This window comes from Ictidomys tridecemlineatus, chromosome 8 (genome assembly GCF_052094955.1).
Source record: "Ictidomys tridecemlineatus isolate mIctTri1 chromosome 8, mIctTri1.hap1, whole genome shotgun sequence".
Lineage (NCBI taxonomy): Eukaryota > Metazoa > Chordata > Mammalia > Rodentia > Sciuridae > Ictidomys > Ictidomys tridecemlineatus.
The window spans coordinates 104,989,744-105,048,428 of NC_135484.1; the positions used below are offsets into that span (position 1 = coordinate 104,989,744).

The 58,685-nt window shown below is 38.6% G+C and overlaps 1 protein-coding gene across 1 annotated transcript; it reads right to left on the reverse strand.

Moving 5' to 3' along the window:
* Positions 1–4,453: 4,453 nt before the first annotated feature.
* Positions 4,454–43,127, reverse strand: Mep1a (meprin A subunit alpha). The gene is made up of 14 exons (XM_005318601.4): positions 43,037–43,127; positions 42,927–42,951; positions 42,787–42,837; positions 38,986–39,026; positions 38,408–38,483; positions 25,885–26,002; positions 22,362–22,537; positions 17,153–17,374; positions 16,222–16,371; positions 14,296–14,511; positions 10,222–10,695; positions 9,312–9,485; positions 8,351–8,651; positions 4,454–5,028 (listed from the first exon to the last, which is right to left on the reverse strand). Exons 1-14 carry the CDS (start codon positions 43,103–43,105, stop codon positions 4,869–4,871), a joined length of 2,253 nt encoding a protein of 750 aa, XP_005318658.2. The 5' UTR covers positions 43,106–43,127; the 3' UTR covers positions 4,454–4,868.
* Between the last annotated feature and the right edge of the window lie 15,558 nt (positions 43,128–58,685).

The following is a 58,685-nucleotide window of genomic DNA, read 5'->3' on the forward strand; positions in this document are numbered from 1 at the left end:
TGATGTTGAAGCTGCATTTAAACACATCAAGTGGAGAATTAAGACATCTGTCTTGATTAGTTTGGCTAAGGCATGATTTTCCTTGTGATATGCAAACTAAATCAGCAGCTGGTTTGGAACTTGAATCATCTGAATTCTTTGCTTCACCTTGCATGGGGAGATGTAGCTCTTCAGCATTGATTGACAGGCCGATTAGTGAATATATTAGGGTGGTTAAGAGCATGGGCTCTGGAGATTGTGTGCTTCCCAATAGTGGGACCATCACTTCTTAGTTTGTGACCTTGGTAAAGTGATTCTCTTGTGACTCAATTTCCACAATGTAAAAGGGGATAATAAAGGTACGAGCTTTACAGATTGCTAGGAAATTCTTATAAAGCTTATAGAATAATAACTGGCACACATTTATTGCTAAATAAAGTTGCCCATGATTGCTTTGTATCATTCTGTGTATATATTTAAAAATTGTGCATATCTAAATACAATATATACACACAAAAAAACCCTAGATTTAGATAAATTATCTCCTCATAATCAAAACACATATACTGTTCATATTTGTGCACCTAATTCCTGGTTAAGAGTCTTTGAAAACAATCCTGAAGTTGTCTGACATCCTAAAGAATGACTTTTCTGAGGTTTGAGTTTAAAGTATGCTCATTACGAAGCCAGAATGAGAGAATAAGTCACAGAACAACGGAGTGAGCCTGGTTAGCGCCCCCTATCTGCATCTGTCAGCTTTGAAGAGCTTACATATTACATAATTTCTTTTAATCCTCACACTAATTCCATTCTTTCCTGTCTTCACAGATGACGAATTGTGTGGGTAGTAGTGGTGTTAGTTAAGGTTTCCTTGGTTGCAGGCAACAAAACCATATCTAAAATGAGTTTAAGCAAAAATGGATACTTACTAGCTCCTATAACTGGGGAAGATGCTAAATTGGGCTAGATGGGTGTACCTTCAGGTACAGCTGGATTCAGGGGCTTAAGCAGGGTGCTTAGTGTTCCTGCTCTTTCTTTTGTGTGTTTGTCTCCCTTTGTCTCCTTATTTCATTCCAAGACAGATCTATGAGGAAAGACATACCAGAGGCCTATGGATCCATAGACAGAGATGAATAAGGAAGAATGACTCTTTGCTTCCCTGTATGAATGTGTACATTTGGCCATGTAGGGCTCTGAGACTGGCTTAGTCTGAGTCATGTGTGAACTCTGCAGAAACCATCATCTCAGTTAGGATTATATTCTCTGTGAGTAATAAAGATTTAAAATAACAGTGACTTAAAGTAGAGGTTTACTTCTGTAGTGCAAATATCTGCAGCTAAGCAGCCTGTCTTTTAGGACATCTTGTCTCCTTGTAGTTCTTAGGAGTTTAAAGTCTATATATATACATACATATATGTATTTATATACATATATGTATGCATGTGTGTGTATATATATATATATATATATATATTATCTGCTTTTCCCAGAGTCACCTCATGGCCCCTGATGACAGCTCCTCCCACTCTGGCCATCACATACCTCTACCAGTCATTAGGACAGAGGAAGGGACTGAGGTGGCATACCCTGAGATTCTTGTAAGAAAGGTCTCTGGAAGTTGATATGCAGCATTTCTGTTTCCATTCCATTGGCCAAACTTGGTCACATGGCCCTACCTATTTGCAAAGGAAGTAGGAGAATGCCTGCTATATTCTGGGGAGACATTTGACCAACTCAACTTGGGGATTCTACTCCTAAAAAATAAAAGGGATATGTCTGCTGTCCGCCATCTTTGCCTGGGGCTCTCTCCCCTGCCTTCCACAGTGTCCACAGACCCTTCTTGTGATCCTTCTTTTAGACTCTCCTTTTATTCTCTTGACTAGATAAAAATCTTAAAATGTAGGGGCTGGGGATGTGGCTCAAGTGGCAGCGCACTTGCCTGGCATGCATGCGGCCCGGGTTTGATCCTCAGCACCACATACCAACAAAGATGTTGTGTCCGCCAACTAAAAAAATATATATATATATTAAAAATTCTCTCTCTCTCTCTCCTCTCTCACTCTCTCTTTAAAAAAAAAAAAATCTTAAAATGTTACTGCTGATTTCCATGGGGCTGGTGAGCCACAAATGGGTCAAATTGTCCTAGATTTGTCTAGACCCTGAGGGAAGCCACAACCCAGATGAGGCCATGTCTCTCCCTCCCTCTCTCTTTCTCACCCTGGTGGGCTGCTCTACACATGTCAAATTTTTTCTGTCATTTTGTTTCACGTCAATGCTCATCAGAGGTCACCAGCATCTGGCCCCGCTGTCTCCCATCCCACACCTACTAGGGTTGTGTGAAACTTGCTAAATAGTACTCATAGCCGTAGATAAATATGATACATCTATTTGAAGATTCATGTTGCTTAGAGATTTGGGGAGCATATATCGTGAATGTATTAAAACTAACACAGGGAAGTTGTTTTGCAGTGTTCATAAACACATAGAAGTGTGAATAGGTGACTACCTGGAAATTAAATGGTATCTGGAATAAATAAAAACAAGCAAAAAAAAAGATCTTTACTGATTTCTTGATGTAAATTATCCTACATTTCATAGCACTCCTCCAAACCACTGATTTTATTAGGCTTTTCTGCAGCCAAGCCAAAATAATAGATTCTGCTATGGTCACAGTGGTTCTGTGACCTGTATGAGGCGCTGTTCTCTCTAGGATCTCTTCTATTTACTCAAGTATGAAAATTGGACATAGGGAGCCTGAGACTCTGTCAAGCCATAAGATGGATGGTATAATTCACCAGAGGGAAGGGCTCAAGAACAAAGGTGCAGATGGTAATTTGCTTGTTGATGAGTCAAGGTGGACATTACCCTGTGTACAGTGTGACTGTGATCCACACCCTGGAGCTGGTTAAACAGAACTCAGTGGACTCTGATGAGGAACATGCACTCCAACGCTTAGTTAGCATTTGAAGAATCCTAATCAAAAGTCAGAAACATCTGTGGCAAAACTCCAAATCTTGCTCTGTCACATCATACCAGAAGGTTCAGTATTAGTATAAAAGGGTGCTAGAAATAATCTTTGCATGGATGAAATAGAATTACCAAAATAAATATGAGTACAAAACTCTAACAGGCATTGTGAACTTGCTTTTGGGGTAAAACCTTAGGCTAGAATCTGGCCCTGGGATCTCCCCCACTTAATAGACAATTCCACTGGCTGATCCAACTAGACCAGCGGCTCCCAACCAGGGATGCTTTCATTGTATTCCTCTCCAACCCTGGGAGTGGTAAGGTTGAGTGGCAGAGGTAATCACTTCTTATTTCCATTTGACAGATTGGCAAACCAAGATGGAGAAGAGCTTGAGTGTTTTCTTACAAAAATGGCACAGCTTGTTAGGTGATCAACCAAGCCTGAACCAGAACACCTGGCCTCTGGACCCATTTCCACCTGTTTGAGCAGTGGATCTCAAAATGTGGTAGGCAGGTCAACAGCGTTAGTGGCTCCTGGAACCTGTTAGAAATACAGATTCTTAGACCCCACCTCAGACCTACCAAACTAGACATTCTGGGGTAGGGCCCTGACATCTGTAATTTACCCAACACTGCAGGGAAGATTGTTGCAACTGGAGTTTGAGAGTCACTGCCTTTGGGCTCTTTTTGTCACCCACTACATACTGTTTTCTCATCTATGCATTAAAGAGATTCTTCTATTTGTTTCCAGTACATTTAAAACTCAACAGAATTACCTTAAAGTCCCTGCTTGGGAAGCCTGGTAACCTGAATCCTGAACCTCTCAGGCTCCTTGAAATCTTCTATTAAGCTTCTAAAGATAGTCCTTTGTTGATTGGTGTTGAGAAACTCAGCTTTTCTTTTTACTAGATCTACCTTGGAACTTTCTTGACCCAACTAGATTTTATCTCCTCAGGAACTACGGAAAGTATATCTAAAAATTATTTAAAGTTCTCTCCTACCTAATACCTTCAGTTTGTTAATATGATGATTTTATAAATGAAAGGCATGTAAACTATACTTTTATTTTTTAAAAAGATCTAAAAAAGAGCATCCTCAGCCCCCCAATTCACATACATGTATACAAAGCTGGACACATAGAAAATATTAACTATATATTTATTGAATTTATTAAAACCCTTTTCTTAGAGTCAGAGAAAGGAAAAGATTGATGAGGCACTGTTCTCTCTAGGGCTTCCGACAGAGTGTGTGTGTGTGTGTGTGTGTGTGTGTGTGTGTGTGTGTGTGAGTGTGTGTGTGTGTGTTGCTGGGGTTGAAACCCAGAGCTTTATGCATGCTGGGCAAATGCTCTATCACTAAGAAATCCTGCAACAAGACATAAAAATGGTAATTATACTATCATAACTGATGAAAAATTAGTATTTTATTCTAATACACACATGTGGATTTCATCATATGTATTGATTTGAAATGAGAAAGTCAAGTCAAAGAAATGAGAGTCAACCTCGGTTATTCATTCATTTATTGGTGTATTCATTTGACACTTAGTGAGTGCCCACAATGTACCAGCCAGGCACACTTCTGGGCCCTGGAGCTAGCATGGTCAATGAGGATACCATGCCTCTGCCCCATGGGAGCTCACTCTGTATGGGAAAGATGGTCAGTTAAGCAAGTGATTTATAATTAAACATGATGAGTGTTGTCACTGGACACACTAGATACATTAGGAGCACACAGTAGGGTAACAGAACCATATGGGGGGCAGAAAAATGACAAGGGTCACACATGAGGTTAGAGGTCTTGGTTCTCAGAGGCCCCTTCAAAGCAAGGCAGATAAAAACTGCTCCAAACCGCACTGGCGGGGAAGGATGTTCTGAGCAGAGGAAGGGGCTCCTGCAGTCTGGCTGGCATCAGCAGGTGGGTCACTGCCTTGGCCTTTGAAACATCATGATGGAGATGATGGTGATGGTCACGAAGATCACAGTAGCCATGCCGCCAATCATCAGACCTAGGGCGCTGCCATGCACCTGCATGGCCTGGCATCGCTCCCCCGTGTAGAAGAAGGCATGTCCAGAGATGCACCTGGGAGAACAGGACACAAGGGGAGTGTGGCAACTACCTGGGCCTCAGATGCCTCCTAGCATCAAGCACCACCCCAGACATGACAGCAGCAACCAGCCTAGAGCAGAACCACATGCCTGCCTCCATTCCAAGCACCTTATGCAAATCATTGAACTTAAACCCACAAGGCAGTGGGAGAGGCAGAGATTGTTATCAGGCCCCTCTCACCATCCTCATTTAACCTCAGAAATGTTTGCTAATTTGCTCAACATTGCGTGGTTAGTATGCGTTTTACACAAGAAGCTTAATCCTGAGAAGTATACCCCCAGGTCCAATACTCCTGGCCACCAAGAATTCAGAAGGAAGGTCTAGCACACTCAAGAACATGGTGCCTGACACTGGCTCTGACCGTGAACTACAGGGGAAATTCCCCAGATAGAGCCTGACTCACTGCACTGGTCAGAACTTCAAAACTTTCAGATGGTATCATTGTAAGGGTAGTGTCCTACTACTTTATCTCTTAAGGTTGTCCGGAAGCCCACATGAAATTATGAGGGTACTGTACCTGCCAAGGTGGTCCATACATAGTTGGCACATAATAACCTCACCCTGTTATTTTTGGTGCAGGGTGTATAAAATGTTATTTGATATAAAGATCAACTATTTCCAAAGCAAGCTATCAAGGGTAGCGTTTTGTCCCTTCCATCATGGTCATTCCAGACTCTGTTTCAAACAGCATCTCTGCTGCAAAGGCTACTCAACAGAGCAGGATGAGGCAGGCAGAAGTCAAGACCCCCTTTTATTAATCCTGAAGTTATTTTATCTTTATAGGCTTCATCTCTAGCCTGACAATAGACTTAAAAATCACTAATAGCAGATTTGTTCAACTGTTTTTCTAACCCAGTATCCTCCAAATACAGTTTAATTATATTCTCTCTGGATAGAATTAAAGCTCTTTGAAGAGCTTAATCCACAATCCAAAGATGAAGGTTTATGGGAAATTCTTTGACTGATGGGAGGTTGACACATGAGTGGAGTCATGGGCCTCAGGTGCCTCCTAGCAACAAGGAACCTGGCATCCAAGGACCTATCAAGTAAAGAGGTGCAGAGTGCAGACCCATGGCTATGAAGCCCTCGAGAAGCAAGGTGGGCATTCTGCAGTAAAAGGAAACAGAGGGCCAGGTGTGGGGGTGCACTCCTGTAATCCCAGAGGCTTGGGAGGCAGAGGTAGAAGGATCGTGAGTTCAAAAGCCAGCCTCAGCAACTTATTGAGGCCCTAAACAACTCAGGAGACTCTGCCTCTAAATTATTATTATTATTTTTTTTTTAAAAAAAGGGACTGGGGATGTGACTCAGTGGTTAAGCACTACTGGATTCATTCCCTGGTAACTGCCCCCCCCCCAAAAAAACACACAGGAAACAGAGGGCTCCTTGGAAAAGTGATAGATTCTGCAGCTGGTGCAGGGAGAATAAAGGATGAAACTGGAGCATCCTCTGGTACCAGAAAATAACACTGTGTTCGCGAAATTATGGGTGATGCTGAAAGAACACAGGAGCCATCCTGGAAGAGCTCCCAGAGAGCAAAGCTGGAGCCATATGAGCAACAAAATAAACAATGGAATTACTGAAATGTCACCCATGGAGTAAAATATTTATGATTCCTTAGTGTCACAAACAAGTGACTGCACTAATAAATGAATGGGGGAGAGGATGGTGATTCGTGATAGAAAAGTCCCAACTAGGGACTGTGGAGGAAGTGGACAAAACAGGAATCATTAGGAGACCACAGTGGTGACAGCCATGAGCAGGATCCCCCAAGGGGTGCTGAAATTTGTGGGCAAGGATCTGAGGAAAAGCAGGGTGTCTGCATGATCTCAGAGCATCTCTCCCAACATGCATACTCGTGGCAGAGAGAAGATCCGCAACTGTCAAGCAGGAAAGCCAGGGGGACACCCCCTTGGCCAGGCAATGAAGGCTGACGTCACCAGTGACGACAAAGGGACATATCACTTCTGTCCTCTCTTGTCCCAAACAATCTCAAGCTAATCATGGGAAACCATGGGGCAAACCCAAATTAGGGAAAAATTTACAAAATATCCCACCAGCACTCTTCAAAAGTGGCAAGGGAATGAAAGACAATTAAAGACTAAGGATTGTCCCAGACTAAGGAGACTCAGGAAACATAAAATTAATAAAACAAAATAAAATAAAAAGAACCACATAATATGTGATTCTGAAGTGGATCCTCGAGTAGAAAAAAAAGGACATTGTGGAAAAACCTGGGAAATCTGAATAAAGTCCACTGTCTAGTTAATAACTTTATATCTATGTTTATCTCTTGGCTTTGTTTGTCATCCAAGGTTATGTAAGATGCCAAAATTAAGGAAAGTCTTTTGAAGGACATAGGGGAACTCTGTAGTATTTTTGCAGTGTATCCATAAGTTTGAAATTATTTCAAAATGAAAATTTTAAAAAAAGAAGAAACCAAGTGGAGATAGAACTCAGGGGAAATTTCGATGTTTCAAGGCAATCTGAAATACTCCTACATCTGCTACCGCTCTGTCAAATGCGACTGAAGCTTCTGTCATTACACACGTCCTTTTATGAAATACTTCTTAGGTTTCTTACACAAATGAACATTTTAAAAAGAACTATCAAATAGAGCAAATCGTGCAGACAGAACTCGATGCAGGTCCTAGCTCCAGCATTTATCATCTGAGCCATTTTAGACAAATCATTTAATATTTCTGAGCTTCAATTTCCCAATGCACTGAAGGAAGATAATAAGAGCCCTTACTTCACAGGTCACAGGTGGCAATGAGGATCAGTTTAGATCATGTAGGTATGATGCTTGGGAGAGCCTGTGACACAGGGCAAGCAGTAAAAGCAAATCAGATATTCTCATTCCTGTTATTGAACATATAATAATAGTACATCAGAACAGATAAACTATAGAAATAATAATAATAAATCTTCTCTATAGACAGAGAAGATTTAAGCTTGCTCTTGAGTCCACTGGAGCAGATCAGGGAGTAGAAAGTTCTTAGGCTAAAACCCCTGGGTCATTTGTGAGAACTATGGTGGAGTTAGAGATTCCAGTAACACCCTGGATATTGTCAACGATGCACCACAGGTGAGTAAAAAATGACAATTAAGACACAAGGGACTTGGGGACTCCTCTGCCCTGGTGGTGTGAGTCCACCAAACCAGGGCCCACCCTTCTGGAGTCAAGGAAAACCACTCTGGTTGTCCATCTCACACAGTCATCGCCCTAACCTGCAAACAGCGAGCGACAGTGGGAGCAGGCCAGCTGACACCACTGCCTCCTGGCCACTGAGCCTACCTGCAGCTCGCCATGCCCTTCACGTTCACACAGATTCCTTCATTTTGGCAAGGGTTTGGGTCACAAGGGTCTCTGAAGTACTGAGGCCAGTTGTGGTCCTCCAAGGGGCCTGTGTTCTCCACCGAACGCTTCTGTCGGCTGGGCTGCTCCTGGTCCTGGCTCTCAGGTAAGGTTTCCTCTAGCCTGGCCTTTTCTGAACCTTCTACTGAGGTCTGCTGATCCTGGTTATGGAGGATGAGGCCTTGAGAGATGGACCTTCTCTCTTGGGTGGGAACCTCCGTATGGTTCAGGTAGGTAAGATCTTCAGGAAATAGACAGGTGAGGAAGACCCAGAATTAATCAGTGACAATGATTAACAATCTACTATGGAGAAAGTTCTCTGGGTCACTCCTATCCCTTGTGAACATCACCCCAGGGACATGTAAAAGTGGCTTTGAATCCAGCTGATGTCTCATGAGGGCAACCATTTTTATTTTAAAGTGGACTTTTCACATATTCGTTTATTAAGCTTGTAAGAAGAAGCATAAGTAAATGGAAATCAGCCAACTGTCAGATTTGATAAATTAACAAAAAGATGAAATTTGGGGTTCTCCTAAGGACAGTTAAAAATGTAGTTTTTCACCACAAAGAAATGATAAATGTTTGAGCAGACAACATACTTACCCTGGTCTGCTCGTTGTACAGTGTATTAAAACAGTACACAGTACCCCCACAAAGATGTACAAAATGTTATGTGTAAATTAAATATATATTTAGAAATAAAAAAGTGAAGACATGTGTCCTTGACCAATTGAGTAACCTGTGATATCTTGCAAAATATCTTTTTAAAAAATTTTGGCCTCATCCTCAAAGAAGAGCCCCCCGACACACACACCTTCCATAGAAATGCTTCAAAATCAGTGTGAAAGCAGTGGAGCACACAGAGCAAGGATGATTGACAGAAGAAGAGCAGCACAAATACCTTCAAAGTCCACAAAAATGATGAGGTCATCGTTTTTAAGGAAACTCTTCCTTGTCAGCATTTGGTAGGAGATGGCCTGAGACCAGCCCCAATCGATGCTTCTAAAACAATCACAGTCTTTATCATAGAATCCCACCAGGGAGGGTCTGTCCCAGATTATGGAGTCATTTATTGCTGCAAAATGATAAGTAACATAATATCACATTGTCTTATGTATTTTACTTTACAATTTGTCTTTCATGAGCATATGGGACTTTATTCATCAGGAAAAAAAAATATGTGGGAACAAATCAGGTTATTTACTCTTTCCAGGAAAACAAAAATTTCAGAATCAGGAGGTGAGGGGGGCAGAAAACCACAGCTCTGAAAGGTCAATTGTTCATCACTGAGCCACTTCCTGAATGAAGAGAGAGATGGCAACATCTGCTTTGTTCTAAGGCTTACTACGGCCCTTCATTTGGAAAAAACAATAGTTTTCCCATTCTTTTATTGATGTAGGTTTATTTCATGGATGTACTAACATTCAGTAATAATTTTTGAGTCAATCCATTAGCTCAGCACAGAGCCTAGCAAATTCTGAATTTTTGATAAATGTTTAGCAATATCTGCCTTCTCCATTAGACAGCTCAATAAGGCAGGAACCACATGGCTCCTTGTAATCCAAGTACCTAGCACAGAGTTTGGAACATTGCGGGCCCTCAGTAGATGCCTGGTGAGTGAATTTAAGAAAGACAAGGAGGAGAATGTGACATTGAAAGTCTTAACATAATTATTCAATGTAACTAGTTGTTGATATGCCCAAGGGGGGAAAAATGTGAGAGAATGTTGTTCTTTCTTGTAGAGACAAGAATCAGGTTTGTTAGCCCTTCCAGACTGAGAGACAGTCCCTATTTATGCTCAAACCACCTACCTGAAGATGTATGGGACTCAGAGGTGGTTAACATCCGGCTTAAGGACATCCTTTTTGTGACATCCGTTTCCTGGTCGAGTATCGTCATGATGGCCTGTCTGTTAATCACGGGCCATTCCAGAATGGCGTCATTCTCCCCACTGCACAGGTGGAAAGCGATTCCCAAGTAGTCAGACCTACTGGAGGTTATTCTTCCATGGGGGTATAAGGTCACCCCAAAACCGTATCCCTCTGAATTGTAGAATCGAGGGCTTTGAAGCTTGTCCCCTTTAACTGTGTTCTGAAGCACCTGGGAGATATTCCGCACTGTCCAAACCCCTGTGGGGCAGGGTGTTTCTGTCAGAGTGATGTCATCCAGGTAAATGCCCCCATTTGAGTTCTGAGGGTCACCCTTTGCGCCCTGGAAGAGATAGCGAAATTTCTTTTCCTCTTTCAGTGTCACATGGCCAATTTTCCAATTATGGTCAGAATCTCCTAAGGACAGAAAAATAAGGTTGATGACAATGGTGGATGACGTGTAGTGAGTACTCACTATGAGTCTTGCACTGTGCCAGGCATGTGACATCTCATTCAATCTTCTAACAGCAAAACCCTATAAAATGGTACCATTACAGACACATTAGCTTTCTAGTAAGGGAAAGTAGCTTAAGAAGAGGACATCTATGATCTATTTTAAACTCATCTTTAAATCTTAATCATGAATTTGTTTTCCACTGTTATGGTTTAGAAACATGATATCCCCCACAAGCTCATGTCTGAGACAATGCAAGAAGATTTGGAGGTGAAATGTTTGGGTAATGATAGCCTTAACCTAATCAGGGCATTAATCCCTGATGGGGATTAACTCAGTGGTAACTGTAAGTAGATGGGGTGTGGCTGGAGGAGCTGGGTCCCTGGGGGTGTGACTTTGGGGTATATATTTTGCTCTTTTTGAGAGGAGCTCTCTCACTGCTTCTGCCTTGCAGTATCCTGAGCTGCTTACCTCTGCCGTGATGTTCTGCCTCACATAGAGCCCCAAGGAATGAAGTTGGCCCTTTATAGTCTGAGACCTCTGAAACCAGGAGCCCCCCCAAATAAACTTTTCCTCCTCTAAATTGTTCTTGTCAGGTGTTTTAGTTGAAGCAATGAAAAAGCTGACTAAAACATCCACCACCATGTAATTTCACAGGTTCTGTATTTCTTCCTGGGTTTATTGTTGTAACAGAACCCCATTCCCTCATGGGAGCATTAAAATGTCCAAATGTTAGGCTGTACCATATGAAACAGACATTTCCAAAGTCAAATAATGGTAATTCCATAAGGCCCAACATTTGACTTGTTGGCAAAATCTAGAAGACTATATATTTTTTTTTCTCTTCTTCATAGTATCTGAGGGGGATCCAGATCATCCAAAGACAGTTACTTTTATCCAAATACCCACATTCTAGGGATGATTGGGTCTACTTGATTTTTTTCCTGAACTGAACCAGAAGTGGAAATTTTTAATTACCCGCTGAGCCTAAGAGGGTGAGGGGACTATTCCACAATGTGGGATCCTAGGCCAAACAGCTTAAGAACACAGAAAAGAGCCTGAGGATACCAGGAAGAGGAAACTGCCAGGTCAGAGCAACTCAGAATTTCCAAAAGTAAGCCTTGACTTTGATATTTTGCCTAGGGTAGACCTTACCACTGGGTTTACAGACAAAAAAGAAAGAAAGGAAAAGCTACATAAGTAGAAATCTTGTTGAATAAAATGAGCTCAGATAGGTGCCAAGGAATTTAATCTGAAATGACATTGAGGAAAGGGCCTTTTAGTTATCTTTGTTCCTTTTCCTGTGTCTTCTGACCAAAAATATCCTTATAGAGGTCTATTTCTTCCAAAGTTGAAGATTCCCCTTATCTCCTTTTTTTTCCTCAGGTCATCCTAAGAACAATTACAAGAGAAAGATCTAACAATGTTCTATTTCTGGAATGGAGCTTGTATGGTTAGATGGCACGGATATGTAGGAGAAAGGTGGACAAGGTGCACAGACCACATGGGTAGCACAAATGGACCTAACTGCCATCTCCTGGGTCCAGCACTACCGCCAGGTGGAGGACATGTGGACTGGAAAGGTAATGGATGACAGAAAGCCCAGATTATGGACAGAGACACAGGATTTGTACTATTTACCCAGCAGAGTTATAGATGCTGGGAATTCTGACAAGAGAATAAAAATTCCTTTCTTGTTAATGATTAATTGCCTTGTTTTTTCATAATATATGTTGTTATAATGAGGTTGAAACATGGGACTATGGTACTGAGAGAAAGTCCTGAGAGGCTATGCCATCTGGGGAGGGACTGTCATTGATAAAATCATTCAAGTTTTATCTAAGTGCTTCCACAGGACTCTCCTGAATCAGGGGATAAAGATGCTAGAATTTCTCAAGATAAATTTCATCCTTGTTATTTCAGAATTGTCATTTATTATTAGGGGCTGCCGTGTGTGTGTGTGTGTGTGTGTGTGTGTGTGTGTGTGTGTGTGTGTGTGGTGTATGCACTCACACATACTCATATTTTTATGCAAGCTTTTTGCATATAAATTTGTATATTAGCTTTATGGATTATAGAACATATGCTATATACATAGATATAAATATAGACACATTTTGTATGTAAGCATTTTCGTTAAAAAATATATATCACAAACATGAAAAGCTATTCAAAGACAATTGTAACTATCTTACATTGAAAACCCTATAAATACCAAGAAATATTCAATTAGAATTTTAGAAAAGTTTCATTAACAAGATAGTATCTGAACAGACTACTTTAAAAATCTATTTATATCATGCTTCTAGAGAACTTGTAAAGCATGGAATGGTTGCTTGATTGATTCTGTGCTTACAAGGGTCACATTTTCAGTTTTAGATGAAAGCAAGTGATATTAGTTCCCACTGATATCAATATTCTAGCTTATTTTTTTATTAAATATTTAGACTTTGGTAATGTAACAAATTCTCAACTCTTAAAGGTCATCTAGTTAACATCTTTGCATGACACCTGCTATGATAAATTTCAGCCAGAAAAATGAACCCCTTAAAACCATTTTCTGTAAAATTCCTAGATGGGACACAGCAGGGCTTGATTAGAGGTGGTTTGGGCATCTATTCTTCTGAATGATCTCTAGGAGCCTTCCATCCTTCAAGAGCAGCAGCCTTTTCTTTCTTTTTTTTTTTTTTGTGAACAATAGAAATTTATTTCTCACAGTTCCGGAGACTAGAAAGTCCACCAGATACTGAATCTGCTGGTGCCTTGATCTTGGACTTTCTAGCAGCAGCCTTTTCTAAGGTATGCAAATAAGGTTTCCTTTCCCCAGTTCATCTTAATTGAGAAATTCTTTGTTGAATGGGAAAACAAAACAGGAAAGCTTGTCTCTGTTTCTAGGTATGAACGTATAACTGCCACAACAAAAGAATGTAAGTATGTAGATTTAGAAGCCTGGGTCTGGATTTATAGCCAGATGATCCTACTGCCCACCTTAGCAGTTTAAGGTTTTCATGCTGACCCTCTTACAGAAATATGCAAAATAACACTTTTCGTTATTTTAGAACATGCAGATGATTATAGTAAAATTAACAGACATGGCTTATGTTCCCACCAACTTTACAAGCAGATTTCAAGTTACTTCCATATATTAAATAATGATATCGTTTGTTTTTCTGGAACAGGTGCAAAAACACTTATGGTCGATTATTGAACGACTCTCTGACCAGCAACATCAATTCCTGCATCCCATTTACCTTCCCATCTCTACCTTCCAGTCTTCCATTCTCTTTCTTGGGGTCCTGGCTTCCCCCAAAGCACTAGTGAAAACTGAAGGTACATATGCCTTTTAAATAGCGTAGTTAAACAATGCTGTGGTGACCACATTCATCTAGTGAAACTTGGCAGGCAACATGGTAAGCTCTTGGGAGGAGGAAGTAGAGGAAGAGGGGGAAGGGGAGAAGGGAGGGAGAGGTTGTAAGGGTTGAGAAGGGAAGGGAAGAGGAAAGAAGAGGAGTGAAGTCCCAGGTCTTAAGCCAAGTGTTCCTTGTGGGGATGCCTCCAGGTACCTTTAAAGGTCTTCATCTTGACCAACTTGCGCACATTGCCAGTGCTGTCGTCCCTTCTGACCCAGACCACCAGCCTATCCGAAGGGCTTCCGGTCATTTTATAAAAAAACTGCAGGCACTGATGCTTCCTCTTGGGGTAAAGAATCCGAGACTCCAGCAGGGCTGCCTCTTCTGCTTCCCCTGAGCTGGTGTTGAAGTGCATGAAGAAGCCTGCACCTGTGGAGAGAGCAGCCCAGCACTCCATCTCTGCCTTCCCACACCCAGGTGCCTCACCCAGGCAAAGTGAGACAGGGAACAAAAAGGCTAGAACTCTGCTGAGGAAAACAAAAAGAAGGTCCTTTGTCAGTATTCAGTATTCTCCGTATTCAGTAGACACAGTCACTAGCTAAAGCCACAGTTCTTGGCATAGATTTTGTGTGTGTGGGGGGGGGATTGAACCCAGGGGTGCTTAACCACTGAGCTACATTCCCAGTCCTTTTTATTTTTCACTTTGTGACAAGGTCTTTCGAAGTTGCTGTGGGCCTCACTAAGTTGCTGTGACTGGCCTCAATCTTCCCAAGTCATTGGGATTACAGGTATGTGCCACCACAGCCAACTTTAAAGCCACAGTTATGCACTGTCTCTTTCTCTTCTTTATTTTATTGGTGCATTACAGTTATGCAAAATAATGGGATTCATTGTAATATACTCATACATGCACAGAGCATAATTTGGTCTATCTCATTCCCCCTTTCCCTGCCCTTCCCACCCACACCTTCCACCCCTATTCCTCTGCTCTCCTGACTCTCTTCTATTTTTATGACAATCCTTTTCTTTCCTTTTTTTCTCTTTTGATTACCTTTGTTCCAAAGGGTGTGAAGTATATAACTCTGACTTAAAGAAACACTCTATAACCCCACCTGCTTGTAGGGATTGAGATGATTTCATGACAGGCACATAATAAAAGGATACAAAAATAGAAATGGAAACAGTAGATGAAAAAATTAAGAGTGGAGCTGCTGGTCTGTAGCTGGGTACTCCATATGGATTATCTTTTTTCACTCTCTGTGAAGTATTAATAGCTTGATGTTCAGAGTTGTACAAATTCAAAGACTTTTTCAAAAATAAAATAAAATCACATACAACAGCAATTTCTTGTGGTCACAATTAGTAAGTGGTGGAACCAGATTTCAAACCCAGGTCTGTCTGACTGTATGGTTATTTTGCTACAAGAACTATATATAGGAACCACCCGAAACTGCAATATGGTGACCACCAAACACAGGTGGCTACTGAAAGCTTGAATTGTGGATGGTCCAAACTGAGGTGTTCTGTAATGGTAAAATACATGCCATATTTCAGACACTTCATATTAAAAACAAAAGCAAAGCATCACAATCATTTTCATATGGGTTACCTGTTTAAATGCTAATATTTTGGATACACCTGCTTAAATAAAATATTAAAATGAATTTCACCTGCTTCCTTTTACTTTTTATGTGACTATTAGAAAATTTCACATCATGTATGTTGGCTAATGTTGGAGTACTCGGCTCTGGAGACATTACCCTTATTTACAAGGTCATATCTTATCAATCTTATGTCCATATCAGTTTCATTATTGTTAAAATACATCTTTCTTTTGCATGTTCAGAGCATGGATTTTTAAAAAATTTTTATTGATTATTTATTTACTTATTTATCTTGGCAGTACTGGGGACTAAATCCAAGGCTTTGTGCATGATAGGCAAGCACTCTGTCCCTGAGCTATGAGCAACAATCCCAACCTATCTGGACTCTTTCTATTGAGTTAGTAATTAAGATATGAGAAATGTTCTTTTTTTAGATTCTCAGGTGTGATAACCAACATTCTAATTAAGGCAAAACATGCTGGCTGCCATTACCTAATTGAACCACCTCAATCACTAGGTTTTCACTTTCACTGACCTGTGCATTGTCCCACCAAGGTGTGATCCACTTGTCCATCCTGAGTGCCGTGCTCATGGACCCAGTCAGCATCATCTTGGGTGCCCTGAATCATCCCACAGATGTTTGTCATCTCAAAAGTGCAGTGGTCCAAAAAGGTGTGAGTTGTGGCTGCAGATGACATTTTTTGTCATCTGGTTAAAAAGGTAAAGCATCTTCATTCCTAATAACTAATGTCTTAAACCACTAAAACCTCACTGTTCAAATACCACCAGATCTGAACTTTCTATTTTCTTGACTTTTTCTCATGGAAATCCCATCATTGTCATTTAGATCTTAGAACTTATCAACATAGACCCAGAGCTATCTATCTTGCAGAGCCCAAGTGAAAAGACCTGTAATCATTCTCTGCTATGTAAATGCCAACTATGAACTCCTTCAGCTCAAGAACAAGATACTTATAACCCTGGGCTTTGCACTTGGTAGGTATTTTATACACTTTTTTTAAAACAGAATTAAAGACCACACCTGTGAAGACTAGTGGGGTCATCTTAGAAAACACCCATCCCAAAGGATTACTTTAAAAATAGCATGGGTAAAGAATCTTGCAGGATACAAAATACTTTCAAGCCCATTGTCTCTCTTGACCTTTTACATAACTAAACACCCTTCAAAAGGAAGCTAACGAAGTTAGATGATAACAACTCTTTACATTTGTCCAATACTTTAATTTTACAAAACACAACTACTGATTTTCTTAAATCAATTAACTTAATTTTCTATGAGGTAGGTAGATGTTATAAACTTTTCTAGTCAAGAGATAAAGCACCTAAGATTATATAGTTTATCCCTGTTCCCTAACCAGAACCTTCCAGAAAAGTAAAGCAAACTAAGGCCAAGGGAACGTCTGTGGAAACTAGCGATCCTAGTCCTCAGACCCAGCGATACTCACTGCAGTTGTACATTCGGTTCAGTCTCTCTAAATCAATGGTACTGAAATCCAGGCGCTGCCCAATGATGGAGTTAAACTCGGGGATCTTGGTCGTAATGGTAGGAATACTGTCATTCTTATTAAATGAGAAAGGTCCATAATGCATTACAGACTCGTAATCATAGGGTGTGTTGAGGTCTGTGATGAAGTTGTCATCGTAGATATTAAAGTTGTGCTGGTGACCTGTGAGGGAGAGAATCCACAGGTCCTGACCAGTCATAACATTTCCTCCAACCTTTCCTATTTGACTAGATATTTGTAAACCCCCAAAAGGGAAATAATCTTTGATTTCAATTTATATTCATATTTTAAAATTAATATGATGTGTAAATTAATACATTTATTATTAATACAAATCAATTAATATATAACATTAAAAAGTTATGTAATAATATGAATGAAATTATTGGAACAACTACAGAATACTCATGCTAAAATATATGTAAATACTTATAAATTTACTAAATATTTTATATATTTAATGCAAAGTATATATTTAATGCAAAGTTGCATTATACATGTTGGGGGCGGGCATCAGGATGTGTAAGGCTTTCAGAAAGAGAAGGAAAAACAGATAATCTGAGGCAAGTATTCCAAAAGGCAGGAGAGAAAAAGAGTTTTTGAATTCAGGAAAATGTTCACATTGATTATGTTCAAGACACATCTTCCTGGTAGCCAAGTACATCAGCCTCCAAGTCTGCGCATTGCTGTATCTGGCCAGCTCTTCATTGGTTAGGAAAAAGAAATCTGTGGGGCCAGAAGGAAAGGCAAGCAGCTGGTAAGAAAGGGGCTTCCTGTCAATTAAGATCTACTCCTTGGGTCCAGAAATAGCTTTAAGGAGAGAAAAATAAAATAGGAAGAATTTTTTTCCTACAAAAAATTGGAAAGGCAAACATTTTTCTGAGAGTAACATGAAGGAGATACAGAAATAAAAGTGAAAAGCTGAATACTGGTGAGATGTTCTTCAATTGATTAGTCATCAAAAATTTACTCCTCTAGCTACAGTCATGGGAAGGGTTCACATATTTTTAATTTCCATTTTGGGGAATGATAGGAAAACCAAATGAGAATGCTCATAACTCTTCTCATCGTAACTTTGTATCCTTGGGCTCTTCTCCTTCTATAGCTTCTCATCCAAATGTTCTGAGCAATTATAGAAGGAAATACCCTTCGAAGATCACCCAGAGGGACATGTGGGCCTGGAGAAACCAGGTGCAAACAGATGGTGCTCCAGCAGGTGCTGAAGGGACCTTCCAAATGCTTTTGCTGAAGCCCATGGACCTCTTTGGACCTCGCTTTAACTGCAAAATTGGAATACTGATATTTCATTCCCCCAACCTGCAGGGATTCGGTGAGAAATTATTTGAGAGGAATCAAAGCATTTTCAAAGGCGGCACAGTACTGAAAGAAATAAATGGCTCAGTTGGGGAAGTGGGAAAGTAACTCTTTCTAGAGCACTTGGTGCTAGGAGGTATATGAAGTGATAGGACTGTAAAGAGCATCAGGTAGTGGTAAGGATCCTCACTTCAGTCTGAGATCTCATACTGACTCTGGTTGGCACCTGAAGGAAGTCACTTCTCACTTGCTGGATGGTTTCTTTAACTTCCCATAAAATCATCAAATGAGAATAGATTATCTTACTTTTTATTATTCAAAAATTCTTATCAGAATGCTTTATGAACAAATGGTTTGAATAATTATTGAAAATGTATTCAACACAGTTTTGTTGTGCCTCCAACCTGTTGGGAACTGTGCTAGAAAGTCAGCAGCCCCTGACGGTGCACAGGGCATAGGTTGACCCTCAGGAAACCCACAAATAAAAGCCTTGAAGACAGAGGGATCCTGTAAACCAGAGGTCAGCAAACTTTCTATAAAGAGTCATGCAGGAAATAGTTTGGGCTTTGCAAACCATATTTTCTCTGTCTCTCCTATTCACCTCTGCCACTAAGTCACAAAAGCAGCCATCAACAATATGTAAAACAATGGGTGTTTCATAAAGTGTTTTCATAAAGCTTTATTTATAAAAGCAAGTGGCCCATGGGCTACAGTTTACCAAACCCTACTGGACTTCAGAAATTGAGTTTTTTCCTTAGCAGAAGGGAACCAACAATTCTTACTCAAGAAATGGGGATGGAGTTGGGGACAGAAACTTAAATAATAAGATTGCAGCATCAGCGATGACATGCAATAAAGGTCATAAATTATCATGAGAAATAATATTGCCTTCATTTATAATCTTGTGGAATTTGATATCTCATTTGAGACCAGCTCACCAGTGATTGTAGGCAATTTAGATATATGAAATTGTACCCTATGAAAACATAGATGAGAGATAAGCCAATAGATGTTGAGCAGCCCATAGATAATCAGAGCTAAGCAAATCTGCAAATCACACAAGCAAATGTGTTGGCTCACTCTGATTAAGGGGACCTCATTTGATCCTAAATCTATCTTAAAAACATTAAACAGTGTCTTCTTCAAGACTTACACAAAGGGATGTTTTCTAACTTCTCATGGAATTTTTGAGCATGTACAAGACGGTAAGAAATGCAGGACTACAGGAAAACACAAAGTCTAAAAGTACCCTGAGTCTCACAATCAGGATTTACTCCTTGGCCCTTGCCCTTTCCCTTCCATATACCCAGAACACCCAGATTCAGTACCACTGGGAGATTAATACATTAAGTCTCATCTGTGATTTCATCTCTGGGTGAATACACTCAAACTCAAACACTTTCCTAGATTAAACTGGGAGGCAAAGGATACTACTTGACCTCTGGCTCAGTGGTCAGGTAGGATGGCTTGGAGTATGCCTGAGTATCTCCTCTTTCGCCCATGTCCCGCGCAGAATAGGGAATGGGTTTCCCTTCAGTGGGATGGGCTGGCTGAGAAATAAACGCTAAGAAAAATCAAACAGCAAAATGACCACAGAACACAGAAAGTAGTTTCAAAGAAGGGGCACAGACAGGCAAAGCTGACTAGATGGGTCCAACTTTCATCAAAGAAGGAGCCCACATTTGCTTTATTTATATTGGAAGACATCAAAGGCTTTCAATAGAAATTTCTTGACCAAAACTGGATAGAGGTGGGGACAGGTAGGCTGCTGAGTTCTTAGCTGGTTATGCCCATCTCCAGTCCATGAGCGGAGGAAGAGGTCACTTGTATCCGACAGTCTACCCTGGTGAGACCTCTATGGGAAGTTCCCATTTCCAGATCTACCTTCTCCTGGGCTATGATGCTGAAAAGGTCCTCATGCGTTTCAGGGATAACTTCCTGTACTCCTCCCTTCCCCAGCACTCCACACTCATGGAATTACCAAAATATGAGGGACTGGGGTAGGGGGACCATTAGCCACCCTTCCTCTACTTTATTTGAGGACCATTGACAACCTTACTCCTAATCGAGCTGATTCTGCTAGAAATCTTTATTGGATTCATATTTAATTTTAAAATTCAATTACTTCTTCCATACCTCTAAAAATAAAATTATAGATGCCCTGCAATGTATGAGCCCACATATAAAATTGGGATCTAATTAAAACTCATCTACACAAGGTAATTATTTGTTCATGAAAGCCATGCGCAGTAATAGTTAAGGCATTTCTGATGCATTCAAGTTTCATTAATTATTTGCTGCCCAAATAATGTTTTTCCACTCCCTGAACTAATCCCTACTTTAAAATCTAAGTATCTTCAGAAATTTACTATTTTTTAAAGCACGTGAAGAAACTGTTCAATAAATAACATTTTGTTGCACTTAAAAAAATTCAACTTAGTTGTCTCAAACAAGGAAAGCAGTAGTCAAGGAATTCTAACAAAACTAAGGAATATTAAGATTGCTAAAATAACATAACTGCATAGTATGTAAGATAAAACTGTTATCTTTTGGGCAGTGTGAGAGGGCACAGAAAAGGAGGAGTGCATAGGAAAGAGGAAGAAAAGACCACTACATTTTGATTAACCAGAATTCAAATAATAAGCCAGAATTAACACAATTGGAAGTATAAATAACAGATAAAAGTATTCATTTTAGGTACTGTAGTTTGGTATTTAAATGTTTATCATTGATTTAATAAATCACAAAAAAAAGTATTCTGGTGTGTGTCCCAGGGTCATCCTGAAGTCAACTCACACTTATTGGGCCTTCCAGAGCCATAGACATCACAACCAGAAAAAGTAACCCAAATATCCTCAGAAGTCTAATTTATTTCACTCATTAATATTGGTGAGATTGTAAATTAATACAACCACTGTGGCAATAGTATGGAGATTTCTCAAAAAACTAGGAATGGAACCATCATATGATCCAACTATACCACTCCTCGATATTTATCCTGAAGAATTAATGTCATCATTGTACAGTGATACATGCATATCCATGTTTATAATAGTACAACTCACAATGTCCAAACTATGGAACTAGCCTAGGTGTCCATCAACGGATGAATCTATAAGGAAAACGTGGCATATATACACAGAGAGTTTTATTCAGACACACACACACACACACACACACACACACAAAATGAAATTATCATTTGCAGGAAAATGAATGGAATTTGAGATCATTGTGTCAAGTGCAACAAGCCAAGCTCAGAAGAACAAGGGTCATATTTTTTCCTTTATATGTGGAAGCTAGAAAGGAAAAGAAAAAGAAAGGTGGGAGAAGGGTCTCTCACAAAAATCAAAGGGAGATCAGTAGAGCAAAGGAACCAGGGTGTGGGTGGGGGGGAAGGAATGGAGAAATACTGGGGAGTCATATTGACCAAATTCTGTTGTTATATTATGTAGCAACAAATCCTGCCATTATGTACAGCTATAAGGCACCAATTTTTTTAAAAAATGGAAAAAATAAAAGAAAGAAGGTAGAGTTCTAGATAGTGTGCTAAGAAAAACACTAATACTAAGTGGAGACTTCTGGTTAACTTTGTTAGCCCCCACAGAGTTAACCGGTGCACACCATCGCATGAGACCTTTTCCACGAAGAGTTATGCTCACATCTGTATAGCCCAAGGAAAGCCCAAGAAGTCACCATCTCTTCAAGGTCTGTTTTCCACCAGGGAGGTTGAAACTCCTGTCCACACAGCACTGCCCTTGCCATTCCAGAAATGTTCCTCACAAGCTGTAAAGGCAAGAGCAACCTCCACCCAACCACATGGGGTCATACACACCTGAAGTGATTTCATCCCACCAGATGTTCACATAATCATCCCGGTCAGTCCTTGACTGCTCGTGGTAAAATCCCAAGGCATGCAGGATCTCATGTTCAACAATGGCCTTATAGTCACAGCCCTGGCCAATGGACAGGTTCTGTCCCACATGTTGGTCTCCCACTGAGGACCAGCACCTATGAAGAAGAGAAAAGGAGATATTTTTCCTAGAGAATTCTTAAGTGGCTATAATTCAGAGGATTTCAGAACACAAAAGAGAAGAAAGTTAGTTCTGATTCTTTAAAAATAACATTTCTTTATAGTGAAAACTTTCATTGTCTTTCCAGTTGTTCAGAAATATTCATTACAATATAGTTGCTGTAATCACCATCCCATGATTATTAGAACACCAGAATTAATTCAGCCTATGTAACCAAAACTTTGTACCTGTTGTCCAGTTCATGACACAATGTGCACATGTACTAAAACATGTATCAATTAAAAACAAAAATTTATAAATGGACCTAAAAAATAAAACATTTAGATGTTTCATATACTAATCATTCAAACATATTCCCCTGTAGGGACTATTATGCAGCTTTAAAAGCAGTGATCCTATCACTTCTCAGCCTTTTGACTAAGATCAAGTGTTAAAATAAAAATTCCTGGTACACATTTAGAGGCAAGTTAATCCTAATAATGCACCAAGGTGGAAAGAAATAAAAATCAGTATTCTTTCTCGCCTTCATAAACCCACAAGGGAACTCCAAAAATAACATTATTACCTTCAGACCAGAATATTAAGTTGTTTCTGAGTGATGGTTGTGGTGGATTTAAATTTCCTTTTATACTTCAATAAATTTCCAAATTCCCTATAATGAGCAGGTGTAAATTTCATGATTATAAATAGAACCTCATTTAAAAAGCAAGTCAATTAAGCCCATCCCTTGTGCAGAACTATGGCATATGGCAGTACCAGAAGGCTGCCTAACTTATTCCTGGTGGCCCCAGACAGGGAGGGCCTAAAATATCCCTCAGAAATTGCTGGGCTCAGGAACTTCTGGAAGTTTCCCTAAATTCCTTGTGGCAGAGGCTTAGTTCTCTTTTTCCCAATTTTTTAAAATCTTTTTTCATAAATCTAATTTCCCCCCCTCTATCAGCAAACCCAAAGCTTCCCACACATTATCTCTTTGTTAGCTTTAAACTGTGAAACAATGGTCTATACTTTATCCAATGCTGAGCAGAATGAGAAAATTGCTAACAGTTTTCAATGCTACCTGTGGATTTTAAGTACTCTGGTGACAGAACTACTGTCTGCCTTTGTTCTCCCCCAAATAGTGACAGATACATTCAAGCTCGAATGCATGTGCGTTCTATTCAAAATGTATCTCATTTATTTATTTTCTAATTACATAAGATATGATTTATATACCATAAACTTTTCTAAGTGTGCAATTCCATGATTTATAGTAAAATTACCAAGTTGTACAAATATAACCATGATAATCTTGACTCTTAGATGGTAGCATTTTATTACCAAACCAGGCTTTACTCTGCAAAGCATCACCAAACCGGGAGGTACATTAATCATCTCTTCCCCCACTCTTCTCCATATCCTCCCCAACAAAATTTCATACTAATACCCCATCCCAAACAACAGAAAGGTGTAACTTGAAAAAAAAATCCATAAATTCTGCCATACCATGACCATTTGAGCTTGTGTTCTGAAAGAGCCCAGTTGGCTTCCAGCCTCAGGGGACCAATGCCCTGAAGAGTTTGGGAACATTGTGGACTGCTCCCTTCCCCAGAATCTCCTCATCCCCTTCCCCAGACTCTCCTCCTCCCCTTCCCAACTTAAATGTATCAAGGGCCCTAGGCAATGAGAGTCCACTAGATTGAGCTTTTATAAAGAATGTCTCTCAAAGGTGACCACCCCCTTAGTCACATCTGGGGACCAAGTCAATGGTTAGAAATAAGCCAAGAGAATTTAACTGAGAAAATAACTTTTGGAAAATAATCATACTACTTTAAATTTCTTTAATAAGTTGCTCTCTATGAAAAAAAAGTGATGCAAGAGTAGTAAAGAATGGAAATAAAAGTGTTGAGAAAGCTAATTTTCCCCCTGAAGTTTGCAATAAATAACTAAAGACTTCAGTAGTTTCTTGAAGTGCAGAAGTTACCAAGACAAGATGAAGTAGTCAAAAGCAGAGAACCTCTAAAACTGTGTGGATCTGGAAAGTCCTGAGATACACTTGTATATATAAATGTTTTCCCTTCACGTGAGAAGGGACTGTCCAAATACTATTGCTATTTCCATTTATATGATCTGAGAAAACCTCAAAAAATAAACTTCCCTTGCTCCCTCACTCATGGCTCTTTTTTCATGCAAAGTTTAATGAGTCCTTCAAGTAAGGCAGATTCTGTTTGCTCTCTTCTTATTTCTCCTCGTCCTTCCCCTTCTTCCTCTTCCTCTTCTTTCTCTTCCCACCACCATTAGTCCTTTTCTGTCTTCTGCCTCTATCTCCTTCTCCCTTCACATCCCTGACACCCTCCTCAGCCATCCCAGTACTTCACCCCATACTGTTGGAGGTCCCAATTCCATCCTGCCACTGGGTAGGGCACTCCCCACTTGCCCTGAAACTCTTGTGTCCTTTCGACCCTCACCTGCCAACTCCTGAATTCTAAGACTGCACCTCACACTTCTTTTACCTACAGATTAGCACACTTCTTGGTGCATAGTAGGTGCCTGCTTGCTGCTATGCTAACCTTTTATTTTAAAATAAAAGAATTAGCTAAGAAAATAACTTCTTGGGTAAGCTAGGTATTTAGCTTGTAGCTAAGTGGTCATCAGTATTTTGCTATTTAGTTTACTGCTAATGTTTTGCCTATTTTTTTTTTCTTAAGAGCTAAATGACGTGCCAACTTTCCTTACAAAAACCCCAAGGCCAGAACCAGATAATCTGTGAGGACAAAAACTGCAGGCAGTGATGTGCACCACAGCAAGGAGATGGTTTCAGGTGGCTTGAAGACACAAACTGGCAGTGTCTTCCTGGTGATGGCTTTGCTTCCTAACTGCATCAAGACCGGGTTGGTGGTCAACACACACATCATTGAGGATGGAGACCTCCTTTCTTGATATAACAGTAATTTGTTCTTAGAAGTACATCCTCCAAAGAGCAAATTTACATCTAGAACTTTTCAGAGATGCAGTTAAGAGAGTATTATAATTCAGAAAAGTACCATTTGAAAGGTATAATTTATAACTCAATAAACCTGACTTTTTTAAAAAAGCCCTATAATTTTAAAAAATGACATAAACCTAGGAAAAGAAAAAAAATTCTCTGAGGCCCAGACATAATCCAAACCATTCATTCTCTGTTTAGCACATTAGAATGTCATAAAATTTAAAAATTCACAGTGGAAGATTTGATGTGGCTTTTAGTTTTCTTGGAATTTCTTCTTTTAGCCTTTAAAAAATAGTTGTGTCATTTTTATAAACCAGAGAATATATGATATTTCACACTCTGTAATATCTCATACTAACCCACTAAATTTTTGAAATATGATGTATGATCTCTCTCCTTCATAGGGCTTGAAATCTACACAGGACTTGAGGCGGAACATTTCAAAGGCATAGAGAATGGCTCCTTTAGCATTTAGATCTGCAAAAAACAGTTAAAAAAATAAATGAGCATTATCTAGACCTTGGATAATAGACATAATTTATAGCTTATAGAAAACCATGCCACTATATGAAATTTACAGAGGGTTATTTCATATATATATATTGAAATTTTATATGTATACACACACACACACACACACATATATATATACATACATATAAAATTTATTTTTCATTTATTTATTTATTTGTTTTTGTTATGGGCCAGGCTATATGGGCAATGACCAAATAGACTCCATTTTACCCCGAGACTCCATGTCATATAAAAAATGCTTCTCCCATGGGAACACTCTGCCCCTGTACCTATCAATAGTTGCTTAGCATAGCATGTTTGGCAACACAAAATGGCAATTCTGATACAGTGTAAAACTGTTCTCTTTTTGGTTCCCATTTTTTGGGGCAATGTACCCTGTCAAAAATTGATTGTGTAGACGTTAGTAACCATTCTCTAACTTGTACTCAACTAGGATCTTTTTGACCCACTTCCTTTCTGCTTGCTTGCTGCTATGCTAACCTAGAAAGTCCCATGGGAAATGCCAATGTACCCATTGCATTGTTTTGCTAACTGCTCAATTCAGCTTCTGTACCCCTGTTTGCTTGTAGCTACATCAACCCTGATGTGGTTTTTGCCTTTAAAAACCCTGAAATGCTTAGGCTCCAGGCTGTTCCTTGCAGAGACAATTATGGGTACTGTGGGGAGAAGTCACTGGCCAGCCAGCTAAATAAAGACTCTCCAATTTGGGGCTGGGGTTGTGGCTCAGCAGAAGAGCGCTCGCCTAGTACATGCGGGGTCTCAGGTTCCATCCTCAACACCACATAAAAATAAATAAATGAAGGTACTGTGTCCAACTACAACTAAAAATAAATAAATAAATATTTAAAAAGAAAAAAGATCTCCAATTTGGACAAAATGGACTTGGTACATTTTCTGAGCAGTCTGCCCCATGACATTTTGGTGCTAAGGACTGAACCCAAGGGCACTTAACCACTGAGCCACATTCCGAGCCTTTTTATTTTTTTACTTTAAAACAGAATCTCACTAATTTGCTGAGGCTTATCTCTGACTTGCAATCTTCCTGCCTTAGCCTCCTGAGCCACTAGGATTACAGGCATGTGCCATTGCACCCAGAACATTATATATATATTTTAGTAGTAAACAATTTACTTAGAAACTAAAACTGCAAAATTAGTTGTGGACATAAACCTTATGTACATACTTTAAATATACAATGTAAATATGATTACAGGATAGGGACACATACATATATGTGGCTTAATAAAATAACTTGCCCATTTTCTCTTTTCCTTTCCCCCACTGGAGTAGAGATTTTTTTTGTACATTGCCTCAGGAGAGTCACATAGTAGAGATTTCTATTGGAACTCAAGCAGCAGAAGCCTAATGTACCAGAGGAGCAGGAATGGTAGATGCTGACCAAAGATCAAATGCCTTCCCTTTCACCCCAGAGGCTTACACCTGGGCATTGCCCGACAAGGATGGGTGAAGAGGAAAGATACTCCAGGGAACTGAGATTGGGTTTTACATTGTGTGCAGTTTCTTCTTCCCATCAAGTCAGTGAAGGTTGAGCTCACAGTTAAAAATTAAACCAAGTCATATAAAATTGAATCATATTTCTTGCACATTTCATTTTGTGCATTCACTTAAAGAATTTATCATTCTTGGCAGTTTACCAGGTAATTATGTCATGGATTTTTGAACCTTGTTTCATTTAGTAAGCTATCATGTTGGAGATTCCACAGCATCGCTCTGAAGAGATCATATCAAAATAATCAAAGAAATAATTATAATTGCCTTTGCCAGGAATCAGTTGCTGTAAAGTCATAGAGTTATTCATGGGCATTGTATTTTGTACCATTGAACCAAAAACACTCATTTGAGAAAATACAGTTTCTTCAATAAACAACACTGGGAAAATGGAATATTCATATGTGAAAAAGTGAAATGTAATTTTTATCTCTTACCTGGTACAAAAATCAACAAAAAAAATAGATCAAAGACCTAAATAAAAAACTTGAAACTATGAAACTACTAGAAGAAAACATAAAGGAAACACTTCAACACATCAGTATAGGATATGATTAAAAAATATATATTTAAAAAAATAAGACCTTGGGCTGGGGATGTGGCTCAAGCAGTAGCACGCTCGCCTGGCATGTGTGCGGCTGGGTTCGATCCTCAGCACCACATACAAAGATGTTGTGTCTGCCGAAAACTAAAAAATAAATATTAAAAAAATTCTCTCTCTCTCTCTCTCTCTCTCTCTCTCTCTCTCTCTCTCTCTCTAAAAAAAAAAATAAGACCTTAAAAGCAAGAGCAACAAAAGCATAAACAAATTAAGAAGCTTCTGTGCAACAAAGAAAACAATGAATAGAGGGAAGAGACAACCTCCAGAATGGGAAAAATGTCATCTGATAAAGCATTAATAGCCAGAATATATAAAGAACTCAAAAAATCCAACAACAACAAAAACCCCACAAATAATCCAATTTTTAAATAGGAAATTGTTATAAACAAATACTTGGGCTGGGGATATAGCTCAGTTGGTAGAGTGCTTGCCTCACATGCACAAGGCCCTGGGTTTAATCTCCAGCACCACAAAAAAGAAATTGGTGGAGGGGGCATGGGAAAAAAGCAGGAACTTTGGTCAAAGGGGAGGAAGGCAAGGGGAGGGATATGGGGGCACAAAAGATGGTGGAATGAGATGGACATCTTTACCGTAGGTATATGTATGACTGCACATATGGTGTGACAGTACATAGTGTACAACCATAGAAATGTGAAGTTGTGCTGCAATTGTGTACAATGAACCAAAACGAATTCTACTGCCATGTATACCTAGTTAAAATTAATTAATTAATTAAAAAAGAAAACATTCAAATAATTGACATGTTTATGAAAAAAATGTTCAAAATCTCAGCCAAAATGCAAATCAAAACCACAATGAAATATCATCTTACCCCAGTTAAAATGACTATTACAGGAAAGAGAAAAAAATAGCAAATTCTGGAGAAAATGGATTCTTACACATTGTTGGGAAGGTAAATTAGCAGAGCTACTATGAAGAACTGCACAGAGGTTGCTCAAAAAACTAGAAACAAATCTGTCAAATGATCCATCCATCTCATTTCTAGGTGTATCTCTAAAGGAAATGATATTAGCGATCAAAGAAATACCTCAATTCCCTTGCTGTTCTGTTCACATTAGCAAAGACATGGAATGAACCTAGATGCCCACCAATAGATGAACAGATACAGAAAACGTGGTGTGTATCCATAATGAAATGTGATTCAGCCATAAGAAGAAATATCCAAACATGTGCAGCAAATTTATGCTTAGTGAAATAAGTCAGACATCAAAAGATGAACACTGCATTTTCTCTTTCTCATGTGGGTACTAAAAAAGAGTCAATTTGAATGTAGATCAGTAATTATTAGAGGCTGGGAAGGGAGAGTTGGAGGGAAAATAGAGAGAGGTTGAATAAAGAGTATCAAAACACACATGGAAGCAAAAAGTTCTAGGGTTCCACAGCACAGTGGGTGACCATAATTCACAATAACCTTTTACATATTTTATAAAGAACAAGAAGAGAGTAGCTTGAAGACTTCAAATATAAGTAATGCTATGGAGATAGAAATATGAAGTACCCTGATTTGATCACTATCCATTATCTACATATATTGAAATATCATTTTGTACCTCTTAACATGTACAATTATTATGTTAGTCAAAAATCTTATTAAAATCTTTAACTAAATGGAAATGTTAAATATTCTGATTTGATCATTACATATTGTATACATGTATCAAATTGTTGTATTGTGCCCCATTATTAGTACCATTAAAATCATAATTTATAAAATTAAAACAAAATAGTCATTGGATAGTCAATAAATTACTTGTGGAAACAACACAAATAACAATAACAAGAGCATTCATTAAACCTACTAGAGTACTCGTATACACGTTTACCTATTTTTACTTAGTTATCTATAATATGAAGAGATATATCCAGGATACCTGAATAAGGTGTAAAAACAAAAATTTGCTAATACTGAAGGCAAGCTATCTGGAGTACTGCTTTTGTTTTCCTAAAGCCAAATACTGGGGGTTCTGTGAGAGGCTAATATCAAAACCATACCTTTTCTTCCCTCCGAACACCTAAATAAGCAAACTTGTCAACTCTAATATTTTTGTCAAAATTATCCCAACAACATTGAGCAGGGGGACAAAAAAAGAAAGCAAAGCCAGTTGAAGCCTCCATCTTTCCAACCCTGGGTTCCCCTCCTCTCAATGTGGGAGCCACACCAGATTTTCATGAGCTGTTTTTACAGAGATGATCTGTTCCACTTAGTATGCTGTTAGGTCCTTGAAAAAAAGGAGCAAATCTTTTTCTGTTTCCCTCATTCCCAGTAGAATGTGTGGACATTGTAAGTTTTACATGGTTTTATCTTGAACAACACATTAGTTTTGAAACCACTAGTTCTCCTAAGCCTGGATCAAATAATATAAGAATTAGCTTCAGGCACTAATGACTATACACAGTGAAAGACGAGCAAAGGAAGGTTGATTATATTTCGTGTAAGAATCCTTTGAGTTTCGTAGGTTGTAATGGTAGAGGAGGTGGAATCTGACTACACCTCCCACAGATAACAGTTAGAAACTTTGAAAAATTAAAAAAATTTTGCATACACTGAAAAAGGACCAAACAAGAAAACTGAGAAAACTTCTAACCATGAAAGGAAATTTCACTGGGTAAGATTCACACTTATACAGCTTTTTGTATGAGGATGCTTCCCAATTCTTTCAGTGCAAGGAAAAGAGAACTCAAGCATATCTGCTGATGTATTTTCTCGACATATCACAGGGAAGAGTTTGAGACTGAGTTCCAGCCTGAGTGGCTGAAAATCAAGAAAGGTAGTATGGAAAAGGAAAGTCATGGTTGATGAGGAGGGAAAGTGTTCCCCAAAATCTGTATATAAGTGACCCTCTAATCCTGTCTGACTCATGAACTCAGCACAAATGGGAGAGGGCTGAGCACAGCTTAGTGGAAAGTTGATCAGGTTGAACACCTAATTCATGGATGCCCACCACAGTACAAAAAGAATTTGGAGTTTGAGCAAAGCCAAAATAGACAGGCTGTGAAAACCCTTGGGCAATCCACTAAAACCTGGGAGAGGCCATAGCTTAAGAGTAAAGACAGTGTTCCAGCTCTTAGGATTTGCTTTCGACTAAAGATAAGACCAAAACAAATCCTCCACAAATCCCAGATGATCATACAGTAATTTAACTGCTCTAACAAAAATTAATAGCATCACTACAATGTAACATCTACAACTTTCTAATATCGAACTAAAAATTACTGGAACTGTGAACAAACAGGAAAATATAGTCCATAGATATAGTAATAGCAGTCAATAGAGAAACAAATCCCAAGAAAATCATTATTATATATTTGTTCAAGGAATTAAAGAAAAAAAGCAACAAAGAATCTCAGCAAAAAAGTAAATGATAAGAAAGAACAAATGAAAATTCTATCAGCATTATATCCAGAATAGAAAATTTACTTGATGAGAAAATATTCTTAAAAATGAATATTATTTGAGCAAAATAATGGCCCCAAATTCCTAATATTTGGTAATTTTAAAATTACCTTACAGATCTAAGAAGCTTGGTGAACCCAAGTAGGATAAATAAAAAGAAAATCAACAAAAGCATATCATAGTGAAACTGTTATAAAGACAAAAATAAAGAGCATCTAGAGAAAAAATGAACACATTACATACAGGGAACCATAATATGGAGACGGCTGATTTCTCAACAAAAACATTGGAGACCAAAGAAAATGTAACGGGCAAAATGCTTGCCAAATATATAAATATATTGGACAAAAGACATATCTAAAATACATAAATATTTCTACAACACAACAATAAATAGATAAGCAACCTAATTTTTTAATAGCTAAACCCTTTGAACAAACATTTCACAAGGGAAGATAGAGAAATGACCAATAAGTAACTGAAAGAAAGGAGACATCATGAGCCATCATGGAAAAACAAATTAATAAAATAGCACCACTTGCTATTATAAACAATTCATAAAACAGTGCTACATGTCCCACTATAATTTTGGCCTTCTATAATGGCCAAAATTAAAAAGAAAGTCAATGCAAATGTTAGTGAGGTTGTGGAGTGATTAGAACTCTCATACATTGTTTGTGGATATGTACAATGGAACAAGCTCATTGAAAGAGGTTAACACTCATCTTACAGCTATGGTTAAGCCCAGTAATTCTGCTCTTAGGTGTTTATGCTGAAGATACAAACATATTTTTTAAAAGCACGTGAACAAATGTTTCTAGTAGATTTTTCTTGTCTTTTGTTTTGTTTTTTGTTTTATTTTGTTTGTGGAGTTGGAGTTTAATAGCTTTATTCATAGTAGCCAAAACATGGAAATCAACCCTAAATGATTACAAGAACTGTGATAAACTAAATCATACAATAAATGGCACTCAGTAATAAAAAGGAACAAGTTGCTGATGCATGCTACACTGAGGAATCTCAAGAACATTCTATTGAGTAAAAAAAAATTGTTAGTCAAAGTAATGTGATACCAAAACATATGAATCCATTTATATAAAAGCCTAGAATATGAAAATCTAGGAGTCAAAAGGACAAATATAGAACAATTTTTGTTCAGTAAGGTGAGGTAAGTGGGAAGGACATGAGACAACAATGTTCCATCTTTTGAAAGAAATTTAGGTTTCAGAGGTGTATAATCCTTTAAGAACTCATTAAACTATATACTTAAATTTATATATTTTTTTACCCTATGTACATTTTACATTAAATAGAACCATTAACAAATATTGAGCTTGAGTTAACAATATGTAGGCTGAGATATTTGACAGAACATGTACTACTGCGTGAAAATTATTTATTTATGTTATTTATTTATTTTTAATTTTATTAATTTAATTTAGTTATTTTTGTGATACTGGGGCTCAAACATAGGGACTGGTATATTGCACAAGCTCTCTACCACTAAACTACAATGTATGTATGTATGTATGTATGTATGTATTCAGATGCTTGAGATTGAACCCAGGGTCTTAAGTATTCTAAGCACACACTCTACCACTGAGTTATACCCAGGCCTTTGAAATTTACTTTTAAATCCATCAAAATTAGAATGGCTTGGATATCAAGGAATGGATAGGATGGACAGAAGAGATAAAGCAAAACACAAAATGTTAATTCTGTAATCTAGGTGGTGAGTTTGTAAATATCCATTGTAAAATGCTTTTATGTTTTTTTCATATTTAAATTTCTTACAATAAAATGTAGAAAAATAGAAAGACAAAATGGATTGCAACCTTAAAATGCTGAAATTAAAAAATGGAGACTACGAATCCAAATTCTATTTCCAATAAAATATCCTGCAAAATAAAGCCTATTTTCGGATGAAAATAAGAAGAGAATTTGTCACCAACACATCTGCTCTTCAAGAAATGCTAAAGAAAGTTCTTCAGACTGAAGAGAAATGAAATAAATAGGAACTGAGATGTATAGGGGAATTAAGAGCACCAGAAGTTGCTCTATGAAGGTTAAATATGAAGACTATAATTTCTATTAAATATTCTAAAAAAACAACAATGTGAAGCAAAAATGGTCAGACTAATAAAGTATATAGACAAAAATATATAGCACAAAAGGTATGGGTATAAATGGTATTATACTATTGTAAAATGCTTGTATTTCATGCAAAATGGCATAACATTCCATCTAAGGAGACTATCACATATAGAGGATGAATGCTGTAACCCCTAGAGCTGTACATTATATATATATATATATATATATATATATATATATATATATATATATATATTGAGCTAATACGCTAATACAAAGAGTTTGAGCTAATAAGCCAACAGGAGAATTAAGATGAAATGTTAAAACTGTGATTAAACAAAGTCAGGAAAAAGATGAATAGAAGATATGACAAAAAGATAATTCTAAATCAAAATGTAGCTCCGTGGTAGAGTGCTTGCCTAGCATGCATGAGGCCCTGGGATCAATCCCCAGCATCATCATCATGATAATAATAATAATAACAACAACAACAACAACAGAAAAAAACAACAACAAAAAACGATGACGACGTTGGTGATGATAGTGTATGTATTTATATAAAATATTTTCATGGAAAATTCCAAGAAATCTATGGAGCAAAAATTAGAACTAATAAAAATCAGCAAACATTACAACTAATGAATACATTACTATGTTCATATATGAATACACTGACCAGTGTAACTCCACATCATGTACAACCACAAGAATGGGAAGTTATACTCCATGCATGTATAGAATGTCCAAATATATTCTACAGTCATGTATATCTAAAATGAATAAATACAAATTTTTATAAAAAGAACTAATGAATAAATCTAGAAAGTTAGCAAGATACAAAGTCATTATTAAAAATCTATTGTATTTTTATATAAAAAATTGAATAAAAAATTTGAAATACTATTTTAGTAGCATCAAAAAAAATGAAATGCCTAAAAATAAATTTAGCCAAAGACACATAATATCTCTACACTGAAATTTATAAAACATTGATGAGAGAAATTAAATAGACCTAACTAAATAGATATGCCATGTTTAGGGATTAGAAAACATGATAATTTTAATTATAGACATAAGTTGAAACTATAAAATATTGGAGAATATGATTATGACTTCAAGTTAAGCAACAATGTTTAGAATATAAAAATACAAAGCATAAGTTTAAAACTTGATAAATCAGACTTTATCAGAATTAAAACTTTTGCCCTGTAAAGCACACTGCTTAAAAAGATACACCACAAAGTAGGAGAAAATCTTCATTGTACGTATGATAAAGGACTTCATAATATATAAAATTATTCTACAAACAATGTAGACAATAAAATACAAAATCATAAAAAATAGACACCTCATAAAATTAAATACACAAATAGTCAATACCATATGAGAATGTGTAAAATGTCAGTTGTCATTAAGGAAGTGCAAATTCAAATCACAAGATTCCATTTCACAATAATTAAATAGCTATAATCTAAAAAATTAGCACTACCAATTTTAGTGAGAATGTGGAACAGATAGAACACTTAAATACATTCTTAGCAGGGATGTAATATGGCACAGCCACTTTGGAAAACTGGCATTTCCTTATAAAATTTAACATTCACTTACCATATTACTAAGCAATTCTATTCCTAAGTATTTTCCCCCAAATTTAAAAAAGCATATCCACACAGACTTGTGTAACAATGATCAGAACAGTTTTCTTCATAATAACCACAAATATAAAACAAACTGAATACTAAAGAAAGAAATTGAAGAAGACCTTAGAAGATGGAAAGATCTCCCATGTTCTTAGATAGACAGAATTAATATTGTCAAAATAACCATGCTACCAAAAGTGTTTTGCAGATTTAATGCAATTCCAATTAAAATCCCAACCATATTCCTCATAGAAATAGTAAGAGCAATCATGAAATTCATTTGGAAAAATAGGAGACCCGGAATAGCCAAAGCAATCCTTAGCAAGAAGAGTGAAAGAGGAGGCATCATAATATCAGACCTTAAACTATACTACAGAGCAATAGTAACAAAAATGGCATAGTATTGGCACCAAAATAGACATGTAGACCAATGGTACAGAATAGAAGACTCAGACACACACCCACATAAATACAGTTATCTCATACTAGACAAAGGTGCTAAAAAATACATTGGATAAAGGATAGCCTGTTCAACAAACAGTGCTGGGAAAACTGAAAATCCATATGCAGCAAAGTGAAATTAAACCCCTATCTCTCACTCTACACAAAACTCAACTCAAAGTGGATCAAAGACCTAGGAATTAGAACAAAGACCCTGTGCCCAATAGAAGAAAAAATAGGCCCAATCTCCACCATGTCGGATTAGACCATCACTTCCTTAACAAGATTCTTAAAGCACAAGAAATAAAATCAACAATCAATAAATGGGATGGATGCAAACTAAAAAGCTTCTTCTCAGCAAATGAAATACTCAAAACACAAAGAGAGAGCCTACAGAATGGGAGAAAATCTTTACCACACACACATAAGATACAGCATATATAAATAATTCAAAAAACTCGACACCAGGAAAAACAAATAGCCCAAACAATAAATGGTCTAAGGAACTAAACACATACTTCACGGAAGAAGATATACAATTGATCAACAAATATATGAAAAAAGTCCAACATTCTCTAGCAATTAGAAAAATGCAAATCAAAAGTACTCTAATATTTCTTCTCACTCCAGCCAGAATGACAATTATCAAGAATACAAGCAAAGCAACAATAAGTATTGGCAAGGATGTGGAGGGAAAGGTACACTCACACATTGCTGGTGGGACTGCAAATTTGTGCAATCACTCTGGAAAGCAGTATTTTCAGCACCGTTTGACCCAGCTATTCCACTCTTTAGTCTATACCCAAAGGACTTAAAAATAGCATACTACAGTGACACAGCCACATCAATGTTGATAGAAGCTCAATTCACAAGAGCAAAACTGTAGAACCAACCTAGATGTCCTTCAATAGATGAATGGATAAAGCAGCTGTGGTATATATACATAATGGAATATTACTCAACCTTAAAAAAGAATGAAATTATGGCATTTTCAGGTAAATGGATGGAGCTGGAGAATATCATGCTAAGCGAAATAAGCCAATCCCCAAAAAAACAAAAGCCAAAATATTTTCTCTGATATGTGGATTATGATCCATAATGTGGAGGCAGTGGCAAGGGAAGAATGGAGGAACTTAGGACAGGTAGAGGGGAATGAGAGGAGAGAAGAGGGTATGGGAGTGGGAAATATGGTAGAATGGTGGATGTTATTACCCTATGTACATGTATGATTGCACAAATGGTGTGGCTCTGCATCATGTATAATCAGAGAAATGAAAAGTTGTGTTCCATTTGTGTACAATGAGTCGAAATGCATTCTGCTGACTAATTGGAACAAATAAAAAACAAACATAAAAAAACCAACCAAATGTTCACCAACAGGAAAACAAATAATTTGTCATATATTAATACAAGGAAATATTACTGAGTAGCGAAAGTTAAAAAAGAATTAATTAGTTAGCAGGGAGGTAAGATAGAGGAGGGATTACCAGGGGCTGGGGAGGAAAAAGAGAAGGGGCAAACTGTTTTGGTTTTTTTTTTAACATTAAAGGTGATTTTCAAGGGGTACCACTTGAGAAGTCCTGCTATAACGTTTGTGCCACTGTCTTATTTCAAGTTTATTTCCTATCTCTATTATTTCTTTCCTCCCTGGCAGCTACCGAGACTCTGTCACTCAAGTAAGTGTCTGCATGGGACTGACAGTGTCAGAATTACTTAGGAGACCATCAGACACCCAGCATATCAGGCCTCACCTTGACCTACTCTGCATGTTACCAAGGTTCTCAGGTGGCTCTAATGCACCTGAGAGTCTGAGAAACACTGACTTAGACATCTCAGAGGCATGGTGAGGACTCCACAAAATTCCAGGTGGAGATGCAGAGCCTGGCACTTGACAAGGTGGATCAGATGGGACAAATAAGAGGAACAGTTGTAATGGGAAAGAATCCCTTTGAAAGTTGGTGTTTCTCAAATCATGTTCCAATAAATATTGGCATTGCACGAATTTGCAAGTATGCTGGCAAACATTGGGGAAAAGAACTCAATTTCCCCACAAATTAGGACAATGTTATTTATTTAGGAAGAAAGGGTCTTGCAAGCATGAATTCAGCTGGATGTTCAGCTGTCAATCACCCTTAGCTTCGGTTACTTATTTCTAATTATGATTCAACAATGAGTAAAATGCAGATCATTATCTTAAGAGAGAGAAAAAAGATATTATTATTGTGAAAAAGAACCATGAACAAGTGAAATATACACTTTATTTCTCAACCACATGACATATTTCTCTGGCAAAATAGTATCCTCATAACCACCTAAAAAAAAAAAACTATTAAAGTACATTTTTTTTTCATGACCAGGATGCCAAATTTTATCTCAGTGTGCTTTCATTTTGGTTTTATTAACATTTTAATGTGTGCTGCAATTTTAAAATTGTTCTTTGACACTCCATCTCAAATTGGGTAAGCAGCCCTGGTTTTGATGTAACGTCATGTCTTTCTTCCCATGAGAATTGTCAGGGCTGGGACATTGTCCTATACATTGATGGTGACACCCCCCCCACACACACACACACTGAAGCCATTGAGTAGGAGCAAGGAGAGAAAGAAAAGTTAAACCAGATGCTCTGAATGAAGAGCAACGTATATTACCCAGATTGTCAGCCAGGATGTAAGGAATAGGGAACTTCCACCTGGAGTCTGGGTCTCTGAGGGCATTCCTGGAGTTCTGTGAAAACACAAGCAAAGATACCTGGGAAGCCTGGTGCTCAAGGTAACCTTGACCTTCTCTTTCACTAAATTCTTACACCATACAGAATCTATCAAGTGATTCCAACAATTTAATGACATTTGTCTTCTCATTATAAAAGTAATGGAGAGTCCCTAGAGATAATTTGGAAAATTCAGAGAAATTATTAAGAATAAAATAAAGGGAACCTACAATCACCCAAAATGGACAGCTGAATACATACCTTGGTGCATTTCCTTTTCTCTTATTCTTGGCTTATAGGAAAATTGGATAGATAGGCCATTTAATAATTATACACTCTTCTGCTGTTTGCTTCGTTTTCCTATTTTTTTTTTGTTACTATCAACTACAGTGTAAGTCCTTGTGGATGTGCCTAACAATTAGAATCCACCCCAGGGCTGGCCATAGAGCACAGGTTCACCCATATCACCGTGGTGTAGCAGTCCTGGAGCACATTATTGTGTCAATGGGAGGTACTCACCTGCAGCAAGATGTCCCCTTGAAAGAGGTCCAAGCCTGCAGCTAGAGGTGGATTTTAAAAATTTTTTTAAAAAAATGTGAATGAACATTATTAAAAGGTATCTCCCACATTAAAATTCATCTTTGCCATTATATAACTTTAATTTTAATCTTTATGTGGTTAAATTCTTTTTGAAAAATTCCCTCTGATATACGTGAATAGCCAGGAAAATACAACGTATTATTATGTTCTCTTTGCAATTTTGAAAAAAGACTTTGTCTAAAAAGCCTGGAGGTGAATTAGAAGGAATCTCATTGATCAGTGACTCTGAACCTCTCATCAAAGGAAGAAATGGAACCCAAAGACAAGAAGTAACAAACTTCTTGTTGGTCGGTGACCAAATGAGCACTAACTCCCCTAACTTCTCATCCAGGGTCCCTTGTGCTGTTGTACTTTCCTGCCTTGTCCCTAGGTCAATAGGCTGGTTTTGCTTTCTCCCATGATAAAATGATGGCATCCTCCAAAACAAAGCCTAAATTTCTGCCCTTGAAATAAAGAAGGCCACAGGGGACTGCAGACAGATCTGTTCAAAACCATCTCCAAACACCCACTGCCAAATGCTTAGCAGAATAGACTCTGCAGCTATTGCTTAATCCTGGCCTCAAATTGTTTCTGAAAATAGGATTCTTAAAGGGCAATATCCTTATGGGAAAACTTTTTGAGGGTTTAAAAGAATGTCACTTCTTATCATAACCCTCAAGAGACAAGCAGCATTCCCAGGAAAATGCAAACAACTTCAGACAGGATCAGTGGGTTGTACTTTAATCTGAGGGCAGCCCCTGTTTTACAGCTGGGAAGTCAAGTCAGAGAATAATCAGCAGGCACTCACAATCTCAAGCAGTAGCCAAAGGCTCACGTGGCAAAGCCTATGGTCCTTTAAAAGTTGGGTTCAATCTCTCAAATGACACCATGGAGTCCTTAGGTAGGAGGAGACATGCTTTCACCTGCTAATGACTGGGGCTGTTTGCCTCGTCCCCTTCCTTATGCACACATTTCCTAGATTTGTTTTAATGTCGTGCATCCTGATCTATTCCTATGATAAAAGTATAATCAAAAACTAACAAACAGCAAGGACTCCACTGCCTCATTGCCAGTCGGCTCCAGCTTCTGAATTGTCCTTTTAGTAAGGGCACTTTGTGCTGGTCCATCCTGCTCTTACCTAGGCTTGACATAAGCAAATGTATGCATTTCCTGGCACCTGGCCTAGATTGGGAATAAGTTGAGAGGAGAGCTCTTCCAGAATAATGTGAACCATCTCACTCAGACCTGGGCCCAGTGCTTGATCAGCCTAGCCAGGGTCAGGGGTTGGGAAGCACTTTCCATGGAAGTACACACTCAGGGAAAGCAAGCCTCAATCTATTCACTACCCAATTGGCTCATGTAACACATACTGATTAAGTGCCTAGTATATCTCAGGCTTTTTTCTAGATGCTAAGGGATCCTGCAGAGAATAAAACAAAGCCATTAAGATGATGACGTTCTTAAATGAGGGAAAGGGGAGGCACATGAATAAACAAATGTAGAGTAAGGCAAATGGTAAAAAAATATATATATATGATTTAAAAAAATAGGGTAAGGGAGAAAGAGTTCTGAGGTGAGAGATGGCTGCCATTTTACAAAGGTAGTCAGGAAAGACCTCCCTGAGGATGTGGTATTTGAACAGAAACCTGATGGAGGGAGTAAAGGAAGCATGTTGGAGGCAGAGGCAGCAGCTAAGGCTGGGCAGGGCCCGAGAGTGTGCATTTCTAATGTGTTTCCTAAAGCGCCAATGCTGCAAGTTGGGGGAGGACACACTGGACAGATGCTTTCATGGTGGAATGGCTACATGGTCATCGTGCCTGGAAAGCTCACGTAAGAAAGGGGAAGAGTAGTAAGAAATAGGGCCGGAGAGACAACCAGGGTCAGATCACCCGGAATCACCTGAGGTCTATCAAAATGGAGATGCTGATTCAGTTGGCCCGGGGTGGGGCTCCGAAGTGCTGCTTTGCTGAGGAAGCTCTTAAGTGATGGGGGTGATATTGGCCTGTGGACCTTGCTTTGGGAATCAAGGTTGTAAGCCTGTCATTGTGTGTTGGAAGAGAAGTCCTTAGAAGGTTGGGCCAGAGACATGATCTGAAAACTATTAAGAAGAGAGCTCTGTCCCTGTCGTGTGGAGTGGTTTAGATGGGATGAAAGCAGAAAAGGAGGAGCAGCCATGAGGTTGGGGAAAGGGCAAGCCAGCTGTGAGGGGACTTGGACCAGGTGGAGCAATGACAGGGTGGAAATATGTCAGCTGGCATCCAATCCGAAGTATGCATGGTGGCATTTGCTGGAAGATTGTAAGGTATGGGGAAAAAAACAAGATTAGGGAAAACTGAGGTTCTGAGCCTGAAATCCAGGAGGAGGAGCTACCTTTCCTGAAATGACAGACTTAGAGGAGTCGGTCTGTGATGCAGAATAGAAAGGTTCAACCATGGTTTCGGGTCTTGGAGAGAAGGAAGCAAAAGCTGACAACTTTCTCTGTGGGGTTGTCCCAACCCATCTGTGAGGTTAGAATCTAGCTACATGGCTAAGCTAATCAGTCCTAGAGGCTTCACTGGAATGGTCTAAAAAAAAAAGGAGGGATACATAATAGAGAGGTTTCTTCAATGGGGTCAGAGTTCAGAGGTGGTGAACAACAACAAAAAAAATGGTGTAGAGGTAAAATAATTAACTTTTACTAGATAACTAAGGATGAGATTGAGAAATTTCTAATTCTAATCCTAGCCCTGTTTTAGAGTAGCTCCTCAGAACTGTTTACATTCATTCATTCATTTACTTTCCTAAGCTCTTTCTACCTTGCCCATGCAGACATTCTCAAGCTGTTTCAAAAAACAAGGTAAAAGAGAGAACACAAGTGGATCCTTCTCTGTGAATGGAACAAAGCCAGAGAGATTTAACTCTTAGGTCTGGGTTTTTGTATTTGTCATCAGCTAGCACTGAGATATTGAGATATGAGTCAGAAGACCTGGAGGAGAGCCTCATTACTGTAACCTATGATCTGGGGTGAGTCAGCCTCACTGGGAGGAGCTTCCTGTCTTCCTGCAAAGGAAGACATTTATTCCACTTCAAGATTGGACCGAGAAGTCATTAGATAGAAAGCTGTGGCAAACTCTAAGGTGCTTATGGTCATGAATGTCTCTGCTTCCATCACTCCTGGCTGAAGACCCTGAAATGTAAAGGCTTTCCTCTCATTTCAGAAGAAGGACACAGGGAAAAGAGACAGCTCCTCAGCTCTTCTCTCCTCCCAGTAGTGGATGAGACCATGGATTTCTCCAATGTAATGCTCACAGGTAAATGTACCTGTGAGCAGGATGTCTAAACAGAAATCCACTGACATGCTGCTCTGAGTCCCAACCAAATGCTCAGTATATATGATGGGCAATAGGTAAGGCAGGGTCTTCTCCCCAGTAAATAAATCCTCATCTTATACCTTATAATTGTCTTTAGCAAGCAGAATAATCACCCATTCTTATTTTCCCTTATTTTTTTCAATAAAAACTGGCAATATATTTACAAAAAGAAAATTGTTATGTGAGACTTGCAAACCCCCCTAGAAAATCTAATCTTTTTCTTGCTATATTGCCATTTTTCAGAAACTATAAATCTCAATTAAGTACCAAGAAATATATCCCCCCAAAAAAGTATGCAATGAAGTATTATGAAGGTAAGAGCTTTTCAGCAATCTTATCACTAGGTTTTAAATTATTTCAAGAAATTAACAATCTAGAAAATTGTACCCACCTAAGTTGATTTCTGAAATGTCCTTCTCTTCATGAAATTCTGCATCTGGTACTTGTTAAAAGTAGAAAAAAAAATTCATTAATCTTGCTGAACAAGAGAGAGAAATTTCAGAAACATTGTGTATTTGAGTTGATTCTTACCATCTCCTTTCGGAAGATGCTTAATCTGAAAGGAAATAAACGTAGGGAAAATTGATAATTTTTACTAGAGTGGCATTTCAAAATACTCTGAGGAGCAGAGCTGTACTTACCGATACAGCTGCTATGTGGGCAAAAAACAAGGTAAAAGAGAGAACACAAGTGGATCCAACCCAGACCATTGCTGCAAATGAGCTGATTTTAGCAAAGACACCTTGTCATAAATACCTTTTGGACCTTGCCCTGATTGCCATATTAGAAACTTTAACCCTTCCTTATATCCTGTAGTTTTAAAAAAGGTAGACAAAGATAATGTCATTGGCCTTTCAAGAGCAGAGACTAAGTCTACTTGAAAAGCTTATGCAGTAGAGACTGGGAGAAGTTTGGAAAAATAATACTAAGTTGAGCATATATTTCTATACACCAAAAAGTTTATAGTAGAATGAAAATCATTCAGTATATATGATGGGCAATAGGTAAGGCACCTAAATCATTATAGCATAAAAGATGAATTAAAATTTTATGGAACTGCTATAAAGCAATTATTGAAGAATATAAAATGATATAATCCTCTCTGTTCATATTCTCTCTCCCTTTGTCTCAGTGTGTGTGAGTGTGTGTGTGTGTGTGTGTGTGTGTGTGCGCGCATGTATGTGTGTATACACATATATGAAATATTCATGGATTGGTCTGGAATTAGTCTATAAATTCCATGTCATTTCAGTAAAAATTTTAACAGAGTTTTCAGAAGAATTTGCCAAATTGACAAAATGTTTTGAACTTTACATAAAATAGTAAATGTCCCAGAATAAATAAGAAAAATCTGAAAAGAAAGAATAAAGAGAAAGGAATTGCTAAAACATAAATATCAAGAATTTTTACAAAGTTATGATTATTAGAAAGTGCAATATTGCACAAAAGAAAGATTGCTGAGTGCAATAGAAAGAATCAAAAGAGATGCAAGTTTATATGGGGTTTTCATATGTGAGAGGAACCAAAATATCAATGGGGAAAATTTTGTCTGTTTAATAATGATGTTGGAAAAAATAGCATTTCCATGAGGAATAAATTAAATTCTTATCCCACACTATTTGCAAACATAAACTATAGATAACTTAAAGACATAGACTTAAGATTAAACTTTAAAAAAGAAAACATAGAAAATATTCCTTTAACTTGGAGGCTAGAAAAGATTATTTTAAAAAGAGGCTTAGAAATCATAAAAGAAAAATAATAAGTTTGACTATATTACAATTTAATCTTCTTTATGACAAATACACAACACAATTAATAGAGAAGCCACAAATGAGAGAAGATATTTATATTGCATATGATCGGATATTCATGACACATAATTCTAGACTAATTCTAGACATATTCTAAACTAATTCCAGAATAATTCATAAATAACCATGAAACTTGAGGATTTCCTACGAGTCAACAAGGGGGAAGAAGAGGCATATGATCTAAGAGAAAAATGGGAAAAATATGAATAGGAAGTTCACAAAGAAGAAAACTCAATAAATATAAAAAATGGTTTTCAACCTCACAAGTAATCAGAAAAATGTAAATTCAAATAACAATGAAATGCAAACCCAACCTCAGACTAGCATAAATTGAGAAGGCTGACAATACTAAGTGTCACCGAGAATAGGAGGAAATAGGAGATCTCAGCACTGCAGGTAGGATAAAGGTGGGCATTTGATGCTACCTAATGAAGTTGAAGCACATAAAACTTATAGGCTACAAGTTCCACTTCTAGTTAAATACAATGAAAGGTTCCCACAATATCTTCCTTATAGTACTTTTTTGTGTTTATGCTAGAATAGAAAATAAACTACAGGATATATTCAGTTAGTCACAGGTGAATATTTAACAGTCAGCTCTCTAAGGAACTAGCCTTCAGTTGTAGTAGTTGTTGATTTCCATGGTGTAAATATTCTCATCATGGCCGAGTTCAAGCTAAAACACTAAGTCACTGAATGAAGTGTTGGGAAGAGGTGCACAGTGGGCTCCATCTCCTCCAGCACAGTACTTCCTGGATATCCAGGCTCTCCTGTTGTTGCCTTCACAAGGTGTAACAATCTTTGATATTAGAGCATTAGGTCTAGAGCCTGCATCTCTCCATCTCAGATCTGCTGCCCAACAGAAGAACATTTCCTGCCACAAGAACATTCCAAGAGGCAGAGACGAAAAACAGGAGGCTGTCAGCTGGGGATCAGTTTCCGATGGGCAGAAAATGCCTGTGACCAACTTTTATTTTATCAAAGCCATCTGTGTAAAAGGGAATAGAAAGCCATCCCCTACCATCTCTAATTGCTGGAATTAGACATGCTTTCCAAAAGAACCAGAACTTGCTCAACAGCTAAAATAGCTTAAGTCAGCAAATGAATCCATAAGATTTTAAAAATGAGTGAGGAGGGACAGGATGAACATCAACTTAACAAGAATAATTGGCTCTAAGTATCAGGGAGCAAAAAGCATAGCTGACTTTTATCTCTTAAATACATTATTTTTTTTCAAATTCTAAAGCAATTATGACGAAAGTGAATATTTGCTAATTTTGGAGGCCAGGAAGTAGAAGCTTGTTTTCTAAAGGCTAAGGTAGCCAGGTAGGTATTCCCATTCCTCCGGAAGCTGAGGCAAGAGGATTCCAAATTCAAGGCCAGCCTAGGCAACTTAGCAAGATCCTGTCTCAAGATTGAAACAATAAAAAGAGCTGAGGATGTAGCTCAGTGCTAGGGCACCCCTGAATTCAATCCCCAGTATGAGAGAAAGAAAGAAAGAAAGAAAGAAAGAAAGAAAGAAAGAAAGAAAGAAAGAAAGAAAGAAAGAAAGAAAGAAAGAAAGAAGGAAGGAAGGAAGGAAGGAAGGAAGGAAGGAAGGAAGGAAGGAAGGAAGGAAGGAAGGAAGGAAGGAAGGAAGGAAGGAAGGAAGGAGAAAGAAAGAAAGAAAGAAAGAAAGAAAGAAAGAAAGAAAGAAAGAAAGAAAGAAAGAAAAGGGAAGGGAAAGGAAAGGAGGAAGGAAGAAAGAAAGAAAGAAAGAAAGAAGAAAGAAAGAAGAAAGAAAGAAAGAAAGAAAGAAAGAAAGAAAGAAAGAAAGAAAGAAAGAAAGAAAGAAAGAAAAGAAAGAAAGAAAGAAAGAAAGAAAAGAAAAGGGAAGGAAAGGAAAGGAGGAAGGAAGAAAGAAAGAAAAGGGAAGGGAAAGGAAAGGAGGAAGGAAGGAAGGAAGGAAGGAAGGAAGGGAGGAAGGAAGGAAGGAAGGAAGGAAGGAAGGAAGGAAGGAAGGAAGGAAGGAGAAATGGAATGGAATGGAATAGGGCAATGCTGTTGCTTGACAAGGCACTCTGTTAAATCTTAGGTGTCTGGATTTCAAATGGGCAATAGTGGGTCTATTCAGGTCTCTCCACCTTCCCTGACTTCCAGCCAGATCTTTCCCTTCCTTCATAAAAATATGTGAACACTGTGCTATAAGGATTAAAGATAATGTTGGAGTCAGATGGAGAGGAATTGAAATCCCACCTCCACCACTGACTATCTCCATGGTGATTTTGAGTATCTGCTTTCTATGTTTAAGATGGGTAATGGTTCCTGCTTCATGGAGCTGATACAGAATTTGGTGAGATTACATATGTAAACCACAGGTACGAGCAACATAGGAAGCACTCCATAAGCTACAGCTCATTGTATCCACACACTTGCCTCCTGATGGAAGACAGGCAAGAAGAACATAGTACATTCCTTCCAGGGAGACCGCCAGTGATCAGAGCTCAGTTGACACAACTGGCCCTGGTGATTTTCTTTTTATGATCTTGATTGCAGGTGTTAATTAGTTACCAGTTATTTGCAATCCTAGGCACTTCCTCGTTGTTTGGGATGTTAAGTGAATGAGGCTGGAGCCATAAGTCTGTGGTTTGAAGGGTTTATGATTTTGCAGTTCAAATGCAGATTATGTACCCTGTGGGCAATGTCCATGCTTATTTTTAATATCTGTCCCAGTGTCTGGCACATAGTAAACAATTAGTTATATTGGGTGAAAAAATTGCAAAACATGATTTTTCTCTGAAGGTGTTGGATGGAGTGACTTGCTTTGATATCAGGACATTTTACAAACAACTAACTGAAGAAGCCTGTGAAGCAGGGTGGCGGGAGGAAAGCCATCACGGGTGGAAAATGACAAACCCCTCCCTGAGCTCTTGTCAGACTCTCCAGTCTCATAGAAGTCCAGGGCGAGTCCTCTGGGAGCTGAACCAGAAGACTCTCAAGCCCTTCTAGAAGATGTTTTCTGCCCCGTTTCTCCTCGCACCAAGTTCTTGCAATAGACACCAGTCCAGTGGGTGGCACTCAGCCAGCTGGCAGTTAACTACTAACACAACCGACCTTGTAATTCCTTCCAGGGAGATCCACGTATTAACCAGGGCTTCACTGCGTGTAAAGAGAGAGTCAGCAAACTTTTTCTGTGAAGGGTCAAAGAGAAAATACTTCCCCAGGTGTAGTGGCTGATGCCTGTAATCCCAGCAACTGGGGAAGTGGAGGCAGGAGATTGTAGTTGGAGACCAGCCTCAACAATTTATCAAGACCGTGACTCAAAATTAAAAATTAAAAGGGCCGGGGATGTACCTGAGTGGTAGAGTACCATGGGTTCAGTCTGCAATACTGCAAGAAAAAAAGGAGAGGGAGAGGGAGAGGGAGAGGGAGGGGGAGGGAGAGAGGGAGGGGAGGGGGGAGGGGGAGGGGGAGGGGGAGAGGGAGAGGGAGAGGGAGAGGGAGAGACCAGATATTTCAAGCTGAAAAGCTATATGATCCCTGCTGTTCTCCTGTTGTCCCCAGAAAGCAGCCCTACACAATATTTGTAGTTGTAAGTATGACTGTATTCCAGTAGAACTTTATTTATAAAACCTGAAAAATGGTCATAGTCCTGGGCTTTAGAAAGTTAACTCCCTAGATGGTAGAGATTGAGATAGTGGTCATAATTTTAATGGAAGCAGAAGCAGTGACAATCAACCGGTGCATAGTACAGTGGGCCAGGCCCTGTTCTAAGGACTGGAAGTGTAGTCCTTACAATAATCCTATAAAGTAGGAACTACATAATCCCCATTTTTCAGACTAAGAAACTGAGGCTCAGAAAGTTTAAGAAACTTGCCCAGGGTCACACAAATCTAAGCCAAATGCTCCTAAAATACCATTGAAAAGCAGTTTTCTCTACCTAAATCTGGCCCCTGGCAGCCCAGGGCCCAAGTTTCCACAATCAAGCCATAGCAATGCAGGGTCCCAGCTGCAGGATTCCATCTCTAACTGCTTACTAAGAAGATTTAGCCTCTAGGGAAATAGATTCCAAGATACAGAGTCCTTCAAAATTCCTTGAAAAACTTGTTAAAGTACAGATTCCTGAGTGTGGAATTTGGAAATTCTGATTCAAGTCAGAGGTGAGACCCAGGAATCTGCCTTTTTAATAAGCACCCACTGTGATGCTGGTACAGATAGTCTGTGGAACATACTTTGTGGAATTTGTGTTTATGGTTATTGGATAACTTCCCTCTGGTTCCCTTTTATAAGAAAATCAAAAGATCATAACAGCCTCTAGTTTCCTACTGGGGACATACCAGATATGAAGATTCAGAGAGACTGTCAACACAGATATCCACTTCAGAGTGGCCCTAGGAACAGCCCCCCTTCTCCCTTTTAGAACCCGCAATTTTAATAAGCTTGGGAGTTATTCCTGTGTGGAAATTTTGGGACCCCTGTAGGTAACTATTTAGAGCTATGCAAACACCATTCCCAGCAGACAGGGTTGGAGACCCAGGGAGGATTTATTCACCTGGGCACTGCTTTAGGTGCTTGATAAACTGCCCTCCAGCTCCATGTGGGCATTCAGTGAGTTTGATCTCAGCTTTTTCTCCTTTATAGGACACAAAGAACACATTGTCACCCTCCTCGCATGGTGTAGGAAGAAATCAGACAATCAGTCTATTTCATTTGTTGCTAATTATCTTCCAATTTATTATTCAACCCTGGTAAAGTATTTGGATTGAAGCCACTCAGCTGAAAACCACAAGGCTCTGGAAGGGTCTCCAACTTCTGCTAATGAAGGGTTGTCACTGTCCAGACAGCCCAGCTGGACCACAGCATCTGGGAGCAAAGAGGAAACATGTGGGGACTGTTGAGTGAAGGGCAGGCACAGCTGGACGGGGCTGTTCTCAGAAATGTGATCCCGAGGAAGAGGTCTGTTTTCTACTGCCCCAGAAGTTTGGGTATAAGGAAACAAGCATGAGTTGCAAAAGGGACACTTAATTGTTAAATATAAAGATGTTCCTGGTCATTTGAGGATTCTTGGATCTTAAAGTGTTTTAAGGAGGGAGACGGTGTTAGTCACAGAGAATGGTGCCATGACCTGGAGGGTTGTGGGGTGTGGGGGCCTCTGACTGATGAAATCCTTCAGAGAGAGGTGGTGTTGGAGAAAGAATGACCGGGGCTTGGTTTGAAGATTTTTCTTTGTCCTAGGAAAAAGTCAACCCTTCTGAGATCTTTTAAATGGAACAAGATGATGGGGAAGTTGCACATGTGATTTGATTCAGAGAACAGGAAGATCGATCGGTCCTCTTAAAAACAAGGGGATTTGTAATAAATACTATCTCCCTTCAGTGACTGCAGTGGTTTGCATACCATTGATTTTCATATGCAAGTGGCCAGTGGCCAAAGACTGTTCAGAGCCAACTGTGTTATCTGCCATCTCAAGGAATCTGAGTTAAAGTAACCAGGGGAAGGTAATTGGAGGCCCTATGGGGTGGGGCATTTTTTATGGTTTGGATGTGAGGTGTCCCCCAAAAGCTCACATGTGAGACCATGCAAGAAGGTTTGGAGGAGAAATTATTGGGTTAGAGCCTCACCCTAATCAGCAAGTTAATCCCTGATGGGATTAACTGAATTGGTTAAGTGTGGCTGGAGGAGGTGGGAATTGGGGCATGGCTATGGGGTATATATTTGTATTTGGTGAGTGGAGTCACTGTATCTGCTTCCTGTTCATCATGATATAAGCTGCTTCCTTCTGCCACCCTCTCCTGCCATGATGTTCAGCCTCACCCCGAGCCCTGAGAAATGGAGCTGGCCTTCTATGGGCTAAGACCCCTGAAACTGTAAGCCTTCTAATAAACTTTTTCTCCGCTACAATTGTGCTGGTTAGGTACTTTAGTCACAGCAGTGAAAAAGCTGACTAAAACAGGCACTATTGGAAACTCTCAGGGTTATCAGTTAGTTAATAGACTAGTAAAGGAGACTTCTTGTATTAGTAGCAGATCAGTTTATATTCCCATGCTGAATCAAAATTTTATAAGTAAGTTCACCTTTTAATTTCCAAGAATGGGAATAGGAAAACTATGGTAGCAGCCACTTTCTAAAATAATGCCACATGTCACACACTAAGGAGGACAATTTTGCACAAACATGCAAGCAAGAATGTTGGTCACTGATGACTGACTGGTTGTTGGGTGAATTGATGGGTTGAATTGCTTTACAAACCAGGAAAGTCATACCTTGGTTTTCCTGTAGAATTTCTGGGAATAGCTGTTTGTCAACCCCCTACAAAGTTCTTTACCTTGAATGGTATTTCTTTTTAAAATAATAGCAATTATTATAACAACCAGATGACTTACCGGGCACCTATTACATAGCAGGACTGCATAAATTGTTCTACATAGGTTCTCCCAATTCGCATATCACATAAGGTAGGAATTATTGTGCTCACCTGAAAGACTGAACTTGAAGAAGTACAATGCTCAAAACTCATCTAAATAGAGGAATTAGTAAATGTGTTTCTCTTCCCAGGTCAGTCTCCATTCTCACCGGATTCACTAGGTCAACAGATTGCATGCTATCTGGGAACATTCATTCATTTGTGCATTCATCCATAATATAAATTTTGGAGCAGGGGGAACCAGGGATTGAACTCAGGGACACTCAACCACTGAGCCACATCCCCAGCCCTATTTTGTATTTTATTTAGAGACAGGGTCTCACTTGAGTTGCTTAGCACCTTGCTGTTGCTGAGGCTAGCTTTGAACTTATGATCCTCCTGCCTCAGCCTCCTGAACCTCTGGGATTACAGGCGTGCACCACCATAATATTTTTATTGAGTGCCTTCTTGTGACAGATGTCATGTTAGGCATGGGGCAACAGAGTTGGCCTGGTGCTCTTACCCATCATGGAACTTAGATAGAAGCAAGCATCATGGGAAGCAGCTATCCATCAGCATTTTAGTAGACCCCCAAGTAAAGATGAATAAATTGTGATATATTCACAGGTCACAGTCGAATTCCTATTAGGATACAATGCATATAAAATATGCTCACCATGGAACAGTAATCAGCAATAAAAGCATTGAACTATTGATTCACGTAACAACATAGATAAATCTCAACAGCATTATGGTATTGAGATTCCATCTGCTATGTGGTACCATCTGTTAAGTACTAGAAAAGGCAAAACTACAGTGATAGAATCCAGACCAAGGTTGCCAGAGCCCTGGAGCTGGAAGTGGAAGTTGACTGACCACTAAAGCAGAGGAAACTCTTAGGCATGATAGAATTGTCCTGCATCTTGGTTGTATTGGTGGTTACGAAACTATATAATGTGGGTGAAAATCATGGAATTGATTGCTTGAAGCTAGGTAATTTGATTGTAAGTTACACTCCAATGAAGTTGACTTAAAAAAAAAATTAGGAAGCCTGGGGACCACAATCCCTCTTCTTCCTCTAGCATAGCAGATGGCATTGGGCAAAATACTGAATCCATGTTTTGGTTTCTTCTTTTTAAAAATAGGTTGATGAGGGGCTGGGATTGTAGCTCAGTGGTAGAGCACTTGCCTAGCATGTGTGAGGCACTGGGTTCGATTCTCAGCACCACATACCAATAAATAAATAAAAAGAATAGGTTCATGAGATCTGTTCTGCTTCCCTTATCATAAGATTGAGAGAATTTTAAAAGTGCAGGTGAAAGGCTTTGTAACATATCAGGTACCATATAAATAAGTAACTTCATTGCTGTTCCCTCACTGGGGGCTGTTCTATCCTGATTCTCAGAGGCCACCAGTGAACTTCACTTGAAAGATTTCATAACATTTGGGTCTTTGATCTACTTGTAACACAGGGCAGCCTCACAGACCAAGCCAGAGCCTCATAATTCTGGGTCAGCATGTTTCAGAGAAGACCCACCCATGTGCTCTGGCTTTGGACCATCAAGTGGCTGAGCAGATGGAAATAACATCCTTTGAAGGTCTTTGCCAATGACCACACAACCCCTGATGTATTAATAAGTTCATGTACCCTACATGGCTGGATGCTGAGGGCAATCCACAGTGCCTGGTTGCAAACAAAATGAACTATTGATGGGTAGCTTTGTGGTTAAAAAAGCTCCCTGGTTCTCATCCAACAATTTATCTCCTAAACACTGACAGGTTTCCTAAAGAGGGGGGAGAAAGAAGTCTGAAAGCAATTCACCACCACCAATTTTTATTTGATTATATTTATTTTGCAGTTCAATATGCCACCAATTTCAAAACCATCCACACTAACAAGGAACATGAGTAACACAAATAATCCATTAGATGGTCTATCTCACCATATTAACCACCCAGCCAGTATTTATCTAGCCTCCACATACACTTGAGCTGGGGATGCGTGCTGAGAGGGAAACAGAGAATAATGTACATCCCTGTTCTCAAGGCTTTTAAATTTGACTTTTCTTGAGAATTCAGCCTCTTCGTTTACTGAGCAGGGAGAAAATGTTTTCAACACTAAAATGAGTGTATTATGGAATATTATAAAATTCTAAAACATCTTTCAAATTAAAAATATATATAAATTATATATGAAGACGAAGAAAATCTCCAGGAATGTCATTGTTGACATATTTTATCATCTATAGATGACATTTTTATCATTGAAAATGCACGTTGTATTATGTATTTATCCATTTAAATAAATTGGAATGTCACAAATTTTCCTATCCTTCTCAAGCATACTCATCAGTGCTCAGTCTCCCCAACAGGTTGATAGAGAACTTCACAAAAAGCACTCTTCAGATATCTTAGCTTTTTAAAAAATAATGTTTAAAGTTTCTCTATTCACTATCCATAGTTTTAGAGTTTAGAAAACAAAGCAGTAAAATGCTAACTTTAATACCACTACCCAAAATAACTACTGCTAACATCTTGGTATATGTACCAGATTTTCCCTTCATGATTTAAAAAAATATATATTAATTACATTAGAATTATGTTTTAGTTTTATTGATTTTATTTTTTAAATACATGACAGCAGAATGCATTAGAATTATTATTACACATATAGAGTACAATTTTTCATATCTATGTATATAGAGTATGTTCATGCCAATTCACATCTTTATACATGTACTTTGTTTTTTCTTTTGCAATACAATTCTTATTACACAAATATTCCACAATTTTTCATATCTCTGTTTATATATAAGTATGTTGACACTCAATTCAATTCTTCATACATATACTATGGATAATGATGTCCATCACATTCCACCATCCTTGCTAATCCCCTGCTCCCTCCTTTTCCCTCCCACCCTCTTTCCTATCTAGAATTCATCTAATCCTCCCATGCTCCCCCTCCCTACCCCACTATGAGTCATTCACCTTATATCAGAGAAAACATTTAGCATTTGTTTTTTGGGGATTGGCTAACTTCACTTAGCATTATCTCTCCAACGCCATCCATTTGCTTGCAAACGCCATGATTTTATTCTCTTTTAATGCTGAGTAATATTTCATTGTGTATATGTGCCACATTTTTTTTTATCCATTCATCCACTGAAGGTATCCAGGTTGGCTCTACAGTTTAGCTATCGTGAATTGTGCTGCTATAAACATTGATGTGGCTGTGTCCCTGTGGTAGGCTGTTTTTAAGTCCTTTGGGTATAGTCCGAGGAGAGGGACAGCTGGGTCAAATAGTGGTTCCATTCCAAGATTTCCAAGGAATCTCCATACTGCTTTCCATATTGGCTATACCAATTTGCAGTCCTACCAGCAATGTATGAGCGTGCCTTTTTCCCCACATCCCCACCAACACTTACTGTTGTTTGTCTTCATAATAGCTGCCTTTCTGACTGGAGTGAGATGATATCTTAGAGTAATTTTGATTTGCATTTCTCTGATTGCTAGAAATGGTGACCATTTTTTTCATATATTTGTTGATTAATTGTATATCCTCTTCTGAGAAGTATCTGTTCAGGTCCTTGGCCCATTTATTGATTGGGTTATTTGTTTTTTCAGTGCTTAGCTTTTTGAGTTCTTTATATACCCTAAAGATTAGTGCTCTATCTGATGTGTGAGGGGTCCTAGGAATTAAACCAGAGACTCTGCATCTAATAGAAGAAAAAAGAGGCCCTAATCGTCATCATGTGGGATTAGGCCCCAACTTCCTTAATAAGACCCCTATAGCGCAAGAATTGAAACCAGGAATCAATAAATGGGATGAAATCAAACTAAAAAGTTTCTACACAGAAAAAGAGATAATCTGTGAGATGAACAGAAAGCCCACATCCTGGGAGCAAATTTTTACCCCTCATACATTAGGATTATAGCCTGGCTATAAATGTTTCCCCATGTTGATAGATGTTCTTCAACAGCTTGCCTTTCAGTGGCTTCCTCAAGGTCTATTAAATGGATATGCTGAATTTTTCTGACCAAGTCTGTGCTGTAAGAATAGATTTTACTTATCACAGGCAAATGCCACAGTAAATGCAAATCTTTGAATTTGCAATTGAAAAGTATCTCAGATTGGACCTTAGACAAATTCAAAGGAGGGGAGGCACAATGTACTGAGTTATTTTTTTTAAGTAATTATACTGCAAAACATTCCCAATTCTCCCACCCTCTGAAAGCACCTCAGAGAAAATTCCTTCAGCCAAAGGCAACACAAAAGTGAGGAATAGTAAGACTAATGACATGGGCAAAGCAATTTGCTTCCAGTCTTTGTTAAATGCTATGATACAAGCAAGAACAGTTTGCAAGAATGACCAAATGTAAGTTTCCTATAGCAGACCCTTTAAGTAGGATAGACATGTGACAGACACAGCAAGTGCCTTAAGTGGCAAAGGAGGTCAACCTTTGTTATCACTGTGCTACAACCAGAATGCTGCCAGCTATCCAGCACCATTTTATCACTTAATCTTCACTAAAGCCCTTGGATGTTTGTTATGGACTAAATTTTGTGTCCTCCTAAAATGACTATGTTGAAGTCTTAATCTGCAGGGAGGTTTTATTAGGAGATCTAATGATGTTCAAGGTTAAATGAGCTCATAAAGGTGGGCCCTGATTCAATAGAATTAGTGTACTTATAAGAAGAGATACCATAGAACATTCTCCTTCACACACACACACACACACACACACACACACACACACACAGAGAGAGAGAGAGAGAGAGAGAGAGAAAAGGTCATGTGAGAAGAGAGGAAGGCAGTCATCTACAAGCCAGGAAGAAGGAAAGAGAACCGTCACTAGAAATCAGAGTTGCTGACATCTTGATCTCAGACTTAGCAGCCTTTAAACAGTAAGAAAACTCATTGCTGTCGTGTAGCCTCCCAGTGGTTTTCAGATGTAGCAGTCTGAGTAGACTAGTTAACATCTTGGGTATCAGCAGCAGCACCATCTACATACAGCTAAGAAACTCTGACTGAGAAAGCCTGACCTCTTATACAAGACCCCCAAGTCACTGGCAGCCAGCTGTTTTAGTCAGCTTTTTTACTGCTGTGAACAAAAGATCTGACAACAACCATTTTAAGGAGGAAAAAATTATTCATTTAAAGACTCACGGTTTCAGAGGTTTCAGTCCACAGACAGCCAGCTCCATACCTCGGGGCTCAAGGTGAAGCAGAACATCATGGAGAAAGAGTGTGGCAGAGGGAAATAGCTCCCACGATGAACAGGAAGCAGAGAGACTCCACTAGCCAGATACAAAATAGATACCCCAAAGCCATGACCCCAATGCCCTCCTCCTCCAGCTACACCCTCCATGCCTTCAGTTGCCACTTAGTTAATCCCACCAGGGGATTAATTTACTGATTGGGTTAAGGCTCTCATAACCCAATCATTTATGAATGAACCTCTGAATGTTCATGCACTGTCTCACACCTGAGCTTTTGGAGGATATCTCACATCCAAATCATAATACCAGCTTTCTTTCTGAATCCACAGCCTGTGTTCTACCTGTTTTATCCTCCATACTCTACAAGGAGCACAAGTTGGTGACTACCTGGCAGTGTGATTTAAGACACTTTACTCAACTCTTCCAGATCCCAAGACATGTCCTTTATCATTTGTCTCAGTTCCTGAAAATCTACGATTAGAGTATCTTCGTCTAATCTTCCAATGTCTTCTCTTTCACTTCTGTTCTTGGAAACCTATAAAATCCTGAAAGTCCTAGAAAGAATAATACTTTTAAACCAAGGAATCTATTGTGGAATTCTCTCCTCAAAGGAACACCTAAAGTTTTCAGAACATTACCCTTGTCTACTAACCTAGACAGCATAGGGAGGAGACCAATTAAGCCTAAGCTGGTGCCCATCAATGCAATAATACTATAAATAATTCTCAGACAAGGAGGCTGGGATCCAAAAGTAGTCATAATCAAAGCTAAATACAATTATTATATGATTTAGAACCCTATGATAATTACATCTTAACTCTGGGGTATTATTACATTTTACTTACACACACACACACACACAAAAAAAGACAGAAGAACAAAGACTTTGTTATGCCCTTGGTCTTTTTATTTATTTGTGGGTTTACTTGGGTTTTGTTCTGTTTTTTGAATCTCATGAACACAGCCAGGCATAAACTTTCTATAATCTCCTTGCTGCCAATGAAATAAACATGTGGACACACACTCTACAAGACTTCAGATCATGTCGCCTAATCCTGAAAAACAGAGATACTCCCTTTTTGAAACATCATTTATTCATTCAAACCTGCTTTTGCGTTTGTATTCTGCCTATCAATTACCCTGCATTAAGTTGTCTCAAGCCAGCCTCTTCCTCTTTAGCAATACCTGAGTCAGTGCTATGGATTCACCCTCAGTTCTAAACTTTACCCCAACTCCTTCACACCTTTCCTGGAAGCCCCTTCCTCGTTGCCATCAGCCCCCTATCTAACTTCCCACCAATTCACTCTTTTGGAGGGTGAGACACAGCAAGCGTGTCTAAGGAACACACAATAGTGAGGTTCATGAAGATTTTTTTTCTTTGCCACTCCAAATGTATTTTGTATGTATTTCTCATGACAGATCTTTCTGTGGTCTATTGTCGACAGCCAATATACTAATGCTGCTTTCCCAGAAGTTCTAAAATTCTTAGCAGTATCTCAGATTTGTTATGTTTTATGATTTGAGGGTAAGTTACTTAAATCTTTGAACTTTGTTTTTTTTTTAATCTGTGAAATGATGTCATTTTCTAATTTTATATTTTTATATTATAATTTATATTTTATATATAATACAGTTTTATATTGAATAATCTTATCTACTAAGATTTCATTTGCTTTTTAAATTCACTTTTGGGTTTAGTGTGCACATTGGTGATTGCTATTCATACTACGAGAAACTGTTATAAGCTTCCTGTGTAGATCTGATTTTTTTTGATATTGTGTCTTCCACCAGGGGGCGCCCACTCTCCAGCACAAGGAATATTAACAGCTGTGGCCTCATAAAGTTCTCTTTAGGGAAATCACTGCCAGCACAGGATTACAATTTAAACATCATTTGTAACTTTACTTAGATATTTCAAAGGATAACTTTTACTACAAATTTATTTCAAGTTTGTTTTTCTTTAAAGAGTAGCTTCACACACGGGGTGAATTAGTTATTTTACACAGGCTATCAAAGTGATAATGTGTAAAATCTGTATGGAGCTAGATTTGAGATTGAATTTGACACACAGCGACCTCCCATTTTCTTAACTTACCAATTGACTACTTAATAGCTATGCTTCCTATTATATCTGCATGTTGGACCTCAGAGGGGCTTTTGGAGGACAATTTAAGGAATATATAAATGATTTGAAATATGACCTAAATTTAGGGTACTATTACTAAGCAGGAATTTATTGATAAAAAAAAATCAGGGGTCAGAATGTGTGTCAATTATCCTACTTATAATTAGATATTTGTAGGAGATGAAGGTAAAATCAAATCATTTAAAAATCCAGTTTTTCATCTTGAAGTTCATATCAAACAGATAAAAAGTAGCCACATACTTTCTCTCAACAGCCCCATACCTTTTATGCTACATGTGTTTTTATCAGAGTAAGGCTACAGAGTCAAAAATCTTCTATATAAAATTATTTTTGCCACAATTATTCACAAAACCAACAAAACATTTTGGAGAACAAATGAGCCGTTTTGAGGAAAGAGTCTGCTAAGCTCTGAGAAAAGTGAATTTAAGAATTCACATTTAGGGTCTTAGGTAAATTATAATGGAGGTTGTCAATGGAGAGGGTGGAGATGATGAAAGGGTGGAGCCAAGTTGATAGGAATAAGGGAAGGGAAGAAAAAGGAGTGGGCAGATTCAGTGGAGCAGGCAGGGGTGGGGGCAAACCAAACCAACTAGTCCAAGAAACCCAGTGCAGGTGGACATTAGGTCAGCATCTGAGACGGCAGCAGCCAAGCAAGTGGACACTGGGACACAAAAGGTCACATAAAAGGCGAAGTAGCTACCCTGAAGTTTGGCTATGGCATCAG

What these genes read in the sequence shown, in the direction of transcription:
- Mep1a (XM_005318601.4), bottom strand. Translation starts at nt 43,105, where the DNA reads ATGGTCTGGGTTGGATCCACTTGTGTTCTCTCTTTTACCTTGTTTTTT. An exon ending in AAGGGGACATCTTGCTGCAG is followed by an intron (nt 38,484 to 38,985) that starts GTGAGTACCTCC and finishes GTGTTTTCACAG; the next exon opens with AACTCCAGGAATGCCCTCAG. An exon ending in CAAGATGAAGACCTTTAAAG is followed by an intron (nt 10,696 to 14,295) that starts GTACCTGGAGGC and finishes TTCTGTCCTTAG; the next exon opens with GAGATTCTGACCATAATTGG.